The sequence below is a fragment of the Magnolia sinica genome, chromosome 4, assembly GCF_029962835.1.
Source record: "Magnolia sinica isolate HGM2019 chromosome 4, MsV1, whole genome shotgun sequence".
NCBI lineage: Eukaryota > Viridiplantae > Streptophyta > Magnoliopsida > Magnoliales > Magnoliaceae > Magnolia > Magnolia sinica.
In genome coordinates, this window is record NC_080576.1 from 2,536,995 (window position 1) to 2,609,083 (window position 72,089).

The 72,089-nt window shown below is 41.9% G+C and overlaps 1 protein-coding gene across 2 annotated transcripts; it reads left to right on the plus strand.

Moving 5' to 3' along the window:
* Window positions 1–21,033: 21,033 nt before the first annotated feature.
* On the plus strand, window positions 21,034–50,043 carry LOC131242139 (ABC transporter B family member 19). 2 transcript variants are annotated; one of them, XM_058240578.1, is made up of 12 exons: window positions 21,054–21,166; window positions 24,698–24,807; window positions 36,680–36,951; window positions 37,036–37,090; window positions 38,035–38,210; window positions 38,750–38,950; window positions 39,653–39,912; window positions 40,473–40,789; window positions 40,902–41,125; window positions 41,535–42,360; window positions 42,572–42,813; window positions 48,789–50,043. In XM_058240578.1, the coding sequence occupies exons 2-12, from the start codon at window positions 24,774–24,776 to the stop codon at window positions 49,995–49,997; spliced, it is 3,816 nt and encodes a 1,271-aa protein (XP_058096561.1). In that variant the 5' UTR covers window positions 21,054–21,166; window positions 24,698–24,773; the 3' UTR covers window positions 49,998–50,043. The 2 variants fall into 2 exon arrangements, with proteins under 2 accessions (XP_058096562.1, XP_058096561.1); XM_058240579.1 differs by lacking the exon at window positions 24,698–24,807 and having other exon boundaries at window positions 21,034–21,166.
* The last annotated feature ends 22,046 nt before the right edge of the window (window positions 50,044–72,089 follow it).

A 72,089-nucleotide genomic window follows, 5' to 3' on the forward strand; every position in this document is an offset into this window, starting at 1 on the left:
GAAAAGGAATACACTTACTTTTTGAAAGATAACAAGATGAACAAGAATAATCCAAAGATTTCTTATTAAGAGAAACGTTCCCTAACATACCAGAAGAAACTAACTGAATTAACCGATCAGAATGTGGATGACTTAGGCGAAAGTGCCACAGTTTCCACAATTTATTAGCCGAACAAATATTTGATGAAGATGGAGAAAAGAAACAACGAGCCAGAGTGACAGATGGATCAAAGTCCAGCACGTATAGACGACCATACCGCCTATCAATCCCAAGTATCTTCCCCGTTGCCAGATCCTGCACAAAACAATAGTTGGGAAGAAATATGATTAAGCAGTTATTGGATATGAGTTGATCAACTGAAATTAAATTGGAGGAGAGGTTAGGGACATGAAAGACATCACGAAGGGTGAACTGACAATGAGCAGAAGGAGAGAAAGTCAATAATCCAACGGACTGAATAGGTAGTCTAGTGCCATCCATAGTACAAATAGCCTGATTTTTGGTGTAGGGACGAATATCACGAAGATGGGATATAGCACCGGTCATATGATTGGAAGCACCAGAATCGAAGAACCATGTAGAAGATGAGGATATACCTGATATACAGGCTGCAGAAAGGGCTTGAACGATTTGCTGGAGCATCGTAAGAGTCAAAGGTGATGAAAGACCTTCAGTAGAAATAGTAGATGCAGAATCACTAATAGACAACTCGGAAGAAATAGTGACAGCAGTAGCAGAAAGAGCACGACCACAGTCACGACCCCGACCACCATGTCTATGGCCGAAAAAAGATGCATATGTACGTGTATGGCAGTCCTGAATATCATGACCAGTCCGTCGACAATAAGCACACCATTCTTTGTATTGAGCGACAGCATGACCTACCTTATTGCAGCCGCGACAAGTCAAAGGAGTGGAACCACGTATTGGTTAATGGTGGACACAACAAGCACCATATCAGATGATCCTGGAGTTGAGAAAGGAAGAGAGAGAACTTTCAGTCGTTGTTCCTCAACTAATAAATCATTGATAACCGAATTCAAGGAAGGAGGAGGGCTATGGTTCAAGTTAGCAGCCCGACAATGCTCAAATTCCAGACGCAGCTTCATAAGAAATTGTTGAACTTGCACACTCTCGCGCATAGATTGGAATATCTTAAAGTCATGAGGAAATGTGGGATCCATCATAGCCATCTCTATCCAAATTGTGACAATTTTGGAGTAAAATGATTTAATACTATCATCACCCTGAGTAAGGTTAACGAAATCCTGTTTCAGGCGGTATAACCGAGCTGCATTACTCTGTTGATAAATCGTCTACAGATGCTCCCACATTGCCTTAGCAGTGTGATGAAGTGTGAGGCCAGTAGCAATGGACCGATCGACCGAATCGAGAATCCAGGTAATAATCCGCCCATTTTTCATTTCTCAATCAGCTAATTTGTCGGCATCTGTGGAGGTGGGGATAGGAACAGATCCATCAATGAGTCCCCTGATCAGGGTCCCTTGAAAAAGTTCTGAAAATGGATGGCCCATAGAGAATAGTTGGTACCATCAAAACATGGGGCCTCTGTACGTGATGAGTTCTTGTCCATTGATCTAAAGTAATTGAAAGCACGCAAAGAGTTGCAATAGAAGAAGATATCAGATGTACCGTACAGCAAGAGACACCTAAGGGATTGCAGTTTCTGGATCTGGCAGAATAACAACAGCAACAGGGGCTCTGGATCTGGCGGAATAACAACAGATCTGGATCGGGATCTAGAATAACAACAGAGGCGCTGGATCTGGCGGAATAACAATAGATCTGGATCTGGTGGAATAAAAATAGATCTAGAACAGCAACAGATCTGGAACAGAGGCTGGACGAGCAGATCTGGAACAACAAAAGATTTAGAACAGAGATCGGAGAGCAAATGGGCGCTGGATGAGCAGAAGGGCCGAACGAGCAGTGGGGCCGGACGAGCAAAGGGGCCAGACGACACAGCAGGATGAGCAGAGGGGTGGCCGGACGACGCAGCAGGGGTGGCCGGACGATGCAGGGGCGGTCGGATCTGACAGGTGGTGCCGGTTTCATATCAGTGAAGCTCTGATACCATGAAAACCGAGATGAGCTGAAAGCTTTTCTGTATTTGAGACAACCCAAAGAGGTTGAATATATAGAAATTACAGTCATCTATACAAGGAAAATAATAAAATCAGAATCTTCTACCTATGGAAACGAACTATACAAGGTATACTAGTTATACAAGGTATGTGAGCTTGTCTAACAGTTATTGCCGAAAACAAAAGCTAATACGAACACCAAGCTAATTAGATATTAGTAGTAGAGTTTCGATGGCAAATGTCTCTCAATCCCCTCAAAACACACGAATAAGCTGGGGTTCGGCTTAAAAACTGTATGTATCAACAAAAACATAATTAGATGTTAGTGGTCAAATTTTTCATTACATATCATGAGTATATTCTTCCGAGCCATGTTACTCTTGAAAGCAAAAGCATATACAAAAACTAAGGCAGTGAGATATTAGTAGGAGAATTTCGATGGCGAATGTCTCTCCATCCCCTTAGAACACACGAACAAGCTAGGGTTCTGCTTTAAAATTACATGTATCAACAACAACCTAATTAGATCCCTCAGGAGCCATGTTACTCATGAAAATAAAAGCATATAAAAAAACCAAGCTAATTAGATATTAGTAGTAGAATTAAGAATGCGAATGTCTATCAATCCCCTAAGAACACAGGAACAAGCTGGGGTTTGGCTTAAAAACTGCACGTATCAATAACAACCCAAATTAGATGTTAGTAGTTGAATTTTTTATTAAATAGCATTAGTAGATTCTTCCGAGCCATGTTATTCCTGAAAACAAAAGCATATACAAATACCAAGCTAATTAGATATTAGTAATAGAATTTAGATGGTGAATGTCTCTTAATCACTTCAGAACACATGAACAAGCTCGGGTTCGGATTAAAAACTGCATGTATTAACGACAATATAAGTAGGAGAAGCTACTTTAGCCAACCAACCTGGTTATTTTCCAAGATTCCATCAAGTCGATGGTCAAAAATCCATTTCATTCACTTCGCGGTCAATTTCAATCAGTTCGCGGTCAATTTCATTCATTTCACGGTAAATTTCATTCACTTTGCGGTAAATTTCAATTAGTTCGTGGTGAATTTCATTAACTTCTCGGTCAATTTCATTCACTTCACAGTCAATTTCAATCACTTCATGGTCAATTCCTTTCATTTCACGGTCAATTCCATGCATTTCACGGCCAAATCCGACGATTCCCCTTCACTTCACTATCAATTCAATTCATTTCACAGTCAATTCCCTTCACTTCACAGTCAATTCCATGCATTTCACGGTCAATTCCGACGATTCCCCTTCACTTCATGGTCAATTTAATTCATTTCACGGTCAATTCCCTTCACTTCACGATCATTTCCGTGCATTTCCCGGGCAATTCGCTTCACTTCACGGTCAATTCCATGCATTTCACAGTCAATTCCTACGATTCCCCTTCACTTCACGATCAATTCAATACATTTCACGGTCAATTCCCTCCACTTCACGGTTAATTCAATTCATTTCACAGTTAATTCCCCTCATTTCACAGTCAATTCCATGCATTTCATGGTCAATTCCGGCAATTCCCCTTCACTTCACGGTCAATTCAATTCATTTCACGGTCAATTCCCTTCACTTCACGGTCAATTCCATGCATTTCACAGTCAATTCCGGCAATTTTCCTTCACTTCACGGTCAATTCCCTTCACTTCACAGTGAATTTCATGCATTTTGCGATCAAATCCCTTCACTTCATGGTCAATTCCATGCATTTCACGGTCAATTCCGACGATTCCCCTTCACTTCACGGTCAATTCAATTCATTTCACGGTCAATTCCCTTCACTTCACGGTCATTTCCGTACATTTCACGGTCAATTCGCTTCACTTCATGATCAATTCCATGCATTTCACGGTCAATTCCCTTTACTTCATGGTCAATTCAATGCATTTCACCGTCAATTCCGGCGATTCCCCGTCACTTCACGGTCAATTCCATGCATTTCACGGTCAATTCCCTTCACTCGACAGTCATTTCCATTCGTTTCACCGTCAATTCTGGCGATTCCCTTTCACTTCACGGTCAATTCCATGCATTTCACGGTCAATTCCCTTCACTTCACGGTCATTTCCATTCATTTCACGGTCAATTCCGGCGATTCCCCTTCACTTCATGGTCAATTCCCTGCATTTCACGGTCAATTCCATTCATTTCACGGTCAATTCCCTTCACTTCACGGTCAATCTCCTTCATTTCACGGTCACCATAACATTTATTTTCCATTCAATCTATTCATAAGGTCACAAAGACCTGGATGAAGAGGAAAAATAAATTTTATAATGATCCAAAACTTCTATGACCCCTAAAAGGGTTTCAAACGTTCAATCCTCCATTGCCTTTTACAGTGTGGTCCACTTGATAGCTAGATCTATCTTATTTTTCGTCTCAAGCCTTAATACGAGTTTGCCAAATAGATGGACAGTTTGGATATAACACATACCTCATAATGGGACCCACAAAAAGTGGTGGGGATTACAATAGGGCAAAAAAAAAAAACATCCAGCGAGTCGAGGTCGATCAAGTTGGGACCCGGTCGACGGGGTCAGTGGCTACGAATTATAATTGTAGCAATAACCATAGTGCCATGGAAGTCTATGCACTTTTTATTTATTTATTACATGGAGAACTTTATTCTACCTACGCTTTTCTCTAATACATATTTATATAAATATGCATATATAAGCATATAAAAAAAAATTCTCTCTTTTTGTTATTTATTTCTTTATTCATTTAACAAGAATATCTTCTAAACCAAAATTAGTTATTTGACATACCATATATAATTTTGGGGTAGGAGTGTTAGACAGGCTGAAACATACCTTGTATAGACCTTGTATAGCTAGCATACCTTATATAGTTGATTTTGATTTTATTTCTTTCCTTGTATAGATGCTGTAATCTCTATATATTCAACCCCTTTGGGTTGTCTCAAATACACAAAAGCTTTCAGCTCGTCTCGGTTTACATGGTATCAGAGCATCACTGATCCAAATCCGGCACCACCTGTCAGATCCGACCACCCCTGCGTCGTCCGGCCACCCCTGTTGCGTCGTCCGGCCACCCCTGCGTAGTCCGGCCACCCCTGTTGCGTCGTCCCGCGCCCCTGTTGCAGATCCGGCCCCCTCCTGCGCGTTCGACCGTTCGTCCGACCACTCCCTGCACGTCCGACCACCCCCTGTGCGTCCGACCGCCCCCTGCTGCGTGTCCGACCACCCCCTACGCTGCTGCGTTGCCGGATTCCTGCGCTGCTGCGTCCTTGTGCGTCCGACCGCCCCCTGTTGCGTGTCCGACCACCCTCTGTTGCGCGTCCGATCACTCCTGTTGAAGATCCGAACATCCTGCTGCGTCATCAGATCTACATTTTCCAGATCCACAGGTCCTGTTGCTGTTTCTATTCTTTTTCTGCTGCAACTGTTCCTGCTCCTCTTCTTCTTCTGCTGCAACTGTTGTTGTCCTGTTGCTGTTCCTATTCTTCTTCTGCTGCAACTCTTTGCGTGCTTTATATTAACTCCGATCAATGGACAAGAACTCATCACGTACAGAGGCCCCAAGGTGTAGTTTTGATGGTACCAACTATTCACTATGAGCCATCCATTTTCAGAACTTCCTGAAGGGTCGTGGTTTGTGGGGACTAATTGATGGATCTGTTACTATTCCCACTTCCACGGATGCCGATAAATTTGCTGATTGGGAAATGAACAATGGACGGATTATTACCTGGATTCTCGATTCAGTCGATCGGTCCATTGCTGTTGGCCTCACACCTCATCGCACGGCTAAGGCAATGTGGGAGCATCTTCAGACAATTTATCAATAAAGTAATGCGGCCCGGTCATATCGTCTGGAACAGGATCTCGTTAACCTTATTCAGGGTGATGACAGTATTCAAACATTTTATTCTAAAATTGTCACAATTTGGACTGAGATGGCCTTGATGGATCCAATATTTCCTAATGACTTTAGGATTTTCCAAACTATGCGCGAGAGTGCGCAAGTTCGCCAATTTCTTATGAAACTGCGTCCGAAATTCGAGCATTGTTGAGCTGCTCTCTTGAACCGTAGCCCCACTCCTTCTTTGAATTCAGTTATTAATGATCTATTGGCTGAGGAACAATGACTGAAAGTTCTATCACTTCCTTCCTCGACTCCGGGATCCTCTGATATGATGCTTGCTGTGTCCACCACTACATCAACGCATGGCTCCTCTCCTTTAACATGTCGCGGCTGCAAAAAGGTGGGTCATGTTGTTGCTCAATGCAAAGAATGGTGCGCTTATTGTCGACGAACTGGTCATGGCATTCAAGACTGCCGTACACGTGCATATGCATCTTCTTCCGTCCGTGGACGTGGTGGTCGTGGTCGTGGCCATGGTCGTGCTCTTTCTGCTACTGCTGCCACTATTTCTTTCGAGCCGACTGTTACTGATTCTACATCTACTGTTTCTGCTGAAGGCCTTTCATCTCCGTTGACTCCTGCGATGCTCCAGCAAATAGTTCAGGCCCTTTCTGCGGCCGGTATGTCAGGTATATCCCCATCTTCTACATGGTTCTTCGATTCGGGTGCTTCCAATCATATGACCGGTGCTGTATCACATCTTCGTGACATTCGTCCCTACACTGGCAATCAAGCTATTTCTACTGCAGATGGCACTAGACTACCTATTCAGTCTGTTGGATCATTGACTTTCTCTCCTTCTGCTCATCGCCAGTTCACCCTTCGTGATGTGTTTCATGTCCCTAACCTCTCCTCAAATTTAATTTCAGTTGGTCAACTCACATCAAATAATTGCTTAGTCATATTTCTTCCCAACTATTGTTTTGTGCAGGATCTGGCGACGGGGAAGGTACTTGGGAGGGGTAGGCGGTATGGTCGTCTGTACGTACTGGATTTTGATCCATCTGTCACTCCGGCCCATTGTTTCTTTTCTCCTTCTTCATCAGATATTTCTTCAGCAAATAAATTGTGGAAACTATGGCACTTTCGCCTGGGTCATCCACATTCCGATCGGTTACTTCAGTTAATTTCGTCTGGCATGTTAGGGAATATTTCTCTTAATAAAAATGATTTGGATTATTCTTGTTATTCCTGTTGTCTTTCAAAAAGTAAGTGTGTTTCATTTTCCCTAAGTACTACAAAATCATCTTCTATGTTTGAACTTGTGCATACGGATGTTTGGGGTCCTTCACCAATTATGTCTCTCTCTGGGTTACGATACTATGTAATATTCATTGATGATTTCACACGTTACACTTGGATTTACTTTCTACAATCGAAGTCACAGGTTTTTGAAAAATTCAAGTTATTTCACTCTATGGTGGAGACGCAATTTCGGGTTTCAGTTCAAACTCTCCGCTCTGACTCAGGGGGGGAATATCTCTCAACTAATTTTCGTACATTTCTTCAAGGGCATGGAATTATTCATCAAACCACCTGTTCTGATACTCCACAACAGAACGGGGTGGCTGAAAGAAAAAATCGTCATATTGTTGAAACTGCCAACACCCTGATGACAGCTATGAGTGTTCCTCGTTCTTTCTGGGCTGAAGCAATGTTACATTCCGTCTACTTGATTAACCGGATGCCAACCAAAGTTCTGAACAGTAAATCTCCTTACTCTGTTCTCACTGACTTACCTCCTGCATATTCCACATTTCATGTTTTTGGTTGTATCTGTTATGTTCACCTGGCTTCACGTGAACGTAACAAACTATCTCCAAAATCAGTCAAATGTATGTACTTGGGATTTGGGAAAACTCAGAAGGGTTTTCGATGTTATGATCCGGTTTCTCGTCGTGTTCGGGTTTCACGACATGTTGTGTTTCTTGAGCACATTGCTTTTCATTCATCTCTTCCTCCTCCGCACACTCCCAACTCTCCTGGTCTAACTGCCTTTCCAGAAATTCCATTTGCCTCAAGTACTCTCCCTCGTCCGTTGCAGGTTTACTCACGTCGACCACGTACAGATCCACCACCTATTACCCAACCCGAACCTACTGTACCCGTTGCTGATCCCGAACTTACCTCGATCCGTCGTTCCGCTCGTGAACATCGAGCGCCTGATCGGTTGATATGCTCTATGTCTGCCATGAATGCTACTTTGGATACCGTTTCTATTCCTACTTCATACTCTCAGGCAGCCACTCATGATTGTTGGAAGAAGGCTATGGCAGAAGAACTTGCAGCATTGGCAGATAATAATACGTGGGACATTGTCACTCGACCTGCTGACCAACAGCTAATTGGTAGCAAATGGATTTATTCGGTCAAACTCAAGTCTGATGGATCATTGGATCGATACAAGGCTCGACTTGTCGCTCAGGGATACAAACAAGAATACGGAATTGATTATGATGAGACTTTCGCTCCCGTGGCCAAGATGAAAACTGTTCGTACTCTTCTGGCTATATCTTCTGTTCGCTCATGGCCACTCGCTCAGATGGATGTGAAAAATGCCTTTCTTCATGGAGATCTTCAAGAAACCGTGTATTTGAAACCTCCTCCTGCCTCCTTAATCCCTGACAATAAGGTATGTCGTCTAAAGAAAGCCCTGTACGGCCTCAAACAAGCACCTCGGGCATGGTTCCAACGCTTTCACGATGTTGTTACGGGTGCTGGCTTTACTCAAAGTGGTCATGACCCATCCTTATTTTTGCGCATCACTGCTCACGGAATTGTCATTGTTCTGGTCTATGTTGACGACCTCCTACTGACTGGTAGCGATACTGCTGGCATCTCTGCTTTAAAGGAAGTTCTGCAATCCTCCTTCAAGATGAAAGACCTCGGCCATCTCACATACTTTCTTGGGCTTGAAATCTCACGTTCTAAACGTGGGATCCTGGTCAGCCAGCGTAAATATGCCAAGGATCTTCTCGCTTTGGCATCATTGACAGATCAGAAAACAGTTCAGACTCCCTTAGAACTTAACATTCATTATGGCCGCGACGATGGTGATCTACTTGCACAGCCCGACTTATACCGTCGTTTGGTTGGGAGTCTGGTTTACTTAACTATGACTCGCCCTGATATTGCCTATGCTGTCCAAGTCGTCAGTCAGTTTGTTTCTGCTCCTCGGACTCTTCATATGACTGCGGTGTTACGCATCATACGGTACCTACGTGGAACTCTAGATCGATCACTGTTCTTCTCCTCCACGGCGACTCTGGACCTTCGTGCTTATTCGGATGCTGATTGGGCTGGTTGCGCTCTCACACGAAGATCTACCACTGGCTACTGTGTTTTTCTCGGCACTTCTCTCATCTCTTGGAAGTGTAAGAAGCAGGCCACTGTTTCCAAATCAAGCACAGAAGCCGAGTATCGAGTGATGTCTGCTACATGTAGTGAGCTTGTTTGGTTACGTGGACTTCTTTTCGACTTGGGCATTCCTGTGCAGAATCCTACTCCACTCCATGTTGATAATCTCAGTGCCATTCAGATTGCCTCTAACCCGGTTTTTCATGAACGGACGAAGCATATTGAAGTTGACTGTCACTTTATCCGTGAGAAATTTCAGTCTGGGCTCATTTCTCTACCACATGTTGCATCCCATGATCAGATTGCAGACATTTTCACCAAGTCCCTAACTTCTGCACGTCACTCATTTCTCGTTGGCAAACTATTACTTGTCGATGACCCGCATTAGTTTGAGGGGGGATGTTAGACAGGCTGAAACATACCTTGTATAGACCTTGTATAGCTAGCATACCTTATATAGTTGATTTTGATTTTATTTCTTTTCTTGTATAGATGTTGTAATCTCTATATATTCAACCCCTTTGGGTTGTCTCAAGTACACAAAAGCTTTCAGCTCGTCTTGGTTTACAAGGAGAAGCTACTTTAGCCAACCAACCTGGTTATTTTCCAAGATTCCATCAGGTCGATGGTCGAAAATCTATTTCAATCACTTCGCGGTCAATTTCATTCACTTCGCGGTCAATTTCAATCAATTCACGGTCAATTTCTTTAACTTCGTAGTCAATTTCATTTAGTTTGTGGAGAATTTCAATCAGTTTGCGGTGAATTTCTTTAACTTCGCGGTCAATTTCATTCACTTCACAGTTAATTTCAATCACTTCACGATCAATTCCCTTCATTTCAAGGTCAATTCCATGTATTTCACGGTCAATTCCGGCTATTCCCCTTCACTTTACAGTCAATTCAATTTACTTCACGATCAATTCCCTTCACTTCATGGTCAATTCAATCACTTCACGGTCAATTCCCTTCATTTCATGGTCAATTCCATGCACTTCACGGTCAATTCCAACAATTCCCCTTCACTTCACGGTCAATTCAATTCAATTTACGGTCAATTCTCTTCACTTCACAGTCAATTCAATTCATTTCATGGTCAATTCCCTTCACTTCACGGTCAATTCCATGAATTTCATGGTCAATCCTGGCGATTCCCCTTCACTTCATGGTCATTTCCTTGCATTTCACAGTCATTTCCGGTGATTCCGCTTCACTTCACGGTCATTTCCATGCATTTCACGGTCAATTTCGGCGATTCCACTTCACTTCACGATCATTTCCATGCATTTTGCGGTCAATTCCCTTCACTTCACTGTCATTTCCATGCATTATATAGTCAATTCCGGCGATTCCGCTTCACTTCACGGTCATTTCCATGCATTTCACCATCAATTCCCTTCGCTTCACGGTTAATTCCATGCATTTCAAGGTCAATTCTAGCGATCAGTTCATGGACAATCAATCTCCCTAACCATTGATTAGAAGGTTTGAATATCCAATCAAAATGGTTTTTAACAGCGACAAACCATCGAAATCTTCAAACAATACCTAAGAAGTTGAATATATAATATATTAAATTTTCATAGCGAATAAACATGATGTCATAATTATAGGTAAAGAGAAGTTAATTGGGAACATTAAATGGACAAATTAGCTTACTTGGACAACGGAATTGACCGTAAAATGCATGGAATTGACCGTGAAGTGAAGGGAATTGACTGTGAAATGAATTGAATTGACCGTGAAGTGAAGGGGAATCACTGGAATTGACCGTGAAATGCATGGAATTGACCGTGAAGTGAAGGGAATCGACTGTGAAGTGAAGGGGAATCGCCGAAATTGACCGTGAAGTGAATGAAATCCACGAAGTTAAAGAAATTCACCACGAACTGATTGAAATTGATTGCGAAGTGAATGAAATGAATGAAATTGACTGCGAAGTGAATGAAATGGATTTTTGACCATCGACCTGATGGAATCTTGGAAAATAACTAGGTTGGTTGGCTAAAGTAGCTTCTCCTACCCCAAAATCATATATGGTACATCAAGTAACTAATTTTGGTTTAGAAGATATTCTTGTTAAATGAATAAAGAAAGAAATGAAAAAAAGAGAGATTTTTTTTTATATGCTTATATATACATATTTATAAAAATATTTACTAGAGGAGAATGTAGGTAGATTAAAGTTCTCCATGTAATAATTAAAAAAAAAATGTACAGACTGCCATGACACTACGGTTATGGATCCGTAGCCACGGACCCGGTCGACCCCGACTCGCTGGCTGATTTTTTTTTTTTCCCCCTGTTGTAATCCCCACTGCTTTTTGTGAGTCCCATTATGAGGTATGTGTTATATCCAAACCGTCCATCTATTTGGTGAACTCATATTAAGGCTTGAGACGAAAAATAAGATAGATCTAGCTATCAAGTGGACCACACTATAAAAGGCAGTGGAGGATTGAACGTCTACCATTGAAAACCTTTTAGGGGTCACAGAAGTTTTGGATCATTATGAAATTTGTTTTTCCTCTTCATCCAGGTCCTTGTGACCTTATGAATAGATTAGATGGAAAATAAATGTTATGGTGACCGTGAAATGAAGGGGATTGACCGTGAAATGCATGGAAATGACCATTAAGTGAAGGGGAATCGTCGGGATTGACCGTGAAATGCATGGAATTGACCGTGAAATTTATGGAATTAACCGTGAAGTAAAGGGGAATCGCTGGAATTGACTGTGAAATGAATGGAAATGACCGTGAAGTGAAGGGAAATGACCTTGAAATGCACAGAATTGACCGTGAAGTGAAGGGGAATCGTCGGAATTGACTGTGAAATGAATGGAAATGATCGTGAAGTGAAGGGAATTGACCGTGAAATGCATGAAATTGATGGTGAAGTGAAGGGAATTAACGGTAAAATGCATTGAATTGACCATGAAGTAAAGGGATTTGACCGTGAAATGCCTGGAATTGACCGTGAAGTGAAGGGGAATCGCCGGAATTGACCATGAAATGCATGGAATTGACTATGAAGTGAAGCGAATTGACCGTGAAATGCATGAAAATGACCGTGAAATGAATCGAATTGACCATGAAGTGAAGGGGAATCGACGGAATTGACCGTGAAGTGAAGGGAATTGACCACGAAATGCATGGAATTCACTGTGAAGTGAAGGGAATTGACTGTGAAATGAATTGAGTCGACCGTGAAGTGAAGGGAAATTGCCGGAATTGACTGTGAAATGCATGGAATTGACCGTGAAGTGAAGGAGAATTACCGAAATTGACCATGAAATGCATGGAATTGACCTTGAAATGAAGGGAATTAACCGCGAAATGAATTGAATTGACCGTAAAGTGAAGGGAATTGACCGTGAAATGAATTAAATTGACCGTGAAGTGAAGGGGAATCGCGCGGAATTGACCGTGAATTGAAGGGAATTAACTGTGAAATGAATTGAATTGACCGTGAAGTGAAGGGAATTGACCGGGAAATGAATTCAATTGACCGTGAAGTGAAAGGGAATTGTCGGAATTGACTGTGAAATGCATGGAATTGACCGTGAAGTGAAGGGAATTAACCGCGAAATGCATGGAATTCATCGTGAAGTGAAGGGAATTGACCGTGAAATGAAGGGGAATCGCCGGAATTGATCGTGAAATGCATGGAATTGACCGTGAAATGAAGGGAATTGACCATGAAGTGATTGAAATTGATTGCGAAGTGAATGAAATTGACTGCGAAGTTAATGAAATTCACCGCGAACTGATTGAAATTGATCACGAAGTGAATGAAATTGACCGCAAAGTGAATGAAATGGATTTTCGACCATCAACCTGAGGGAATCTTGGAAAATAACCAGGTTGGTTGGCTAAAGTATCTTCTCCTACCCCAAAATCATATATGGTACATCAAGTAACTAATTTTGGTTTAGAAGATATTTTTCTTAAATGAATAAAGAAAGAAATGATTAAAAAAAAGAGAGAAATTTTTTATATGCTGATATATACGTATTTACATAAATATGTATTAGAGAAAATTGTAGGTAGAATAAAGTTCTCCATGTTAAAAATAAAAAATAAAAAAATAAAATGAGGTGCACACAACCACCACACTACGGTTATAATCCGTAACTACTACCTCGACTAGTGTTTCCCTGTTGTAATCCCCACCCTTTTCGTGGGTCCCATTATGAGGTATGTGTTATATCCAAACCGTCCATCTATTTGGCGAACTTGCATTAAGTCCTGAGACTAAAAATAAGATAGATCTAGCTATCAAGTAGACCACACTGTAAAAGGCAATGGAGGATTGAACGTCTACCATTGAAACCCTTTTAGGGGTCACAAAAGTTTTGGATCATTATGAAATTTGTTTTTCCTCTTCATCCAGGTTTTTGTGACCTTATGAATAGATTGGATGGAAAATAAATGTTATTGTGGGCCCTACAAAATTTCTAACCGTGAAAATTAAATTTCCCGCGGCTCTTTGTGGTGTGGTCCAGTTGATCTTTGGATATGATTTTTTTTATTTTTTTTATTTTTTATAATGCTCCGAAATTATCTCGAAATATGGATGAACGTTGTGGATATAATAAATACATAACTGTGGGGCGCATGTAACTTTGATATCTTTTGAACCGTTCGTACAACTCGGAGTTGGAGGAGCGTCCGTGCTCGTCTTCGAGCACCAGGCGATCCGCTTCCGGAAGGAAAAGCAGGGGCATTTTCGACCTGAGAAATGGGGCCGTACAGCTGGGGCTCATTCTCGGGAGGTAAAAGCAAGCGGGCTTAAAAAGGTTGGTGGGCCATATATGGATCGTACAGTAGGAAAATTCTCATTTTTTAAGTTACCCGAGTATTGGACCATCGTGACTTTTGGGTTGCAATCGTGAACATGAGGCAGGGTAGCTAATGAATAGGGTGGATCTTAGGAAAGTTTCAGCTGTTTGTTTTTAAATTCACATCTGTAAATCATTGTAATTGTAAATGGGTAAATATACGGTCTGTCTTTTCACTTTAAAATGGGGAAGGGGTGAAAAAAAAATCTAGGGCCTACTTGATGTATGTGGATTATCCACACTGTCCATCCATTTCTCCATATGTTTTAGGGCTTGATTTCAAACTTGAGGCAGATCCAAAGCTCAAGTGGACCACACCACACCAAATAGTGGAAATTGAACCATTGGGGGCCGCGGAAGTTTCGGATCAAGCTGATATTTGTGTTTTCCACTTATCCATGTATGTGTGACGAAATGAACAGGTTAGATGACAAATAAACATCAATGAGGGCCCTAGGAAGGAAACACTCCAATGGTGGACATTTTATGACCACTGTTTTCTTTGGTGTGGGCAACTTGAGCTTTGGATCTACCTTGTTTTTGGATTCTTATATTAAAATATTCTGATAAAACGGATGGACGGCAGGATATGTCACATACATCACGGTTGGGCCCACAAATCTTTGACAGTCCTTTCGGTATATCTGTTTTGGAGGCGGAAATACAAATACTCACTCCCAAGTTGGCGTTTGAAGGATGTCTAAATGTTGTGGGCCTGCTGTAGGTTATTTGGCCTGGACCGTCATAGGTTAATCTTAAGCCTAGACCTCTAAGCTCGGCGTTCAGGTCTTAAATCAATGTCTGAAGAGTAATCAGGCAGAGCTCGAATCAAGCTCATTGGTTCGTCAATGAAAGAGGCCTGGTCCGAGCCTCATAAAAAAAAGAGGTACATGAGTTGTATACGGATCCACGAGTAACAATTATTTACATGTAGAAATGATGTAATGGGCCAGGTTCGGGCTTGACAAACTATTAATTGGGCCTTTCTTGGCCCTAAAAGACTGTACCCATTTTGGAAAGTGGTCAGGTTCAGAATCGGTGCTTTCCTGGACTTCGGGCTGAGACGACCTAGCCTAGGCCAGGCCCATTGGCGCCCCCACGTGAGTTTTGCAGATCATGCCTCTACTAAGTGGTTTTTTCTTTCTCCTACATCAGGGATGTCCAACGTGTGAATTAGACATCCAGGACATGTTGAATAATCCCTGGCAAGGTTATAAATTAGGTAGGCTGGTTCGAGTCCAAGCCAAGCCAGCTGTGGACCCTGTTTGGGCTTTCTGGTGTTATGGGTTGGGCTTAGTACAACCAAAGCCCTGCCCATTTAAATATTGGGCTTTGATTTTGGCCTACAGCTAAAGGCTGGTCCATGGAAGAAGATATGTAGGGTCCTAGACCCGGGCTTGGGAAGTGCATCAAATAGAATATGCCATAAGATTCATGCCCGGGTTGGCCCATTTTGTTCAGGCCCGTTAATTAAGGCAGGGCTTGCACATGGGTGTAATAACTAAACCCAGTTCTGGCAGGTGGGGGAGTTGGCCCTATTCCTGATGGACCAGCACCCCATCGACGGCCGTAGTTAGTCTCGGACCAAGGCTTAGGCCTCATAGCTGATTGAGGTGGGCCTTATCAAATAAGGCTGAATGGGTTGTTGCCTGTTGGGTGCTTATTGATAAGTGGGCCCAACCCTTTCATCCACTCCATAAGTTTTGTGATCCAGGCTTAGATTTGGGACTGGGTCCTGGATTCATCTGTTGTCTCTAACATGGGCTGGGCCTCCACGTCATATTATCATTCGTCAATGGTTGTCCACTTATGTATTTTACTCATTGATTGGGTCTAACCAGGTATGGCCCACCTTCGATCTCTCTTCACCATTTGACAATGGTACCACACACACGAACATCTTGTCAATGTGGTCGTTGTCGGGCCCTCCTTGATAGCATCAGTTCACCATCATCTGACCAAGAAAAAAATTTCGATGCTCTGATAGTGTGTGACGGATGATACTCAGGCATTTAGAGATTACTTAAATTTAATACACATGTCATACAAGTAGTTCAAAATAAACGTCCAAATTATCGTTTAGATGTTTCATGACCCAAAATTTAGGCCTATTTAATAATCTGCTTATTAAATTAGTGGACATTTATTGGACAATTAATAATGAAAAGTATCCAATAATATTATTTCAACAAACAAGTATCCACCAATCAGGGGTTAAAGTTGTTCAACCAATCTGAATTTTGGAACGTAACTTAATGGCAATGGTTTTCCACAATTTATTGGATTTAATTTGATTTAATATCTCACACATTAATCATTTACAAATACCTGCGCATCAAGCATTATGCATAGCCAGAGTATTAAATAACTCTCATTTCACAAATTAGTCCATTTAAATTGAGTTAACGTTTGCCCCGAGTATCATTTCGAAGAGCCTGCATGTCAATATCAAGTGTCTGACACAGCCGGAGTATCAAATAACTGTCCTTTTAGAGGTGGTGTTAGCCCAAAAATCACATTTAATTGAACCATCTAGACCATTCTGTTAGTGGCTAGCAAATGGAAAGTTAAACTAAAATGGTCAGTGGTATGATTCAACTCCCACAAGCACATATTAAGATCATCCAATAAGTGTGATTTGTGGGCCACGACTTCATCATACTGAAACTTATTACCATTAGGTGTGGCAGAAAAATACCCATACATAATCAACGTAGGTGAGGTTAAAATACAAAAGAAAATAACTAAACGAAAAAAATATGAAAGATAAAATGCACATAAATTTACACGATTTAGTAATATGTAATATTGTTGAACTTGTTTCAAATGAAAATAAAAGACATAAAAATATAAAGCTTATCTCTTCTCACTTATATAAAAAATTCCAAAAGATTAAAAGAAAAAGAATATAATGAAATCCCTCTTTCTACTTGTGATCCTCATCACATAAGCTAATAGAAAGATGGATGGAAAAAAAAATTGTGTAGGAGGTAGATTTATGAACACAAAACACAGGAAGAGCGATTATTTCCTAGTAGGGCTTTTATATCGGGCACGAATTAGCTACTGTCAAGTTGAGTAGCAAGACTGGCCATTGAAGTGACGTCGCCAAGTTCCATGGGCTCTACCATGATGTATGTTTTGCATCCATGCCGTCCATCTATTTGGAGAGATCATTTTAGGGCAAGATCTAAAGAATGAGCTAAATGACCCCAGCACAGAAAACAGTGGGGACAGTGACGCTCACCATTAAAAACTTCTAAAGGCCACAAAAGTTTTAGATCAAGCTGATATTTGTGTTTTCCCTTCTTTCATGTCTTTTTTAACTTTTGAACAGGTTGGATTTCAAGTAAACATCATGGTAGGCCTTAGGATTGTTTCATCAGTGGGAATCACTCTCCCTACTGTTTTCTGTGGTGAGGTCCACTATAGCTTTTTATCTGCCTCATTCTTTTGCTCATGCCTTAAAATGATATCTCAAAATGTATTGACAGTGTGGATACAACACATACATCGTGGATACAGCACATACATCATAACGGGCCCACATAACTTGGTGACATCACTTCAGCAGAGTCTCCCTACTCAACCTGTCAGTAGCTAATCTGCATCTTATATGTCTCCACTCCATCGCTGTAACATGAGGACGGGCATACGGTATGTGCTAAAAATTCCATTAAAAAAAAAAAAAAGGATCTAAAAGGCCATAAATGAATACATTTGTGAATAATACAGCTTGATTTGAAAAGTTCGGCACCAAAAATTCTGCAATGCGTTGAATATCTGAGTGTATTTTGATAAGAGTGTCATAGCCTACAAGAGTACAAAATTTCTAACCAGACTATACTTCGGTACTTAATTTGGGCTTAAATCATGTGATAGTTTTTCAACTTTCTAATGTAGACATTGTATAACAGCATAGGCGGTCCAAATCTCTAATCTGACCGACCATGACTAATTTCACTGAAGTTATTTACTGTGTGATATCATTCTTGAAATTTGGACCACTCACTATTTTATTTTTAACCATCCAGTTAAAAATAACTTTTGGCCATAGCCCATCCATCATGTGTCTCACATTAGGAGTGAGCTTGATCACGGGGCTGATGCTCTAGGTCTCATTGGCCATTGCACAGATTTGACAAAGACTATTTTCAGAGAGCCAGTTGGTACTCTGTTGGAGTGTGATGGTTCATACGCGTGCACTCAGAACTTCTAATAACTGACTTGTATAACTCAAAACAAGACCTTTCAAATAATTGGACACCAATATATGTGTTCACACCCTACTGCTAGCACTTTGAGCTATGGATCAGTGTATCAATGTGAAAACTCCCATAAACTAAAGTCATCATTTTACTTGTAGATTCTGTCTGAAGACAAAACAGATTTGGAATTATCTTTCATTTCAAGGTATAACTTATATTCATACGCTACATATTTGCTCCCAAACAATATAGCCATCACTATCCTCTCACATCAATTGAACGAGCGTATTATGCATTCTCATTCAATGACAGGGAGCAAGTGACAAATCTTGTTTTGGGCAATTTCTTGACATGGAAATTTCTAAGTAAATTTTTAATTTTAAAGTTTTCGTCATAATATTATTGGAAAAGTCTCTCCAAAATAAAAATATTTATTTCAAATTATTAAAATATATGTATACTTACATAACAAATTCCTTCTTCTTCGTCACGCTGCTGTCAGCTAGTTTTCCCAAGTTCATCAAACTATGTAGCAGCTTAATTAGGAATTGTCAAAAGAGAAAGACTTTGGTAGTACCCCGCCGAGTGTGACGGATGATACGCAAACCATAGTTTTAAAACTGGAAATTTTGACTCGACTCAGTGACCAACTGGGTCAGGTTGACCCGAAGACTTAATTTGACTCAACTCAATATTTAACAGTTAAACTCGGAATTTAATCACACTAATAATAAACACGTGGAATATGAATATAAAGACATGTAAGTCAGACTAATCGGGGCAAGCCAATTCTGAACCAAATCAGACTACTCAGCCATTTCATAATGACTCGGCTCAACTCATATATCACTGGGTTCTAGACCTTGCCCGAGTGGTAGACTCCGAGGAGTTTCAACACGAGGTCTTGGGTTTGAAACCCATAGGTGGTGAAATCCCACTACAGCGTGCGTGGGTATGTGGTGGGTGCATATGTAAAAATATTAAATTAAAAATAAAAAATAAAATTGCAGACTACTCAGCCAGTTTCATAATGACTCATATCAACTCGTTGAGCTGAGTTACCGAGTTTTAGAACTATGTCCCGCACCTAGAAAGTCAAGAAGAAATTGCAAATTACTCAACCAGTTTCATAATGACTCAGTTCAACTCGTTGAGCTGAGTTACCCTGTTTTGGAAATATGTTGCGCTCATAGAAACTCATTAAGAAATTGTGCACGTGATGTGGACCAACCATTAGGCTTCTTTTCTTATCTGACCGTTACATTGCTGGGTTAAAAATGAAAGAATCCAATGATGCTACCTCTACAAACAAGTGTCCAACAAATCAGAGGTTGGGACGTTTCAAACAATCTACTTTTGTGCTTGATTTTAAGTTTAGATGCTACCTTTATAATTTCTTCGTGCCTGTGCATTAGTATCATAATCAGCTAAATTATCAAGATAAGTTTCAACATGAGATCATGGGTTCGAATATCCATTGTTGTGTGGCATGAGTGAGTGTGCGTGTGTGTGGGGTGTGAGTACGTGTGTTAAATAAATAAATAAATAAAATCAGCTAAATTATTAATTTAAATTATTTGACAGTCTGCCTATGTGTGACACTTTATACGCAGGCATTCAGAGATTGTACGTGTTGGATGAATTAAACTGACGAAATTGTGGGGATCACAATCACAGTCCCAAAATCAGATTGATTGAACCATCCCCTTTTATTTAGACAGAACCTTGGTATATTTTTCATCTTTAACCGTCCCTTAAATGTCCAGCAGGACAGCAGTCAGATAATTAAATGATCTTAAAATTTTGTTCTTGACGTATCTAAACTGGGATACGTATGACAATTTAGTTTGAATTACTTACATTCAACATATACAATCTTTCGAAATCTTCAGGTGCATGCGTATCAACCATCACACTCTAACAGACTATCATCCCTTTGGATTTTCAACACGCCGCCGTCCACGCGGACTCCGAGACTGGTAGAGGTGGAAGCGGATTGCATGGTGCGCTACATACCACCACCAAACTCGGTGGTGTGTTGACGTCACCAAGTTATGTGGCCCTAAGATGATGTATGTGCTATATCCACACCGTCCATTGATTTTAGGTATTATTTTAGTGCATAAGACCCAAAATGGGACAGATGTAACTATCAAGTGGACCACACCAAAGAAAGCAGTTGAGAATGATTTCCACCGTTGAAAACTTCCTAGAGCACACCATGTTCTTTATTTTCCATCCAACTTGTTCAAAAGGTCAAGAAGACCTGGATGAAGGGAAGAAAAAGAATATCAGATTGATCCAGAACTCCTTTCATCCCAAAAAAATTTTCAATGGTTGACGTTCAATCCACACTTCTTTCTGTGGTGTAGTCCAGTTTAGATTTGGAAATCTCTCATTTTTGTCTTTAAGAACTAAAATGATCTCGCCAAATGGACAGACGGTTGGGATATAAAACATACATCATGGTGGAGCATACAGAACTTGGTGACGTCAACACACTACGGAGGTCGGTGGTCTCTGTCACACCACGCAATTCGCATCAAGGAATAGAGAGAGAGGTTTTATCTTTTCGGATTTTCCAACACGCCACGCCACCATCCACTAGGACTTCTAGTCTGTCCCGCAACTAGAGCAGGGAGAGAGGGAGAGAGAGGGAGCTGCTGCTGACAAGGCTGGTAGCCGGATTGCGGGCAAATGGAAGACTAGGAGTACGCAAATACAGTAAGTCATCTTAGTTAAGTTTGGTTATAGGATCGTGTAACCTGGATTTTTAATCTAATCTTGATTTCTGCGGGCCGCGGGCCCTCCGTGTATGATTCGCCGTAAAAAATGGCAGTTTTTTTTTTTTTTTTTTTGCATAATTGCAATTAGCAGTGTTTTTGGTTTTTCAAAAAACAAACTTAATTGCGTTTATGCAAAGGAAAGTGATACGCGGAGGGCATGGGCCCCCCTAAAATCGAACCAAAATTAGGATTAGAATTAATCGTGATTAGGAAGAATCACTCACAATTACTAGTGTTTTATATGCCATGGATTATACATTAGTGAATTAATCCATATTTTCTAAACTGTACATCAGCTAATTGGTTTTTAAAAAACATAATACAAACATAGGATGGATAGTATACGCATATTTTCTAACTGCGCCATGAATGAGGTGTTTCCTGTTTCAGATTGCTCCCTTCTATTTTTTGGGTGTAGTGATAGCAATAGGCCAGGCGGCCCGCTCCAATAAGGTCTAACCAATCTGGCCTTGCAGGGCCACGGCTAGGGTCCCAAAAGTTGGCCTAACAGGCTAAGCTTGATATGTAGGCCCAATCACAGGCTGGCTCAGGCCTATTTTAATGACCCGGCATGGTCCACTCATCAAGTGGGCCATAGGTATCCATAAAAATAAGTTAACGGGGTTAAGTTTTGACGATCGTAACCATTTATGCATGGACACATCATAGATCAAGGACAAGAGCAAGTGCAGGGCAAGGACTTTTGAGGACTAAGGCTTGGGTTGGAATATTAGGTCCTATGGTGAGGCTTGATCTTAAAATTTAAGTTCGTTTAATAACTGGGCTGGAGACTTCATGTAGGAGCCCATTGGACGTCTGACCTGGCCTGGCCCATTTAGGTTTTTCAAGGGCATTTTTCAGGTATCTTGCATGATGGGCAGACTTTAGTGAAAGCCCAATCTTCCACCCCAGAACGGGCTCAGGTCTATTCGTCTCAGCCTGCCATGGGCCTGACCAAACTCAGCGTAGGTTTCACTTTTTAGGACCGACATGAACGACCCAGCCCGGCCCATTCATCACACCTTACGCTAGGCATGCATTTGTTTCAATCCAAACGACACTAATTTGGGGCTCTTTGTAGATAGAACATTACCCAAATATTCACTGTGACTTAGACGATCTTAACCTGATACCAGCCGTTGAATGCTGAGCATACTATTTTCTTTTAACCCTGCATTTGAACTACCACCAATTGGATGGTCCTGATCATCGATTGATCAATGTGGTTCTCGTGATATGTTCCATCCACAGTAGATCACATGGTTTGAACCGTCTGGATTGACATACATTTGACTCAACGCACAAAACATTCGAGCCCTCAGTAAATGAAGGTGGCCCAACAGAGTTTACTCAGTTGGTCAGTAGGGAATCCGACGGTGTGGCCCACCTTTCTCGTCCGTACGTCCTACACGAGTAACAATAGAGGGAACCCCTTCTTCTCCACAGCGTGATGATCCAGATCGTTTATCTAGAAGGTGCCATCGTATATATTTTCCAACTTACTTTGTATGGACGGTTAGATCTGGAATGAGTGAACATTTTGTCATTTGGTCCATAAATAATACAAATGAACGGTCTAGATCACCAGGCGGTGCAGAAGTGACATGCGGATTAGGTGAGCCTTTCAACAATGAGGCGCGCTCTTATGCTCTGTTGTCACCACTACTTGTGGTGGTGGGCCGTCATGGGGGCCGCGCGATTTGTGGTGTAGATCCACCCAATCCACTGGATGCGCCCTTTGATGATAGACCATTTGGCCAAAATTAGCCCGGATGGAAACTTTGGTGGACCACACTTCAGGGAGCGATTGAGAAGGGGCGGCCAACAAATAAAAAGATCCGGGAGAATTTTAGGGTCCACCATGTTGTATGCATGCCATCCAATCCATTCATCAGCTACATTTCACAAAGATTAAGAGGCAAATTAAATCAAATAATCTCCAATTCCAGGTGTCCCACACCACGTGCATTTAGTACTTTTAGGCATGATTTTACACTGTACCCTGTATTGTGGCCTACCTAAGTTTTAGATCTGCCTACTTTTTAATTCGTTCAGTAAGAACTAAGGGTAAAACACGATGGATGGTGTGGATCTGACGAAGCGTGGGCTCACAAGAGCATATCACTACCACAAGCATATGAAAGCGCTTCTTCAAGCATTTCTTGAAATGCAAACAGAACTTCTACCGGCCAAAACGCCCATGTTCTTCGAGCATAATAATTTATAAAAATTCAAATTCAACACCGGTAGGTCTTGGATTCTTTAGCAGAGTTAACATGTAATAATGTGGCTGAGCTTGATAATTACTCGCAAGCATTCAAATATTGTTCACGTGAGATGCATTAACTCAAACTAAGCAGAATGAGTATAAAAATCAGATCAATTCAGCAACTCTCAACCGTTGAATTATTATTATTTTTTAAAATTATTTAATATATGCCCGCCAATCTAGTAGTCAGCTAATTATCGAATAAGGGCTCGTATGTATGTGCGTATAAGTTAACTAATGCACATGTTATCACATATGCCCGCATAACAAACAGGCATAACATCCAGGCCATCCATTAAAAGGGTACCACTATTTAAATTAGCTGTCACAAGAATCAGGTTGGTCAACTAATCATGTGTGCTTCAATTGGCTGATAAAAAGTACTGTTCTGAGAAATCAACCACTTATTTTTAATATCATGGCATAGGTATTTTAGGCAGTAGCATGTAGAAGGTGAGGTTTATATGATGGACGGCTTGGGTGTTTCACATGTGTGGCATGCTTGCGCATGTGCGGCATGTGCATTAGATGATTAGCAAAGCTCTCAGATAATAGTTATTTTTCAATTGTAGCTTATTCATTTAAAATGGACTGTAATTTAGACTCTTTAATTTGAGCTATTTGTTTGCCATGTGAGAAATTAATTGATGGCTAGCAAATGAATGGTTAAAAGAAAATGGTGAGTGGTCAAATTTCAAGGAAAGATTAAACAGAGAAATGTGACCTCTTGTAGTACTGTGCTCCATCTGCAATTGATTTAGAGGTTTCAACCGTCTACATATCCTTACAGAGCCGTCATATATATGTACAGTTGAAGAGTCTGAAAATGGTAGTGAACTATTTATGGAGTCTAACGTTCAATCATTTCAACAAATATGGCTGAGATTTCTTAGTGATAATATTGTAGAAAATATATTAATGATATTATCATAATATAATAACAAGATGTTTCAAAATATCAATTAATTTTAAAAATAGGTTGTTTTTATTGTGATAGTATTGCAATATTAATTATTGATGAAATAGTAGACGTGAAGGTATTTGTCTTGTACAGACAAGCACACATATACATATACAAACATATAAACTTTATTTCTAAATTTATAATAAATATTTTTAATATATATATACTTTTTTATGAGATTTTTTTCAATAATATTTAAAGAGAAACTTTGTTTTTGTCAAAATTTGGTTGAACAGATATAATCAATCGTGGAAGTGTGTCTACCGGTGGACTTGCACAAAAATAAGAAGATGTAGATAACAGGAGGAGCCAATGACGACTGTGGACCCTCCAATGCCTAAGTCAGGTAGGTAAACTCAGATTAAAATACTTGAGTTTGAGTTTTTTACCTTAACTCCCTTCGATTGGGGTGGAAGTATTTATAGAGTTCGTTAGTCAGTGTCAAGACCTGCATATCCTTGTGCAATTCATGGGATTTACTAAAGGATCCTATTTGGATATGAATTTATCTCCAAAAGTGTCGCTGAGTCTACCTCGATCAGCATGATCTTCGGGTAGAATCATATTAAATCTTTTCTTTCCTGTTTTGATGCGGGATTCTCTTCAAGAATTTCGCATTGCCTTTGTTCATGATTGATTTGATTAGCTCGAATGATGATTCTTTCCACCGAGCTTTGTGCTTAAGCAGCTTAACTCGGAGCACATCTCTTCATCGGGAGAATCACTTACTATATTTTCTAAATTTTATGTTCTATCAATTTGGAAAGCTAGTCATGATCTTCTTATCACCATAGTTTTAAGATAATTATTTTTCCGATCAATTAAACTTTTCACATAATGAATTAATTTGGTTTCACCCAACAAGCTTAAAATTTAAAAATTTGTCTAAAATGACATTTGTCACCGTGTAAACATCCATCCATGCAACTTGGAGGGACCATTCTAAAGCAGATCCAAGTACCACCCACGTGCCATGGATCCAACTCAGGGACCACACGACCCACAATACAAAACTCAACACAACAATGTAAATAAGCTGAGTTGGAGGTGACTATATATGAATCAGGCAGAGTCACCCAGTTAAGTTCAGACCGAGTCTGAGTCGACTCAGATGAATCGCAAGGAACTCGTCCCGAGTTTTAAAAACTTCCTTGCGTTCTTCTAAAAATTGATAATTAATGTATGTGGACGATTTAAAGTTGTTGGGGACCATGGGTCCCATGTCTTAAAGCCTTGCTCCTCCAGCAACATTCTCGGTGTCACATCATCATTGATCTAAAGAACTTCCTTTGAGTACCCACGTGTCAAAAGATGCATCATTTTACTTTATTAATCAAGAAATCATCACCTTTGTTGAAGAAACCCATGTTATAATGAGCAGAAATAAAAACAAGCCGACTAAATGGACACCAACCAGATCATATTCGATACATCCACACCGTACACGTGGCATACATTAGGATGATTATGACACCCATCCAATATTGTGAGCCCCATCATGGAAATTCCAAAAAAATTAGGATGATGACACCCATCCAATCAATGGACATCGATCCGTGCCGATGGTTAGAACTGTGCCCAAAGATGCAGTTAGTGGGCCTTGATCCATTCACCTGTACGGCTAAGATGATCCAGTTATCAAATACAGACAATAATTCCTTTCTTATTTTAGGACCACTTTAGCCCTAAAAACCTAGGCACGATGCAATGCTCCCTACAAAGCCTACAAACAACCAAACCCACCTAATGAAATAATTAATTAAAGGATTATTAATTTAATTAGAGCTTGATTAGCTGCTTTTGCTATTTTTTTCATGGTTTTGTTGTCTCAAAGTTTCAAAATACACATTCAAAGCTGACCAAGAGACAAACAAGTACACTCTCTTGGTTACATGTCGATCCGACCAATCTCTTTTCCGTTTACATGTGGGGCTCCATTTAGACAACAAAGGCATCTATTTCTAGCCGTTGATGTTTGTGTTTGGAGGGTAGCCCTAGGTTTTGAGCCTGTGACCCTTAGATATCTATGATCTTTGCATCCTAATCACTAATGATATAAAACACTCACCAACCGTGAGAATCCTCTTGCGAGGATTGCTAGAATATACCACCTATGGCCGGTGGACATGCACGGACTTTAACCTTTCGATCTAGGGTTATATTTCAACTATCATCATCAATATGTCGATTGTCATTGTCACTAAAAGGTGTGGCTGAAGTGGGATTCTGGCTGCTAATCTAATGCAACCCTCTTTTATCTGGCATGGGCTGGGTAATGAGTTTGCAAGACTCCCACTGAAAGAGTCATGATGTTATAATGGAATGATGTAAAGTGATTTTAAGAAGGGATACACCATGGATTGGAGATGGATGAAGGGGAAAAAATGGCTCTTTAAATTCGGTTGTTTTAACCCTTTGATCATTCGACTCTTTTCCTTTTAAGATGGCAGTTCCCTAAGCATTTGAATAATCAAATTGGTGATATATATGAGAAAAGTTACTATGCGCTCGACGTCACGATAAGCTCCCGTGAGGTCGAGCTGTGTGGGCCCACCGTGATGCGTGTCGACCATCAATACCGTGCATTTGATGGGTCCTCTCTAAATTACGCGATATCCCAAAAATCAGCCGTATACGGAACTGAGGTGGGCCATACCATCTAAAATCATGTGAAGACACCGTTAAAACATATAAAAGCACTTGGTGGGGCCCACCTGAGTTTTGAATGCTGCTGAAGCTTGGTCTAAACCCTCATCCAAGTGGGACACACATAATGGATGGGCTGGATTTGCAAACCACATCTCGGTGGTCCCAGAAAATGATTATGAATGTTTTAATGGTGCACGGCCCCTCTCCACTTCTGTATGTGGTGTGGCCCACACAAGTCACGGATTGATTTGATTTTTGAGACCTAGGCCTACGATGGAATGGTGCATTTGACTGATGGGGTAGATGTTCGAAACGCATCACGGTGGGGCCCACACAACTCGACCTCACGGGATGTTCCCATTAGCTCGAGCGCATAGTACCTTTTCCCTATATATATATATATATAAGGTACTATGCAGTCGTGCTCATGGGAACTTCCCATGAGGTCGAGCTGTGTGGGCCCCATCATGATGCTTGTCGAACATCTACCCCATCAGTCAAATGCACCATTCCATGGTGGGACTAGGTTTCAAAAATCAAGTCAATCCGTGACTTGTGTGGGCCACACCACATACAGAAGTCGAGAGGGGCTACCCTCCATTAACAAATTCATAGTCATTTTTTGGGCCCACCGAGTTGTGGTTTGCAAATCCAGCCCATCCATTATGTGTGTCCCACTTGGATGAGGGTTAAGACCAAGTTTCAGATGCATCCAAATTTCAGGTGGGCCCCACCAAGTGCTTTTATATATTTTAGGTATGTCTTCACATGCTTTTAGATGGTATGGCCCACCTGAGTTCCGTATCCGGCTGATTTTTGGGATATCCTATAATTTAAAGGGGACCCATCAAATGCACAGTGTTGATTTTCGACAAGCATCACGGTGGGGCTCACACAGCTCGACCTCATGGGAAGTTCCCATGAGCTTGACCGCATAGTACCTTTTCCGTGTATATATATATATATATATGACTGTATTTTTTTCATAAGCATCACCATTGATTGTAAAGGCCTATCATATGAATGGTTTAGGCCATTGAAAAAGTCCCCACCCAACAACTGAACTTGTTACTGCAAAAACTGGAAGCTTGCCATCAGTAATACTAGAAACAAACCGAGCTCCTACTTGCAAAATCATTTTAAGAATGGGCAAAGACGGTTGTGCTAAGACACAAAATCCACGTAATTCATCATAGCGTGATTACATCCAAAAAAAAAAAAAAAACATCAATAGATCATTTCCCTCGTGAATAAAAATGTGAAAAATATAAGAAAAATTATATTTTATTTCTTTTTACACAATCATGCTTTTTTTCGCCCACATCCTACACACACCCATGCACTCACACTATAACGGGTACTCAAACTTATGATCTTGTGTTGCATCTCTTGTAAGTAAGGACCCGAAAAAACCATGTTGAAATGCAATGAACGTATCACAGATATGTCCCACCTATTCTCAAAAGAACCTTTTAGAAAGACAATCTGGCGTCTTCTTAATTAATGCTTTTCCAATGCAGGAGAAGAAATCTTTCACATTGAGAAAAACCCTCTCCTCTTTCCTCACACTCTTGCTAGCACAAGGAAGTATCCTTTTTAGGCTCCCTGAAATTGTAGAAATATATGAAAAGCTATTATTGCCTTTAAAATGATGCCTTGCACTTGACACATAAAAGATAATCATTTTGCTATTGGTAAAATGTCCCTCACCTAAATCCAACGTGAATAGCCAATTCCCCTAATAAAACTCCCGGTGTATGCTATTGCAAAATAGGAAGGTATATGTATTCTAGCAAATCTCTCTCTCTTATTACTATGCTTTTAAACACATACTATGATTTGGCCGTGGATTTTATCTCATGCAGTCTTTGACGCATTTCATCAAATGTCAATGAAAAAAATGCCACGTAAGCATTTCATGAATAGGGTACTTACAGTGAAAAAGTAAAGATTTTCAATATGAAATAGCCATTTTGTCGTTTTCATCGTGGGTCCTGTGCAGGCATTCCCGTAACTTTTTCATTGGCACAGATGGACAAGTGGGTCAATGGAATACCTGCAGCGCCCTTGGACGCAATCCATACTCTTGTGATGCTGTCTACCGATATCAGATGCCTGGCTGTGATAGGACTGAACTCGTCATCAGTCAATCCTAAAATCACATGCGCATAAAACAATTCAATGGACAGTAGAAATTGACCACTTGTCTAAATTTGAGGAACGCATGTGCCCCTAACAATATTAGATCAGCCCCATTTTTATTTTATTTTTATTTTTTTTAAAAACGGCATCTATTTAGTGGAGAAGGCAGATGAGTGGATCTAACGTCATCCATGTGTGCACTCACGTTTCTCCTTCTACTTGAGGACCCTGGCAATAGTCAGCACGGTGAAGGATCTTGCTGTAAACGGTGATATCACCGTACCGTGGCCCAGCGAGCCATTTCTGTCTTTCGATCATTCATCTGCTGGGCCATACCATGCATGGGCCATGTGCCAAAAACTATGCTGGTCTGGAGGGATAGTGAGAAAGATTACCATCTTCTTGAAGTAATAAAAATCTTGAATCCACGAGGATATTCTTTTGAATTTATGAGAAAAAAATTCAGAATTTTATTAATCAATAATTGTGTAATGTGTATGTCTCAATTATACTATTAATTAAGAAATAAAAATAAAATTTTATAGTTATAAAAAAAGCAAAATTCTAATTCTAATAAAAGTCCCAATTCTAGTAAAATTCTTTTAAAGAAATTTCGTTTGTTGGTCAGTTCACCCCCGATGACCCATTACGGTAAAGATTGACAAGTTGTTAATCCTATAACAATATCCAGATCAAAAGTTATGAATAGTTTATGGTTCATTTTCTTTTGGTCCAACCATGTTAGGAATATATCTATGCCACGTCTTACCTCAGCCCATTCAACTTGAAAAAAACTCTTCATCGACTTACTTAAGGAATTCGCTCATGATACTTAAATAATTTCTTGCGCTGATATTTATGAGCATTTTCCTTTTACTTTGCATTAGGCTTTTGAGCTGACTCAACACATATACTCATGCTCTCCTTAACTTGACCAGGATGGATTAGTTTCTTTACTTGTGCTTACAAGATCTCAGAGTCTTTCTGATAATATGGGTAATTAGACAAACTTGCTCCTAGGACAATATCAATGTACATGATTTTGTATATTTCTCATTGGAGGTAACTTTTTAGGAAGTTCATCAGGCTAAATTGCCTTGAACTCTTGTAACATTGGTTTCAAATCCTCTAAAATGTTCATGGGTTTCACATCTTTTTTCTTTTCAACTAATGCATAATATCTCGTCTCTTTAAAATTTTGACGAAATCTTATTCGGTTATGAGAGACTATACTTAGGGGCGATGATAATCTTTCTATCATCTTTAATAAATATAAATACATTATATCAGTTTTTATGCATAACATTAACATTATATTGCTATGATCGACCAACTAACATCTGACAAGCTTCCATGTCGATTACATCACATATTAATTCATTATTATAATATTTATCAATGAAAAATGATATATGACATTATTTGGTTACTTCTGTTTTAGTGTGATCTCCTTGATCCATCTAATCGTATATAGAGAGGGATGCTTTTATGTTTTTAATTATAATTTTTCCACCATTGTTTTCAATATAATATTATTGTTGTGTCCTGACATCAATGATTACATTATAGATTTTTTAGTTTATAATATATCTTGTTCGAAACATGTTGTGATACTATAAATTTATTTATACCTTTGGCACGTACAACAACTTTCTCATGATTTAAGTAGTAACCTACGATTTACCATTATTGAATGGTGGCTTGCGATTCATTACTAGTGTCACACCACGAACATGATAATTACAAGCTCCATCACCAATCTTATATTGCTTATTATTACGAATATGAACCTGTCTTATGGCTCTCGTCAAATGATTGATCGCTCCTTACAATCCTTGCATGGCTTGCAGATTTTCCTTATAGAAAGCTTAAAATGTTGCCGTAGTTATATGATTATTCCCTAAAGCACAAAAGCTTCAAATGTCATTGTTGTTATATAATTATTTCCTGAAACACCATACATGAGATTGTTATTCACACCTTCCTCTGATGCCATAGTCTCAATGAAAAGCTTCGCTCTGTTGCCAACTGATGTAGAGAAGAGTATAAATAAATAATGAGAAATATCGCCACCTTCCTGGAGTGATAAAAATCTTGAATTGACAATGGCATTTTCTTGAATCCATAATTAAAAAGAAAAAATTAATTTTTTATTAATCAATGTGTATCACTATTAATAAAGAAAAAAACTAAAATTAGTGATTATAAAAAATAGAAAAATTCTAACTTAATAAAAGTACTAATTTTAATAAAACTCTTTTAAAGACTAATTTTTTAAAATAAAAAATTTAAATAAACTTTTGCTACAAGAGTCTTATTATGATTACAAGTTATATATATATATATATATAAAATTAAAAAAAATACTATAAAAGTTGAAATTATTAAAAAATATTGATTTTTCTTTTGCTTTTTGTTAAAATTCCAATTTTGAAGTAAAAGATAACATTTTCTTGCTATAAATGGATAGACACAACCCATTCACTCCAGATGGCCCATTACAATCAAAATTAATAAACTGTGCATCCTGTAACAATACCTGAATCCAAAGTTATATTCAGTTTACCGTTTACGTTCTTTTGGTCCACTCGGGAATGTATTTGCGCCAAGTATTACATCAGAATGTGGCTCGGTTGGTTGGACCATTTCCAAACTTGTCCACTTAGTGGCTAGGAACACCTGGGTGACTTTTGGTTGTCCCACTACAATGTAAATCCGGCGTTACGAATGGTTTAGATCTCATGCAGTGTGCCACGTGTATATAGATTACGTGCCTGATAAACTTGCACTTGGCATCAGATCTATTAGCGCTTGAATTCATTCTGTTTATGCTTTACTTTGAGAACTGATCAACTACAGGCGGCTTCACCACAATGTCCGGTGTAGCATCGTATTTCCCGCTAACACTCCACCGTGTAAATCACCCTCTGTGAAAGTCAGGCCAATCCGCTCGCAAGGTGGGCCACACCTGCATGTTGGCGATGACCGTCGGTTGTCCAGTGATTCCAACGATATGCGTCCCGTTTTCAGTAAAAGGATGGAATACACAGGTGTCATGTTGGCAGGAAAATCTGCACCGTACCACAAAGTTGTGATGCTTGTCTGCAAGTTTTCAGATCTCTTTTACTTTTTGTGCGTAAGATGAGGTTTGCTGATCCCACACGCACCTTTACACGCATTACACGTGCCAACCTGGGAGGTGTACGAAACAACCAAGCACAGTGCATAAGGTGGCTCCCATGGTGTAGATAACAGTACCAAAAAACAAGCTGGTTTAATGATTAGGTGGGCCACATGTAGCCTTCCAAGAAAAAGTGAACCGTTGGCAGCGTTTTTTTTTTAATCGTCCATTTTTATTTTCAGTACAGGGCCACCTCATGAATGGACCAGCCTGAATTTTAATAGGGGAAGCTTCACGTCAGAGGTGGCCTTATGCACCATTCAGATGTCCCACACACTTCCAACGTCAGCACGTGAGCTGCATGCAAAGCAGTCTGGTGAGTGGAGGTGTATGGGGCCGGCAAACGTGTGGAATGAATTTTATGGACGTTTAGCGAGAGTAAACGGACAGCGATATTGTGAAGGATAGAGGTGGGCATTGACTCCAGTCAAGTCGGACCGGATTGGGTCCAACTTGACTCGATCGGATTTTTCAAGAACTTGATCCGAACTCGATCTGATCCAAAACCGAGTTTGGCAGGGCTGACTCGATCCAATTCAAATCCTTACTGGCCTGACTCGAACTGAGTTCAACTCAGTTTGGGAAACCGAATCGAGTCGGATCGAGTTGAGTTTAGGGGGAGAGAGGGAGAGAAAGAAGGAGATGTGAGAAATGGAGAGAGAAAGGAGAGGAGGGAAATAGGGAGAGAAAGGAGGATAGATGGATGGGTGCGGCGCCTCCTTCCGGTAGAGAAAGAAGGGTTAGGTTCGTTCAGATTTCGGATTGGATCGGTCTGGATTGACCACGATCTGAACTTGATTCGATGTACGATTGGATATGAGTGGTCTTACTCAATTCGCACCAATTCAAGCCTTTGGTTCGCTTCGGATCGGGTCGGATTTACTGGATCGAGTTGGATTTTGCCCAACTCTAGTGAAGAATATGGAGATGTGAGCCTATAGCACACGTACAACCACAGTTCATGTGTGAGCTCTGTGCTGCTCATCACATTTCGCAGAATGGACGTTGATCTTGCTGTAATCATAACAGGTGGATGACAACCTAAAACTCTAAATTGGAAGATGCTACCCATATAATCACTGGCTATCTTTTTGCAATGCAGTGAACTTTTATTTCTTGACCATTCATTATTAACTCACTGACGGAAAGGTTAGGAGCTTCTTAACTACGATTTTTTTGGGGGGGAGAATTCACGGTCCACAGTAGTTCTCAGTAGATCAACAGTCTTGATGATCGAAATATGGGGCCCATTTTTCTAAATTTGTGCATCATTACATTATTCCCATCCTTATTAATTCATCCTCACCACACATTTCTTGACCGGAACTTTGCAAGGGAAGCGGGTTGTTAGTGCACTGAGTAAACTTTGTGAGACCTACCATGGTGTATGTGTCTTATCCGCTCCACGTTCTTGGGTTTTATCAACTTATTTTAGGGCACGGGTCCATAAATAAAGCATGTCCAATGCTCAAGTGGACTATGCCATAAGAAGCCGTGAGTTAATGACATTCACCGTTAGAACCTTCCGCAATTATATTTATTTGTTAGCCAACCTGTGTTCACAGGGTCTCTCTCTCTCTCTCTCTCTATATATATATATATATAAGCTTGGTTATAAGCATTCAATTCACATTGTTTCCATGGTGTGGTCCGCTTAAGCATTGGATGTGCTTCAATTTTGAGATCATGCTCTAAAATGATTAGGTAAAATGGAAGGACAGCGTGGATCAGGCTCCTACGTAACGTGGGCCACACGAAGTCTCAGTATGCAATCCTCTCCCCGAATTGCCCTGTGTCTTATGCACGCCATCCACCTGCTTTCCCTCTCTGTGCAGGGCATGAGACCAAAATCGAAACACGTAAAGCTTAAGTGGCCCACACCATAGGAAATTGTGTGAATTGAACTCTTCTAGCGGAAAACTTCAAGGGGTCACGGAAGTTTTGGTTAATGTTGATATTTGTGTTTTTCTATCATACATGTCCGTGTGACCTTACGAGAAGGTTGGATGACATTATCCCCCGTGGTGTGTGGTCTATTACGTGTGGGCTCCTCAGAGTTTACTCAGCACTGACGCGGATTAGATATTGTCATATTGATAGGTTCAGTAGCCGGTTCGCTGATGAAGTAGCGTCATCAAGTTCCGCAGGCCCCACTATGATGTATGTGTTATATCCACACCGTCCATCCATTTTGAGATATCATTTTAGGGTATGAACTAAAGAATGAGGCAGATAAAAAGCACTAGTGGACCCACCACAGAAAACAGTGGGGAGAGTGATTTCCACCGTTGAAACTATCCTAATGCACGTCATCATGTTTATTTAAAATTCAACCCGTTCAAAAGTTAAAAAAGATATTAAAGAAGGGAAAACACAAATATCAGCATGATCTAAAACTTTTGCGGCCTTTAGAAGTTTTTAACGGTGAGCATCACTGCCCCCACTGTTTTCTGTGCTGGGTCCACTGGAGCTTTGTATTTAGCTCGTTCTCCTGATCTTACCGTAAAATGATCCCTCCAAATGAATGGATGGAAAGCGGGGTTACAAAACATACATCATGGTGGGCCCACGGAACTGACGTTCCTTCAGTAGCGAGTCTCGCCATTCAACCGGTCAGCAGCTAATCCGCGCCCATTCAGTATACTCTACGGTATCCGCGTTCACTTTGCCAATGGAAGTTGAAATTGAAAACAAACTCGCATCCGAAATGTGGGGCCCAATGTATGGATTCCTGCCAAATACAAGGTCAGTCTTCCTATCTGCTAGCCACACAAGCACTTTGAATGTGGACCATTGGTCAGTTTGTCTCGACCGTCCATTCTTTCGTGTACTTGTATCCAACCATTCAAGATTGGCCATAATTTTGGCACGTGTATCTATTCGGAGGTTACATATTACCAGCGGCTTGGATCTCATATTTTGTCACGTGTGCTGGCGAGTACTTCCCACGACTGCACGGTTGAGATGTGATCGCATGCGTTCGAACTTATCGTAATTAGCATACAATGGAGCTGTGTGGGGACACCCGTACGTGTAATCATAAAAACAAAGAAAAGACGTCTATGTGGAATCCAGACCGTGAACCTGGTAATGTTCTACTTCTTCACTACAAAAACAAGAAATGGCCGGTATCCAAGACTTTTGGGACACACTACATGAGAAATGCAAAGTCACGCCTCAAAAATTATATATTCACCTTTTGTGGCCTATGCTGAAATTTGGAACGATTATAGTTTCGGTGCATCCCTTCATCATAGTGGGATGCACTCGATGAAGGCGTTGGATTGTATATAATCAGAAATGTGGACCCCACAATCCATCTGGAAGTTTCTACGGTGGAGGTCCGCCTTTCCAACCGTTCCCATGTCCCAGATAAGTTATCATTCAGCCCAAAATTTTTGGGCCCTGTTTAAAATTGAAAGGAACACAAGATTCATGGTCTAGATTCAAAGATAAACAGTCAAGGTGGGCCCACACAGCTCGAATGTATGGTAACTAACGTACGTTCGAATTGGAAAGCATGTGGTCATTCACGTTACGCATCGCGGAAAAGGAAGCAAAATACACCAGTTAACCAGATTCCATTTAACTACGGTTAACTTTCTCACCGTAGAGACAGATGCTGTTCCGAAGAATTTCTCGGCCAAAACTTTTCTCGGGAGATTTTCAAAATTTGAGGATTTTCTAGGAATATTATTGGGAATATATAATAGAAAATAAAAAATATTAACTTAATATTAAAATTTAAATATATAAGTTTATAACAAATTCCTTATTTTTAACTCTGTTTGCGACATTATCTCGATAAAAAGCGGTATTTTCAAATTATCGAGATAAGATCGTTCAGTGTATTTTCGCGATATTTTCATAATCTCGGCAATATTTGTCAGTGTTTTGGGTGACCCGTGGTTCGCCGTTAGCTATAAGTAAGTGCATGCGAGGCACTATCCATTTGCCTCTCTTTGACCGATGGTCATAACATAACTCTCTCTCTCTCTCTGAGCTTCTGATACTCTCGTTTGGACTGATAAACCAGTTTCCGCAAAGAAAAAGAAAAAAGAAGAAGCGTCAGATCTCACCTCTAATGGCGGAAAAACAGTCCGAAGAATGTCTCTCAAAATGCCTTTGAAATTCCTCCTCCAGTGCTAAAATCCGGATTTCCGGAGCTCGCATCCTTTAATGGCAGGAATACCGGAATCAAAGACTGCGGCAATTTGAAATCGACGCTTTCTGTCTTCCTGGACAGGAACAAAAACTTCATTTCCAGCTTTAATGGCGGAATCTACTGAAGCGAAGGCCGTGGCCGATGCGGAGAAGAAAAAGGAGCAGAGCCTCCCGTTTCACAAGCTCTTCTCATTCGCAGACAGGTACGACTATTTTTTAATGGCTGCGGGAAGCTTAGGAGCGGTCGTCCATGGCTCCTCGATGCCTGTCTTCTTCCTTCTGTTTGGGGATTTGGTGAACGGGTTTGGGAAAAACCAGTCGGATTTGAAGAAGATGACGGACGAAGTATCGAAGGTTCGTCATCTGGTCCGTTGAAATCTCTGATTTTCTAACGATTTCGCATCTCAGATCTGTTTCTTTTTTCTTTCTTGAATGCAGTATGCTCTGTATTTCGTCTACCTCGGGCTTGTAGTTTGCTTTTCTTCGTACGCAGGTGAAGCTTCTCGTGCTCTCTCTTGCTTTTCTTGTCTTCTAAGGGAATTGATATTTACACCCACTTTAGTTGATTGATGCTCCTTTTCTTCTACTTTTGGTTAATACAACCATACAATCGTGGTAGACAAAAATGGTGTAAATTGTAAATAGTGGCTCCTTCCTTTTGTCGGAACGATGTTCGAGCGTTATTTAGCTGGGATTTTGACAGCTGGTGCAGACATTAGTCTCGCGTTGCTATAGCGTATCGGATCCGGTCCGCAGCGGCACGTTGCCGGGCAGTGCTACAACGCTCCTTTTCTTTCTGGGGTCGCTATCACGGATCCAGGTTTTGCTGGGGTACGGTGGCTTCGTACCAAACTCTGGTACAGCGGCTCCGTTTCCACCCCCGGTTTGCATCTTAGACTGATCTGAACCGTCCGTGTTCTCAATAGCAATATAGAAGCTATAGTCTTATAATCATGCATCCTTGATGATACTGGCCGTTGAATCTTGGATTTGAATATGAGCCATTGAATATCCATCTTCATACAAAATCACCCATTCAACAATTATTTCTTACCATGGCATGGTTAGCATAAAATCCAGAACATGAACGGTTCAGATCATCATTTAAATTTCAATACGAGGGTGAAAACCAGCCATCGTACCTTATCAAACCCGGACGGATACTTTTTTGAAAGAGAATTAATATCTTGCGAGATTTATCTTTATTTTTATCGGGCATGTATTAGAAGTTTCTCTCTTCTTTGAGCTGTGTTCATTTATTTAATCATTTTTTCATTAAAAAAACAACAAAATACTACCAGTAAATTCAAATAAAGATTTTGGGCCGTTATTATTATTATTATTATTTTGATTGGTTAAACTTCGGACCATGTCGTCCTGTTCCTCTATGTATTCGTTTTCTGAGTCTTTTTGTATTTGGGTGGTTTTATGCTGCAGAGATAGCATGTTGGATGTACACAGGAGAGAGGCAGGCTATCACGCTGAGGAAGAAGTATTTGGAAGCTGTACTGAAGCAGGACGTGGGATTCTTCGATACGGACGCAAGAACAGGAGATATTGTCTTCAGCATTTCTACAGACACCCTCCTCGTCCAAGATGCCATCAGCGAGAAGGTACATCATCTCCTCCATCCATCTCTCTTCCATTCTCTCCCGGTTCACCTTCTGCACATACTCCAATTTCCGCCATAAGCTTTCCAACTGAATTATCCAACTTGCGCCCTGTATAGTTCAGCTCTACAATACATTTGGGAGCCGCTAGATATATGAAATTTGGACTCTATTTCTCCTGCTTATTGTAATGTGTGGGTCACTTCAATTAATGTATGTTAGTTCCATATGGCTTGTGGTGCAGTCATTCAGATGGGCTTTAATTAACTAGGCCATGAGCTGCGATTTTGGTGGGTCAGCTCTAGGTAACTCCAGTACGCATATGGTGCACACGTTTGTAAAGCCTGTCTGAAAAATCCGAAGTTGCCTGAGGCAGCTCCGGTGAATAAATGCCATTTGAACCCCGATTATCTGAGCTGTTGGATCACATCTTCCCATGCTTTCTCTATGTTACTTTCACCATTTTTCCCTGCCTAGTTTGTGTTGCAAGTAATCAAAATCCGTGCAACATGACGAAAATTGTCGTGTAAATTTCTGTCCAGGTGGGAAATTTCATACACTATCTCTCGACGTTTCTGGCGGGATTGGTGGTGGGTTTTGTATCAGCATGGAGGCTGGCGCTGCTGAGTGTTGCTGTCATTCCAGGAATTGCTTTTGCAGGTGGTTTATATGCATATACTCTTACTGGCCTCACTTCCAAGAGCCGGAACTCTTATGCAAATGCAGGCATTATCGCCGAGCAGGTGAGTTCTTCGCATGAAACCCATGTTAACTGCTGCCTATGCATTATTAATTTATAAATATGGTGGATCCCAAGGATTGAATTGAATTGAGTTTTCTGGAAACATCTCAGGGCCTGTTTGGTAGACCTCTAAAAATGAGTTGTTAGGGCACACCAAATATCATGAAATTTCATGAAATTTTGCACCAAATTAGACAGATTAATCTTGAAGTATCATGACAATTGGTGCAACCAAATGCAGCCTAATTGTAAATATGTATTAGCAATTGTATTTCTTTTGGGCAAGGATAAAAAAATAATGTTGATAACCACCAATGATGATTTCTATACACAATTATGATTGACTAAAATGACCTGAACTCATTTTTAGGCATCTACCAAACAGTCCCTTAGCACTTTTTGTTTGTTTGTTTGTTTATTTGTTTGTTTATATATATATATATATATATATATATATATATATATATATATATATATATATATATATATATATATATTAATTCTCATCTTTTAGTTATACAATCCAATTTACTGATCATTGAATGGCCAAACTACCCCTAAACTTAGGCGGAAACTTAATCTGTTTGAATTAATTGATGGCTTGATGGTCCTTATTAGAAGTTGCCAATTCATGTTTGTTGTTATGGATTCTTCTAAGCGTGCCTGGGTGGCTGATGGTTTACCCTCAACTCTCGCTTCCTAGGCTGTTGCCCAAGTTCGGACGGTGTATTCGTTTGTTGGGGAGAACAAGGCCCTGAACTCCTACTCGGAGGCGATACAGAACACGTTGAAGCTCGGATATAAGGCAGGAATGGCAAAAGGTCTTGGTATTGGATGCACATATGGAATTGCATGCATGTCCTGGGCTCTGGTTTTCTGGTATGCCGGCGTTTTCATACGGAATGGGCAGACAGACGGTGGAAAGGCATTCACCGCGATATTCTCTGCCATTGTTGGTGGCATGTAAGAACTGAACTTGAGCTGCCAATTCACTCTGTTACTGTGTTGCTATGATTGCTTTTTTCGATTTCATGGAAACTAATTATTTAATGCTAATTTTCTGCTAGTGTGATCTGGATCATCCATCCAGTGGGCCTCAATGTCAATGGCCCAAGTCCTAAAAATCGCACAAAGGAGACAATCCTACTTGTTGAATTGGTGGCTTGAAATGGATGACGATAGTAGAAACTGCAGTGGTTCCCATTCAAGAGGCAAAGTCCGTTGCCACGTGGTTAGATTGTCCAGTTGGTGATTTTAGGTCATGGGTGTTGAGAGATGGAGTCCACTGGATGAATGACCATTACAGTTGTGCATACCCACAGTTGGTAATTTTAGGTCATGGGTGTTGTGAGATGGAGTCTACTGGATGAGTGACCTTTACAGTCGTGCATACCCACATGTGCAGAGGATGGCATGGCATATACTTGTCCATCTGTGGCTCCACATAGAAAGTTGAGAATTCCCTTAATGAACTCATTGTTGTTCTCTGATCATCTGATGTGCTATACCTTTCATTTCTGCAGGAGTTTAGGGCAATCCTTCTCAAATCTGGGAGCATTCAGTAAGGGGAAAGCTGCTGGATACAAGCTGATGGAGATAATAAAACAGAAGCCCTCTATAATCCAAGACCCTACTGATGGGAAGTGTTTGGCAGAGGTCAATGGGAACATAGAATTCAAAGATGTTACCTTCAGCTATCCATCACGACCGGATGTCTTTATCTTTCGAGAATTTTCCATCTTCTTCCCTGCAGGGAAGACTGTTGCAGTTGTTGGAGGTAGTGGGTCGGGAAAGAGTACTGTTGTGGCTTTGATAGAAAGGTTTTACGATCCTAATCAGGGTAATTAAAACCTCAATTTCATATTAAAAGAACATTATTTGAAATTAATTGTTGTATATTGAATTTCCTTTTTTTTAAAAATAATATTTTATCGCCTTTTCTGGTTTTGCAGGGCAGGTTTTGCTGGATAATGTGGATATAAGGACGATCCAATTGCGGTGGTTGCGAGAGCAGATTGGTTTGGTGAACCAAGAACCAGCTCTTTTTGCGACCACCATACTCGAAAACATACTCTATGGCAAGCCTGATGCAACAATTGCGGAAGTTGAAGCTGCTGCTACGGCTGCAAATGCTCATAGCTTTATTACTCTGCTTACCAATGGCTACAATACTCAGGTGACCTTATAATGCTGACTTTTCTTCTTCTTCTTTTTTCGTCGAACACATGGGAGGAATTTCAGTTAGACTTGATGATGTCCCAACACACAACCTAGGCGATCAGTCATCACTCTTGGAACAGCTCAAATATCTAAATTCTATACCAAAGTTAAATTACTAACTTCCGAATTCCTAATTCTGCTCCCAAACCTAGTATGGAGTTCATGCAAATGTTTTGAAGATCTTCTCAATTTTTGTGATCTGAAAGCTACATCATGTCATTTTTTCTCATACAACAACATCCGGAGTATCATAGGTTTTCACATGAAATCGGATATTTTTGTGTCAGGGAAAGAAAGCTATGGCTCTTATTTCTACCAAAGCAAGAAATTTTATATTCACACTCTTTATTTCCATCTAAAACCAGGTAGGAGAGCGAGGAGTCCAGCTATCTGGTGGCCAGAAACAGCGAGTTGCCATTGCCAGGGCAATGCTAAAGAACCCAAAAATCCTCCTCCTCGATGAAGCCACCAGCGCCCTTGATGCAGGGTCAGAGAGCATTGTCCAGGAAGCCCTGGACCGCCTCATGGTCGGGAGAACAACTGTGGTTGTTGCCCACCGCCTTTCCACCATAAGAAATGTTGACATGATTGCTGTAATCCAGCAAGGCCAGGTTGTTGAGACTGGCACCCATGAAGAACTGATTGCGAAAGGAAGCTCTGGTGCATATGCCTCTTTAATCCGATTCCAAGAGATAGCAAGGAACAGAGACTTTGGTGCCCCTTCGACCCGTCGATCACGTTCCTCACGCCTAAGCCATTCACTTTCCACAAAGTCTTTGAGCCTCAGATCTGGCAGCCTAAGGAACTTGAGCTATCAGTACAGCACTGGAGCTGACGGTAGGATAGAGATGGTCTCAAATGCCGATAATGACCGGAAAAATCCTGCACCAAATGGGTATTTCTTCCGGCTTCTGAAGCTAAATGCACCGGAGTGGCCTTATGCAGTACTGGGTGCCGTTGGGTCCGTGCTTTCGGGGTTTATAGGTCCGACATTTGCAATTGTGATGAGTAATATGATAGAGGTGTTCTACTATCGGGATTATGATGTAATGGAGAGGAAGACAAAGGAGTTTGTGTTCATCTACATAGGTGCTGGGCTTTATGCTGTGGTAGCCTATCTTGTGCAGCATTATTTCTTTAGCATCATGGGAGAGAACCTTACAACAAGGGTGAGAAGGATGATGCTTGCAGGTATACATCCTTTTCTTTTTCTTTCAATTTCTTAAAGATGGAGTGTGATAACCACCCATCCTCATTCGTTCGAAACTTCCTCTGGATAGCATATCACATAGGGCATATTCAAATGTCAAAGTCGTGAGGTTCATATCAATTACTAAGTGTCTTGCAGAGTGCATGGATGATTTCTGTGTAGCTGAAATTTCAGTTCCAATGATTTTTGCAGCAATCCTCAGGAATGAAGTGGGCTGGTTTGATGAGGAAGGGAACAATTCCAGCCTCGTCGCGGCTCGCTTAGCAACAGATGCGGCCGATGTGAAGTCTGCCATTGCTGAGAGGATTTCTGTGATATTGCAGAACATGACTTCGCTTCTCACCTCCTTCATTGTTGCTTTCATCATTGAGTGGCGGGTGTCTCTCCTTATCCTTGCAACCTTTCCTCTCCTGGTACTCGCTAATTTTGCACAGGTAAGCTGCTTTCCACTTAAGAGATTCCATTCTGAAAAGGTAATATATTTTTATTTTTATTTTTTTTTGGAGAAATGCTCTACTTGAAGCACTCATCTTAGTTGGGGCAGTGTTTTTTATAGAATGTCCACATGATAGCTACCATGTGAGGCTTCACTCTTACCGTCAATGGCACACGTGTGACCGAAATCAAGAGAGTGCAATCATTAAGTGAGTCATACATGTAGCTGTGATGTGGACCCTGCCCTGCATTCTATAAGAACTCATGGGAGAAACCATCACACACCACAGACCATGTGAGCCAAGGTGTGGGCCCCCCAACCAGATGTCTGTGAAACACATTTTAAAATTGTAGTGTTGGCACTTCACAGTTCACACTGGACCTTTCCTCAAGGAATCTGGATCCTCTGCAATGGAGGGTCCACCATCAATTGCTGGATGAGGCCTCATGCATCCATGATAAGATGATTGGAACCGTTCATCTGTTTGGCTGTTCTGTTGATGGGACAACATAAATAAATAAACGTGCTGACTGAATCGCAACGAATGATTGTTGGCCTCTAAATGAAATGAATTGCTGGAAACAAAAGTAGTCAATTATAGGTAATCAACTAGAAAAGTCAGTCATTGTTGGTCTGGATCCTCCTTGTGACTTTGGGACCATGGCCTTCATCCATGATAGTGGATTCCTATCATCTAACCCTTCATCTATACTAATAAAAATATAAAACCTTCATATCATTGACATCAGAGGTTCTAAAGAGGCCCACATGTATGTGGTACCATAACCATCCACTCGCTGGCAATGGCGCACATTTGCCAGAGATCCTAGCTTTCCATCAGGTGGGTCATACTGCTTAGATATTCCTACCTCAAATCGGTACATTTCAATCCACGGGTGGGCCACAATGAACAAAACAAACGGCCTGTCTTCGCACAGTGATGGGCGAACTCCTGTTGTTTTGCCCTCATCATCCGCACCTGAGGTCAGATTCTATCTGTCCTTGGACTGAAAGGAGGGCACTTTGGTCATTTGCAGTTTTTTTTTCCGTCTCTATCGTCTGCCCTTGCGTCAGATCCCGGCATCTGGTTCCGATCCTGAACATTGACCAAACGAGTAACCGACAAAACACCCAGAGCATGTGCACCTGCATTTTTTTATTTTTTTATTTTTTTACTCTTCGTAAATCTCGCTCATTGAGGAATCATCGAGGAGCAAAATACCATATACATTTCATAAATTTCGTAACTCCATGTTAAAGCGCCAGGACCTAAACGCACAACACGTGCCAAAGTAGCACATGTTTTGTGGGTCCGGGTTATTTACAGGTTGGTCAACATAGTTCCTTGGCCCAAAATATCCCGTCCATTCATCAAGTGGGCCACACGTACAAAAACACTGATAGCAAGTAGTACGAATTCAAGTGCATTGTGTTGCTCTACGGATGAATGGGCCGGCCAGGTTGGCAGCAGAAGATGGGGTGCGTGCAGTCTGGAATTAGCATTCCTGACAACTGTATTTTCTCCCTTTTACCTTGCACCGACGCATGGAGTTAAGAGATTCTGTCGTCTCTGCTGAGAGTCGTGTATTATTTTCTGATGGAAGGGAAGGACGTCAGAGAGTCTGAGACGTTATCGATGCACAGCGATTCGTTTCAGTGCAGTAAAAATATGATGCGAGTTTCGAGAGATGCTCGCCCGTGATTCCTAGCAATGAGTTTTTATTTTTTATCCGTAAGTCCTGGCTAAAGGACGGTTGCCCCTCACCCCTTGATGCTCTGGCAGAGCGTGATAACTATTCTGTAAACACTTGGAAGCTACTTGAAGTTGCATACGCGGCATTCAAGTAATTCAAATTGAACTGTCCACTATTTGAGTCCCACTTTAGATGTATCATGAGCCAAAATTATAAGTAGTTGATTATCCGACAATCCGACTTTATGATTATTATTATGAGGGTAAAAATGAAAAGCATCCAATGTCCTGTTTCAAAAAACAAGCTTCCACAAATCAGATTTTAGGATTGTTCGAGTAGTCTGTTTTAGGGACTGAGTTATATGCAGTGGTCCACAACTGAGTTGGTCTAATTTGACTTAATGTATGCTTACAATCTCTAAGTGCATGCCAGTGTATAAAATTTGCCTCAAATTATTAAATAACTCCCTTTTCAAAATGCTCCCAACCTGACCATTCATCCAGCAGGTGGCTTTTGAATAGACGGTTAACAATAAAATGGCTAGTGCTCCACATTCAATGGGTGAAATCAGATGGTTAAGATCGTGCAATCAGTTTGACTTTCAAGCTGCGCTCTACATTCACATGGCTAACAATAAAATGGCTAGTGCTCCACATTCAATGGGTTGTCAATGGGCAGGGCCTGCCCGTGGGCTTTTGGACAGGGTGGGATTTGGCCGGGTTTGGACTCACCTCCTAGGCTCATTGGATGGTCTTGCACTTAAACACCTGCTTAGTTTTGGACTGAGCTCAAGCTACCCCTGGCACTCTCTTTTACCTTAAGCCCAACATAGATTCATCTCTATGTTATTCCTACATGCAAGTGGGTATGGGCTGGGCATGAGCATATAAAGTGTCATATGAGCTGGGCCGGGCTGGTCATGAGCATATAAAGTGTCCTGAGCAATGCTTTGAAATTCTTTTGGGACGTGGGTCAGGCTCCGGTAATATGAAGACTGGCCTGTTGACTGCTCTATCTATAATGGGGCCGATGTCTCTCTGTGTGGCGGGGGCCCATGATTTGGATGGTATGGATTGCCTTACATGTACACCCAGCGGCACTGAAAATTAGAACTATCATTGTAGGCTAGTGGATCTAGTGCCTCTGCGCATGCCTCCATGTCATTCCTTCATGTACGGATGATATTCAAGCCACTCATTCCGTAGGTCTAGAAGTGAATCCAGACCACACTGTTGGGTCTACCCTAGTAGTGCACAAATGGTTGTTTATTATTATTATTATTTGGATAGTCCAATTAGAGATTATTTTTTGTTGTTGTTGAAGTTGATGCTCCGACCGTGTATGGCATAAAATTGTACAGGTGGCATACGTTAACTCAAAATCAGCCGACTGAATTCTTAATAGTCTCGAGATAACAGTCCCATAATCATATTGGTTTAGCAATCCTAACCTCTTATTTGTGGACACTTGTTTATTAAGATAAGGGCCATTGCTATATTTCATTTTTAAACATCTGATAAACATCTTCCAATCAAATAGCTAGATGATTGGATCAGCATAATTTATTTATTTTTTTTCATGATACATCTAAATTGGGACCCATCATTTGGAAAGTTTAAAATGAGTAAATTGTATGCCACGTGAAATTTCTAGGTTCCTAGTGCCTTCCATCACACTTTGCCAGAGTATCAAAGTTTCTCTTTTTTGCTTGCGGCCAGGTTTGGGCAGGATTAAATTGTTTTGCCTTCCTAAAATCACCTCTCTCTCTCTCTCTCTCTCTCTCTCTCTCTCTCTCTCTCTCTATCTATGGAGAAATGCTCCAATGCTCTCAGAGCATGGTCAAGATTGCTGAGTTCAAGTAGGCCTAATAAACAGTTTGGTCCATCTCTTTGTTATGGTCTATCATGGGTTGCTAGTGATTCTAACATAATAATCCCATCAATGGCTTGGAAAATGAATGGCTACAGAGAATAAGGCAGATCAATGATGAATTTGGTCATCTGATCATTGCAATTTTAACATGATAGTGCGTGAAATGTATTCCAGACTTCATGGACAGTTCAGATCAATCGACTGGATTGTTCAAGTGAATCGGTGCAACTAGAAGCACTTAACTGAAAGTGCTCTGAGAGCACTTGAGCAGGTTATCTTTTTTATATTATCATTTCCCACTTTCTAGGCTTGTAATGACCGGTGCCATGGCAGTCAAGGTGCCAGTTATTGTGGCACTACCATTCAGAGAAAGGCATTGGCACTCTGACAGACCATGACTGTCCACGCATTTTCAAAGCAGGGGACAGAGCACACCGGTCAGACATCCAAAGCAGAGCTTACATGTACGATCTTCCTCAATTCAAGCCGTCCAAATCGTGGGCTCCACTATATGTGGACGCAAACTATAATTCAGATCGGATGGTCCTAACTTTTAGGAATAGTGGACGTTAGAACTTGAATCATTGACTATTTTACCTTCCCATTTGAAGGCCACCCATTAATTAGGATCTTCCATTCTTCATGACTATTATGTTACCCCATCCAGAATGGGCCATGAAAAGACTTTATGACCTATGAGCTATGGTCTAGCTGAAGGTTTGGCCCTTGAGAGAGTAGAATAGCATAACAAGATCTGTGTAGCAGACCTCTATTAACTGAGATAAGGCTTAGATGATGATGATGGATGATTGAGGTATAGGCTACTAGTATAAATCAAGTCACCCCATTGACTAGAGAAATAACTTCCAGGCTTTTGAAGAGTGTGATGCTTGGCACAGGCGCTAAGAAATGTGCACATGTTGTACACACGTATAACTTAAATGAACCATCCAAAAGGGGTGCCCCAATTTTGATGACTCTTATACTTAAAATCATGGTGATTTAATTCCTTATTGGTGGATTTTGAACATCTAATTGATGGGCCATACTGAAAAATAAGTGAAAAATCCTAATTCAACTAATTATTACCTATTATTTACAGGTTAGCCTTGATCAATCAATTTCAATATTTGCTTTTGGCGTACAGAAAGTGGCTCTTGCAATGAGGTTTGCCAGAATGCGTCCTGATGGCCTTTAGCCTTTGGGTCGGCGTCATCTTCCAATGATCTAAACTATCTGTTTGATGGGCCTCACCTTGGTTGATAGCCAAAAAATAGAAGCTCCTATATTGGATAAAGATCCCCATCCATGGGGAAAGTCCCAAATTATCTTATTGCATGGGGTTGTATTCCAGCAAACCTCTCTTGCAATTTCAACCGTTTAATTTTAAGTATTTTTATGAAATGCCACCCGTGTTTTTATAACTAATTCGATAGAACCACCCAAAAGTTTTCCTTAGATGTAACCTCCCATATTTTGAGGGGTCCTCTTTGATTTACAACTTTTCGTCAAATTACTCAAATATAAGTAATGGTCATTATCCTATTTCTAAAAATAATTAAAATGTCCTAAAGAAGTGGTAGACGGAGGACATGATATGGACGGTTGAAAAGTACAGAAGTTGGTAGACGGAGGACATGATATGGACGGTTGAAAAGTACAGAAGTGGTAGACGGAGGACATAATATGGACGGTTGAAAAGTACTTGGACAGTGATATGGACTGTTCCAATATAGTGCAAAGCGATCTAGACCATTCGACTCTAGTTTTCTTGCAATTTAGACTGTTCATAAGCACGTGAACAGTGATTTAGACTTTTCCAAGACAGTGGACAACTATCTAGCAGTACGTGGACAACGATAGGGAGCGTTCCAAGGTGGCGGACAATAATACGAATTGATCCTTTCGTTAACATATTCAAAAATATAACTACTTTAGGGTTATTTTCGTTATTTTTAAAAATAAGCTAACAAATAAGGCAATAAGGCTTGCAACGTCCAGGGCTGGCCCAATGCAATCAAAAGTTTGAATTGGCCCAAGCCCAAAGGCCCTGTCTGATCAGATCAAAATCCTGGCCCTGACCCAGGCCAACTGCAAGTCTACTAACAGACGTGACTTGGATTTAGAGAATATGTTGGGAGGTTTTGTTTAGTTATAAATAAAAGCATTTCATTTTCATATGAAAATCCCTTAATCTTATTTTTTTTTGTAGGAAAAGTGCATGGTTTTTTATTGTTTGCTTCTCACTCATCTGCCAAAGTTTCAAGTAGCTCCTTACTGTAATTAGTTAACGAGCTTTTGCACTTTCTAAGCGACTCGGGAGCATTTTGTTTGTTTGCCTGTTTTATCCCTGCAAGAATTTTCTCTCCTCTCTGACCGTTATATCCGTTAATCCTGCATCGTACAGCAACTTTCTTTGAAAGGGTTCGCCGGTGATACAGCAAAGGCGCATGCTAAAACAAGCATGATAGCTGGGGAAGGAGTGAGCAACATACGCACGGTCGCAGCTTTCAATGCCCAGGACAAGATCCTCTCCCTCTTCCGCCACGAGCTCCACCTTCCCCAGACCCAAAGCCTCCGCCGCAGTCAGTCCTCTGGTTTTCTCTTCGGGCTCTCCCAGCTCGCCCTCTATGGATCCGAGGCTCTCATTCTCTGGTACGGGGCCCACCTCGTCAGCCAAGGCACGTCCACCTTCTCCAAGGTCATCAAGGTCTTTGTCGTCCTTGTCATCACTGCCAATTCTGTTGCAGAGACTGTTAGTCTTGCACCCGAGATCATCCGTGGAGGCGAGGCTGTAAGCTCTGTCTTCTCGATCCTGGACCGAGCAACAAAGATCGATCCGGATGACCCAGAAGCTGAACCTGTCGAGTCGATCCGCGGCGAGATCGAACTCCGGCACGTCGATTTCGCCTATCCATCTCGGCCTGAGATCATCATCTTTAAGGATCTCAACCTCCGGATCCGGGCAGGGCAGAGCCAGGCACTTGTAGGTGCCAGTGGGTCCGGTAAGAGCTCTGTCATCGCGTTGATTGAACGGTTCTATGATCCGATGGCAGGGAAGGTCCTGATTGATGGGAAGGACATTCGGCGGCTGAATTTGAAGTCGCTCCGGCTAAAGATTGGATTAGTGCAGCAGGAGCCGGTGTTGTTCGCTGCAAGCATTCTCGAGAACATAGCTTATGGGAAGGATGGGGCAACGGAGGCGGAGGTAATCGAGGCTGCGCGGGCCGCCAATGTCCACGGGTTTGTGAGCGGTCTGCCAGATGGGTATAAAACACCCGTCGGGGAGAGAGGGGTGCAACTGTCAGGTGGCCAGAAGCAGCGGTTAGCGATTGCGAGGGCAGTGCTGAAGGACCCAGCAGTGCTGTTGCTGGACGAGGCGACAAGCGCGCTCGATGCTGAATCAGAGTGCGTGCTGCAGGAGGCATTGGAGAGACTGACGAGGGGACGGACAACGGTGCTCGTTGCGCACCGGTTGTCTACGATTAGGGGGGTGGATAGCATTTCTGTGGTCCAGGACGGGCGCATTGTAGAACAAGGCAGTCATTCGGATCTGATTGGCAGAGCAGATGGTGCGTATTCGCGGCTCTTGCAGCTGCAGCACCATCAAATTTGAATGACTGCCTTTTGCTTATTTTTCTATGTATTTCTTCTGCTTTCCCGCCATTTTTTTTTTCCTAAAAAAAGGTTGTACATAGAGCTGTACACAAGCAGAGTTAGCTTGGTAACTCGCTTGATTCGGTTTGAAAAAGCTTAACTCGACTCGGATCGAAACTCTGTTAGAACTGAATCGAGTCATTTTTTGGAAGCTCGAACATTTCAAGTCGAGTCCAAGCTGAACCTAGCTCGACTCGATATTGAGCTCGACTCAACTCAGCTCGGACTCGACTTGGATCGAGTTTTAAGTGAATATATAAGTTTTTTTTTTAAAAAAAAACCCTCATTCGCCCGACTCTATCCTACCCATTTCGCCCAACTCAGCAACCCTAACCCATTTCTCCCACCTTTTCGACCAAATCGTCCGACCCTAATCCATTTCTTCCTCCCTTTTGTCCAAATCGGTCGTCCATTCGCCCAATACTCTCGCCGTTCTCCACCGCCTAGCGAAATTCTTTCTTCCAACGTTTGTTCGGACGATCTCCTCTCCCAAAGTGAGTCCTCTCCTCCACTTTTTCCATTTTTTCTGGCGAGTAGTGTCCGTCTGAGTGGTGGAATACATCCGACCAATGACCACTGGCTGGATAAACCCATCCGACCAACGATCACTGGCTGGACGAAAACTCGAAAACTCAACTCGAGCTTGACTTGAACTGGACCGAGCTGTTGGCCGAGCCGAGCATGAGCCGCTGTTTCAAGCTCGAAGGCTGAGCACAAGTCAAAACTGCACGAATCAAGCACAAGTTGGGCAAAGCTCGCCTCAACTCGTGTAGACCTCTAGTTGTAACATGTGGACTCTACTCCCCAAATCCTTTCCTTGTTTGGATGGCCTCGTCTTCCAAGTTTACCCAATACTTAATGGGTAAAATCTATGGGACCCACCGTCATGTATCGTCTATCCATGCCGTCCATCTGTTTTTACCGCTCATTTTCGGGCATGAGGACTGCACGACAGTAAACAATGAGAATTGAACGCCTACCGTTGAAAATCCCTTGGGGGGCCACATGTTTTGGATCAAGCAGATATATGTGTTTTCCATTCATACAGTCAGAACTTATGAACTGGTTGGATGACAAATAAACATCACCGTTGGCCCTACGAAGGTTTCAACGGTGGACGTTATTATCCCCACTGATTCCTGTGCTGTGGTCCACCTGAGCTCTGGATATGCTTAAATTTTGAGTTCATGCACTAAAATGAGCTGATAAAACGGTTGGAAGGCGTGGATAAGACACATACATCACCTGTGGGCCCCACAGAGTTTACTCAGTAGCATACTTAGTTTCCCGTACGCAACCGTTCCGTGATTATATGGAGCATCCTAACGGTTTATGGTGGTGGTTCCAAAAAGAAGGTGAAAGAGGGGAATGATGGCATGCTAATAACCCTTGAATCCACTAGGGAGGGGAGAATACCGAAAATGAGAATAAAATTTAACAATATTCAACAAAAATGCATGGCCTTATATAAGGATAAGTGGCCTTAGGCTTTGAATTCGATCAAAATCAATAAACTAACTTGCTAAAAATAGTTTCGAAAAACAAAATTTTGTTTTTGACCTAGACATAGGGCTCGTCATCGGTATACTATACACGTGAATCCGATAATCGATCCTAAAATTGTAACCGTCGGAAGCTATTGAGCTTTTCGGTCTGATGTGGATCTTGTCCATCCCTGAAGTCGTCCTTTGATCCAGCCTACACATTCTTTCATATAGTCAATCTATGCGAGGTCCACCGTGATGTGCAAGTGCTATCCGACCCATCCATTAGATGTACTCTCCAGTTTCATGGCTAGGTACCAAAATCCAACAGGATCTGTTATTCAGGTGGGCCACATCACAGGTAAGAAGGGTCAAGCCGGCCACAGAGACTCCAGGTGGAATTTTTGGCCCACTTTGTTGTTATAATTATCCAATCCAGTCATCAAGTTTCATCCACTAGATAAAGGGATAGGCCCTAACTCGGGCTGTTTTCAAAACTCAGGTGGGCCACTCCGTGTGAATATATAGGTTGTAGGTTTGATTGTACATTACTTCCCATGTTTTGTCCCACCAGAGGTTTAGATTGGGATGGTTCTTGAGATGTTCACGAGATCCACAGTTTGGATCCACTAACGGATCTCAGGTGGGCCCCACACAGCTCCAAGGTATGGTAAAGCATGTGATCATTCCCACGCATCTTGTATGTTATACTTGTTGTCACGCTCGCCATGTTCAATTGAAGGTGACTGTGGCTCTTGATCTCAGGGCCATCCATCTCTAGGGGCCACTAGATGGACGATCTCCATAACTCGTCCCGTACATGTGTGCAACCAACATAAGTTAGTTTTTTGTTGGAGGGCAGTAGAGAAGACTGACATAATTCAAAAATCATTTTGCATGCAAATCCGCTAACATGCGCTTGGGTAGGACACCTGGGCCACGAAAACGGTAGCCCTACCATGAAGATCAGCTGGCACAAAACCAGGCTAGTCCGGATTCGTTTATCAGGTGGGCCACATTGTACTGGCATGGCCCGCCTAGTGAGCTGGTCAGCCTGATTTTCGAGATGGGCTTCGTGGCGGGTCTACCACAACCCCTGTGGTACTGTTTACATAGTAAGCTACGGTGGCACCGCCCAGAAGTGGGCCCCAGATGATGTATCCACAACATCCAAGCTGTCCATCCGATACGTCGCCTCATAATGCCCTCAAGGCCTAACAATCAACTGAAACGAAAACTCATGTGGGCCACAGCACCGGGCACAGGTTGAGATGGGACCGCTCACCCTTGATTTATGAAGTGGCCTATCATGTTGTGTACATGGAATCCAGGCCGTCTAGACACGTCAATTCCCTGGATGAAGGATCAGAATGAAAATCAGGATGTTTTGCAGCTCATGTGGGCCCTCCTTAGAATCAAGCGTTAGCATACCACTCCCTCCACCTTGTTCCCTGTGATGGGGCCTACCAAAGTTTTATATCGACCTAATTTTCATAACTTTGGGGTAAACTGAGGGGAAGCATCAGATGGATGAGTTGGATGTGCCAAATGTTGGAAATAATGCTTAGATCTTGGACTCGAAAAATCATACAATCTCACTCTTCAAATGGGCCTCTATGTAATAAAGCAAATTCAACGGTTACAGATCCTTTTCTGAACATTCAATCGTTCTGATCTTCTGTCACCCACTTCAGGTGTGTGTTAACCTAATTTTTACGCCATGATATTTAAACGGTGGAGATCAAGCGATGGAAAGTTCATATCTCACACTTGTGTCACTTTGTGACACACGCGCACACCACGTGTGAATGTGTACGGCTCCACGCCCGTTAGTAATTTCTCTTACTTGCGGCTTAACCATGGTCGTTGGATTCCATCCAACGGACGGCTCACGATCAGGCGCACTAAGAAGAAGAGGTTTTCGCGGAAACGGATTGGCTACTCCCCTGCCAATGGCTGGTGGTCGATGATCTGTGGGCCCCACCATGATGTATGTGTTTCATCCATGCCGTCCATCTATTTTTCTAGATCATTTCATGTACTGAGACAAAAAATGAGGTACATCGAAATCTCAAATGTACCACATTACAGGAAACAGTGTTGAATGAACGTCGACCATTTAAAAATTTTTGGAGGCCATAAAAGTTTTGGATCAAGCTGATATTTATTTTTTGACCTTCATCTGGGGCTGTATGACCTAATCAATAGATTGGATGTCAAATACAAAGTACAGTGCACCTTAGGAAGATTTTAATGTTGGATATCCAATCAATAATTTTTTTTTCCTGTGGTGGGGTCTACCTGAGATTTATATCCTTCTCATTTTTGGGTTCAAGATCTAAATTGATCTGTAAAAATGGATGAACAGAATGGATGAAACACATACATCATGCTGGGGCCCACAGATCACAGACTACTAGCCACCGGGTTGGTGGCGGGGGAGTGGCCAATCCGTTTTGGGTTTTCGCAGTACCAAATGGCCGGTAATACCTGTTTTAAGCAGCGCGTAAAACACCAAAGCTCTGTATGGTCTATAGTGTTGTATATGTAAAATCCAATCCATCCATTTAGTGATAACCCATGTTATGACCGTACATACAAGTGATATGCCCTAATAGAAAGCTATTATGCTAAAAAATAAATGGGAACAATCGTGTTGTGAGCTGCCCGAGTTTTAGATGTTGATCCACACCTGATGAGCGGGTTCGATGATGCATGCATAGACACCATGGTGGCCCCAAGTACAAACCTGCGGTTGACGCCCCATCTCCATTGTTCCTTGTGGTGTGGCCCCCATGAGATGTTAATCTTACTAGTTTTCTGCATCAAGGCTTAGAATAGAGGAATTCACCTGATGGACAGAGTGGATGCCGCTCAGACAACGTAGACCCATGGAACATTATTGTGATAGGCACTACCATAAGCAGTTGTTGGAGAGGACTACCGTCCGTTTTCCGCGTGGGATCTATGCTAAAACCAGCAAAATTGTCATTTCACTGCTGGTACTCGGATTCCGTAGTGACCCATCGAGTACCGACAGAGTTGCTGGTCGGTGCTGGAAAGGCTATGTGGGCCCCACCATGAAGCATGTGTTTTAACCATGGGGTTCGTCCATTTTTCTAGCTCATTTAAGTGCATAATTAAAAAAAATAAAAAATGGGGCAAATCCAAATCTCAGGTGGACCACACTACATGAATCAGTGGTGATTGAAAACCCACAATTAAAAGAGCTACAAAAGTTTTGGATCAACCTCTTCTACGGGTTGGATGACAATATGACAAATTTAACCATGAGCATTAAATCACTATTGTATACTATTGTGTGGTCCACCTGAGAATTTTCCGGCTCATGTCATAAAATAAGCTGACAAAATGAGTAGAATATTGCATGCATATACATATACATATGTTATGGCTACAGAGCTTTTCTAGCACCGACCTTTGTACTGGAAGGGTCACCATGTGGTTCATATTGCACATGTTGAATAGAAGATCAGGTGGGCCGTGTTGGGCGCACTCAATGATCGTTTTATCCATCCAACATGTGACGAAATTATATATGAAAGTACTTTAGCCTTTTTAATCAGGTTCTTCTTACAATGATCTGAACCGTTTATGTAATACGACAATAAACAAAAGCTCAATTGCATTATTTCAATCCTTTAATAAATTGGCTCCTTTGATTTGGACATGGAAGGTTGTTATAACCTTTGTATATTTAATGGGTTGAAATATTCAATTCTAAAGTGTTTTAGGGCATCCCACATCAAAGAGGACATCTAAATAAACGGTTTGTGTTATTTAAAAAGGCCTAAATCCAACTGCTAGAGTCTTGTTATAGTATTGTAATTTGTTGGGTGTATTCAAGCAAAAGCATTTGAATCGGTAGGTTTGTAATACATGCGTTTGCGTGTGAATGCAGACGGCTCCATACAATGGTACAGTGAATTTGTACTCACTAGGTTACTTTGGTTAAAGGAGAGCCATAACACCCCATCCATCAACTATGCTCGCTCATGTTCACCATGGAACCCAAAAAACATGATGAACCAAGCCTAAGGTGGGCCACACTATAGGAAAAAAATGGGATGGGATGGCCACCATTTGTTTCATGTAGGTCCCACTGTGATGTTTATATACTATATCTTTATTCATTTGATGTGCCTCCTCAAGATGTGAGAAATACAAAAAATAATGGTATTATGAAACTCAAGGTGGGCTATACCGTCTTAGTATAGAGCTTTTAGTATAATTTTATAGGGTTTTAGACCAGCCTAATTTTCAGTATCATGGCAACAAAAGTGGTGTATTACCTGATAGATGGGGTGGATTACCTAATTTTCAAGGGATTGCATATAGCAACAGAAGATCGGATGTTTTTGTATCAAAGAAGGTGAGTATGTAAACTCTTAAGTTTTTGATGATCATTGATCTCCGTCTTTTTATGTCATGGACTTTTCTCGCAAGAGTTTTCCACTTAAAATATTTTAAGTTATATGGTTCTTGCTTTATTATTTGGTTATTGTGTTTTATTATATTGTTCTATCTCCATTGAATGTGCTCCCGCAAAGCACACATAATAATATTGGTATTAGATCTGAATTTCTAATATTTAGAATTGATTTAGGTTTGTTGAGGGGTTGAAGGGTCTGAATCTCAGCATATACATTCATCATATTTATTTATTTTAAAATCATGGAATAGAACCACTTGATCGAATTTTCCATGTCATTATTTAAGAGCTTGCTTTAAACCGTATAAATATTTTATAAACTCACCACTATATAGGGGTGCACATTGAACCGGCCAAACAATCCGGTTTGGTCTAGTTCTAGAGTGCACCGGTTCCAGTTCCAAAAATTAAAGAACCGATTACATCAGTTCGGTTCTTGGTTTGGGGTATGTAGAACCGAACCGAACCATGAACCGATCCGTAAAACTGAACCATGGATCTGAATCGCGAAACCGAACTTGGAACCGAACTTGGAATTGAACCAGGAACCCTTTTATTGTTTCCATATTTGACTCATGATTTACGGTTTAAAATGCATCATTTGATTGTTTTCATAAATGTATTTTTGCATACCTTATACAATATTTAAACCATTTATCAAATGGATCACAACACGAATGGACATGGGGTAGATTATAAAATAAAACATGCAATTAAGTTGGATTATAAAAAGCCTAGAACCGTGGAACCGATTCGGAACCGAACCGGTTTTAATGGTCCGGTTCCGGTTCGGTTCTAGGGTGCTAACAGTCCAATTCCAGTTCCGAATATTGTAGAACCGTTAGGAATGGTTCGGTTCTGGTTTCACCCCAAAACCGGACTGAACCGACCCATGTGCACCCCTACCACTATATTTTTGTCCAAGCATTATAAATTCTTAGGTTGTTCCATATATATTTCATTTTCTAAATCCATATAAATCTCTATTCATTTAATGTATTTTAAGATGACAAATAGATGCTAAGGCAATTAGAATTCTTGTAATAGATTTCTTAGTAACTTGTGTAGATGTATTAAAGAAATTTATTTATTTTTCTTATTTAAAGCCTTTAACCACTAACATTACCTTGAATTTTCTCATTGGTTCTATTTATTTTCATCTTTATTTTTTAATATCGACTTAAAACATATGATTTTTTATCCTAAAGGTAAATTTACAAGTTTTCATGTTTTATTACTTATTATTGAATTCATTTCATCATTAATAACCTTATTTCACAATGCGGCATTATGAGATTTTATTTCTTCCTCGTATGTGGCTAAATCACCTTCCACATTAAGAATTATTATATGCTTCTTTTTTAATTTTATCTTCATCAATTAGAAACATGTAGAAATATTACTCAAAGCAATAGTTTGAAACCTTTTTAGGTATAGTAATTTTTTTAAAAATATTTAATATCTTTCTCTTGATTTGAGCATTGAATAAGATTAAAAGATAGTCATTTTTATTTTGATTCATCTTAAGATATAATGTAGTTTTCTTATTCGTTATTTTATTTAGAACATAACATGTTGTAATGTTCATAGAAATACATTGATCTATATATATTTTTTGAACATCGGCTTTATAGCAACAAAGATACAAAATAGAAAACTATGAAATTATGGCATGAAAAATAGGACGAATTGGATTTTAAAAAATGTCATTTCATAAATAATTATGTTGGTATTGATGGTAAAACATTTCTCTGGACCCTATGTAATGTCTTGGAAAATCCATACAAAGACCCGAGTACCACCTCAGGTAGAAATCACGAAGGACTAAATCTTTTAGAAATTAAATGAGAATTAGCTAAGTGCTAAACCAGATTACTTATGAAATTAGTACTAATCACTTTAAATACGATCTGTAAGACCCAAAACGAGTAGAATCATTGGCGCTATTTTATCCAGAAATCTAGAATCAATCTTTAAACCCGGTTGCTCTTGGGAGCACCTTGAAACTCCGTATTGGACCTGAACTGCACGTCGAAAGTCCGATTACCCCAAAACTATACGGTTATGACTGCATTACTGGACTTGACAACCACCTCAGAAATCAAGTCCTAACAGTATCCAGAAACGCATAACTTGAGCCCGGAGCGAAGTGTGTGAGAAATGCGAATATCTTTAAGAAACGAATTGAAACTTAAGTGAATTTTTCACTTACAAGCCAAATCTAAGGATTCAGATCATCGGAATCTGACCCAATTACACCCTCGGATCAGGAAAAATTTTCAACACATGTTAGTATACTTGTGGCCCTGATCGAGTATCGGTGACCGTTGAATTGAAACTGGTCCGCCACGGTCGATCTGTAAATCCGATCGGACCGAAAACTCAGCTTGACCTAGATCCAATGTCAGGGAGCTTAAGTCCGACCACATGCTGAAGGGAGGCCACCAGAAGTGCTCCGTTGGACTGAAACAGTCCACTTTTGGCTATAACCTAAGTATACCATGGCCCTGGGGCCATTCCCATCAATTCTGGGCCTATATAAAGGCCTAAACCCACCCCTCTCTCATTCCATACGAATTCCTAACCCTAGGAGAGAGAAAAGAGAGAAAAGAGAAGGAAAGAGAGAGAAAGTGAGAGAGAGAGTTGGCATTTGCTTCTGGGATTCTTCCCTGACGCTCCACGTGCTTAACCACCACATCTGTATCGCTATATCGGCGATTTTGACACCATTTTTGGGTAAGAAAACCTAACCCTACTTTATTTTAGGGTTTCAAATAGAGTGAATGATGAATTAGTTAACCTATTTCATACTTTAGGTTGTCGTTGTGCCGTAGACGACAAATTAGAGAACGAACTGAGTTCATTACAAGTTTACCGGCAAAAGGTATGGACTATAAATGTTTAGATTACGATTTTCAAGGCTTTCAATGTCAGCTAATGATTTATGACTGACTTGAATGCTATCACATACTTAGATATGATGTTTCCCGCACTTTACACATATATATGAACTATGTTGAATATAGTGTATTTTACGTGTTTGTTGATATATCTAAATAAATATGGAATTTGAATTTGTGCTTGCCATGATTATTAGCTATGGATATATGCTTATTGTGTATGTGGCAACTCTTTTGTAAAAAGGGGCTTGCCGGGATGTATGTTGTAACTAGTCTATTACATGTGTATAAATGTGTAGGCTAAGTATTTGATAAAATGCCTGAATGAGGAAATGTTTGTTTAAATGTATGTAATAAGGGTGTTGAGATATGATTCTCAATTTCCTTAGCTACCGCTATAGTTTCCTTTATGTAACCTACATCGCTACTACGTGCTTTATGGCTGAAATGCCTATGTATGCTAACTTGTACCCTATATGTTTATTGAAATGCTCATATGAGATTTGTATTTTAGTTCAGTTGCCACATGCTGTTTGGCTGAATGTGAATGCTATTGTTTGGAATGTGATTGGGGCTACGACGTAGTCCAGGCAATAGGTAATGGTTTACGATAGGTGGCCGTACTACTTAGCCACGACAGACACGCCCGATGAATCCGAGCCGTACGCTGCTAATCGATAGTGGTTAGGCCACGCGGAGTGCTTACGCGCTCATTGTCGATCGGCTCGACATATGCTCGTACCAGTCGAGCTTGTCAAGCAACCCGATTGGCCTAATGTATATTCACCATGTATGGACGCTATTACTTGAATCTAAGGTACCAAACTCATCAGTGAAAACCAGTTTAACCTTGGTACCTTGATCCGCTAAGACTCATGAGCCAGGCATGGTGGTATGGGACACCATGGTCGAGCTGTCGGCCTATGCTGGGTGATGAGCCTCCTCGTAGTGTCCAGTGAGCAACCCAGACTCGTGAGTCGAATACGGTGGTATGTGACACTGTGTTCGTGCTGTCAGCCTACGATCAGGTGACGAGCCTCTTTAGTGACCTCGAGCATACTCTAAACTGTGCTGAGGTAACGAGCCTCTCCGTAGTAAACTAGAGTATAAACCAGACCTGCACTGAGGTGACGAGCCTCTCTATGACGACTTGGAATCATCTATCGTATGTGAATGACTAGGAGTGACGACCCTAGATGGATCAATGTTTGGGTATATAGTATAAAGGGATGTGCCTTAGCTTCCCAATCCCGCTGTATGAAAAATGGGCTAACTAAGAACTTGAATAACATGAATCATGTATCGCATTACACGGTGCTTTGGTGAGGAAGTGCACGTTTACTGGGAGTGGTGCATACCACGATCGTTAGATGTTGTTGCAAGAGGGAGTGCAGGCGAGGGCATGCATCATTATAACATACCATACTTGCATTAACAAGAGTACTTAGGACATGAGTGTTTTACTACTTGACTGAATTGATAACATGTTAACTTTTGCTTCATGATTCCACTGAGTTGATCACTCACTCCCAAGTTCTGAGACGGTGTTTTAAACACCAACCTTTACTTCCTTCATTTCCTCTCATTTTGAGCACACCAACACCACTTTGTGCCTCAAAAATCTTAAGATCCAACAACCCATCTTATTTCCCCATTTTATTCCTCTCCAATGGCTCTTTTTGAGCTTGTGACGGCCCTATTTTCACTTTCCACACTTCTTTCCCTCGTGGGGAAGAAGAGGGCTCCTACGGATGAGGCCGGGCCTAGTTGCCCTACTCGTTCAAGGAGACCGAGAGGCGCCATCGCTAGTGTAAGCATCGATCAAGAGATAAGGAGAAAGCGGGACCTCGATCCCCAAGCTCCCCTCGAAAGGGCCCTACTGGCGGATCTGTCTCATGGACGATTCCAGGGCCATAAGGTTTTTTTTTGAAGCACACGTGGATGAGAAGCTCTTTGAAGAGCATCTAGTGATGGATCGCCTGGTTGAAGCCAGGTGGGGTTTCGTATTTGAGGATAAGTCTCGTGTGAACGTGAACACTGTCTGAGCCTTCTACGCGCACATTCGCAGTCGCGTGCGAATGGGCGCGACTCACAGTCAATGCTGGCTTGATAGCCCGACTTATAAGAGTGCCGCTTGGAGAGGTCCATGCTAGCGAGAAGAATCTTCGGAGTGCACGTGAAAGAGATGGTCGCTTGTGATTCCTTTGTGGCCAACTGGCCCACTGGAATTCAAACAATAGTCTCCTGGCATCTAATATGACCGACGACTTCCGCCTACTCCACCACATCTTCACGTACAACATGTATCCCAGGTGGAGCAATCGCAGCGAGTGCACACACCTACTGGTAGACTTTCTGTACCAAGCTCGGCTGGGAGAGAAGCTGTGCGTGCCTACGTATGTGCTGTTACAAATAGTGCAGACTGCCGCTCTTCCAGGACGTCCATTTCACTCCCCTTCGGCCGACTTATATGCAAGCTTGCACGTGAATTCGCCTACAGACTTGGTGCAGAACTTCCTGTGCTGATCCATTTCATTAATGACACCACTTCTAACAACATGGAGATTGAGCTACGATAGTGTCAAGCCCGACTCGACGAGAGTGAGGATGAAACGGAAAGTGAAGAGGAAGAGAGTGATGAAGAAGGTAGAGAAGAAATAGAAGAAGAGCAAAGAGAGGAAGAAGAGGAGGCTCAAGATACTGATGAAGGCTCTCCTCATGCTGCACGGAGCCGCGATAGCGATCGGGCGGCCATACAAGCCCGCTTGGCTCAACTTGAAGAGGGTCAGGCTGCCCTGCGACAAGAGGTTGGTGAGACCCGGGCTTTCGTGAAGCGGAAGTTTAGCAAGGTGTCTCGTGTTATCCTATGCTGTGTGCAAGATAAGAATGCACCTCCACCATTGCCGGATTCTGATGACTAGTCATGCATATAGTCGTCTTCTAGTTTTTTTTATTGTTTGTTTGCTTGTTTCAATGTGTAGCCTCGTTAGGCTTAGTAGTGTGGTAGTTTGGTAGTATGTTTTAGGGTTTGAAGTCTTGATTGTATTAGCTCACATGCGTTTTTCTGTCATGATTCATGTAAGACTACATCTCATGTTTGTGACAATTTTGTTAAATGAAATACATGAAGTTTCTTTGAGCCGTAATGTGAATGCTGTGTAGTTGAACTGTGAGTATGCTGAATTTGACCTGGGTTGCACCCTATGTTGTATATAGGGGATGCCACCTAAGTGCTCGCGGAGCTCGGCACGTCTCTTACTGGGCGAATCGTTTGACGGGGCACCTCCCCTAAGCGATAGCCATACGGACCCCAGCTTGGGTCCGATCCACGAGACTACGCCGGATTCTCAGCCGGCCACTGGCCCCACTGCTGGGTTGACGCCTATGACACCGCCTATGACATCACCTGTGGTACCACTTATCACACCATCGGTTCCTGAGCAGAACCGTGCGTTTACCTCGACGCCTTACATACCACAGTCTGCTCTGCCTCCTAATAGGCTAGAGTAGATGATGCTGTTGATGCAGCAGCAGTAGGTGCAACAACAGCAGAAGCAGGAGTAGTTTCTGGCTACTATGACAGAGGTCTTTACCTAGAGTATGGGTGTGGCTCCACCTGCATCACCTATGCACCCTGCTGGGAATGCAAGTGCTAGCGGCCATTTTGAGCGATTCCAGTGCTTGCGACCTCCTACTTTCGCGGGTACTCATCAACCCGAGGAGGCCGAGTATTGACTTGACCGCATCTCTAAGATGCTAAGGCCGCTGCACTGCACTGAGGCAGAGCAGGTGGAGTTGGTCACCTTCATGTTCGAAAAGGATGCCAGCCTTTGGTGGGACAGCGTCCTTCGGACCATCGCCGTTGGATATGTCTAGACGTGGGAGGCCTTTGAGACGCGCTTCCACAAGAAGTATTTTTCTCTCATGTACCGACATGAGAAGGAGAGTGAGTTTCTTCGCCTCCATCAAGGAGGGATGACGGTAGTAGAGTATGAGAACCGGTTCACGGAGCCGGCCAGATATGTTCCCCTGATATTGACAGACCAGCCGATGTGGATGCATCGGTTTTCTGAGGGCCTACGACCCGAGATACGCTCGAAGATGTGTTACGCCAGCATATCTACCTATGCTGAGCTAGTTGGCATGTCTCTGTGAGCGGAATAGGACGGGGATAGGTTATCCCACACTCGTGGGCCTATGATTCGTAGGCCACGACCCGAGTTGCCGAGCAGACCGTTCCTCAGCAAGAGGCCTCGTGCAGATTCCCCTCATAGACTTCCGGCTCCCTCGACTCAGCTGAGGCGACTGGACTTATTGTGCGCCTACTGTAAGAGGCCAGGCCACACTGACACATATTGCTTCACTAGGATGAGTGACAACGGCTTCTCGTCACCTCAGAGGATTAACCATCAGCTTCCTTAGGCTATTTCAGTCCCACCTTTGCGGTCAGTACTGACACATCCATCCTTTCGGCCACCTGCCCCTCGATTCAGGTAGCCTTAGTGACCTGTGACACCACAGCCAAACCGTTCATAACAGGCTCGGGTGCACTCACTTTCAACTGAGGCATCTGAGACGATAGTTACGGCACCACCAGCTTTCGAAGTCACAACGCATATGCAAGGTATACCGGTTTTCTTATTGGTGGACGCTGGATCCACTACCTCTATAGTATCATGTGCAGCAGTCAAGTGACTGAGGTTGGAAACTAGTCCTACGAAGGGAGTGAGATTTCTTGTCGCCATAGGGACTTTTTCAGACATTACCAAGATGTGTAAGGATTGCTCGATAGACTTAGGGGGTAGGACAATTCTCGTCGACCTGATTGCTGCCCTACTATGGCATTATGATGTTATCCTCGGTATGGATTGACTCATCGAGATGAAGGCTGAGATCGATTGCGATACCAGAGTGGTGACAGCTCATGCACATGAGGGCACGACCTTTACTTTTGCAGTTCAAGTCAGTTTGCCCTGCCGCTTGCGTTGTTACGCTTCCTTGTTAAAGAATGTTAATGGCCCAACACTTGAAACCACGCCCGTAGTTCGAGATTTTGAGGATGTGTTCAGGAAGATACCTGGGTTGCCTCCTCAGTGTGAGATCGATTTTACCATTGACCTAGCACCCGGTGCGACACCTATTTCGCTACCGACGTATCGCATGCCTCCATGCGAGATGGAGGAACTGAGGAGGCAGATTGATGATTTGTTAGAGGCAAGTTTTATATGACCAAGTGTGTCCCCTTGGGGAGCACCTGTGTTGTTCGTAAAGAAGAAAGACGGTTCACTGCGATTATGTATTGATTATCGCAGGTTGAACCAGGTGACGGTGAAGAATAAGTATCCTTTGCCTAGGATAGATGATCTGTTTGATCAGTTGAAGGGGGCACGATACTTCTCGAAGATCGATCTGCAGTTAGGGTATCATCAGTTGCGCATCGGGGATGAGGACGTGCAGAAAACGGCTTTCACGACCAGTTTTGGACACTACGAGTTCCTTGTGATGTCATTTGGACTCACGAATGCACCGACTGTGTTCATGGACCTGATGAACCGGGTATTTCGACCGTACTTGTATCAATTCATCATCGTCTTTATAGATGACATTCTGATATACTCCAAGAGTCGGGAAGAGCACGAGGAGTACCTGCGGGCAGTGTTTACTACTCTCAGGGAGAACCAGTTGTTCGCACAGTATAAGAAGTGCGACTTCTGGAAAGAAGAAGTCAAGTTCTTGGGACATGTGGTGTCCAACGAAGGGATAGCTGTGGACCTTGCTAAGGTAGCCACGGTTCAGGACTGGGAGTAGCCCGGTTCGGTTACTGAGGTGAGGAGCTTTCTTGGTTTGTCAGGTTACTATCGACGTTTCATTCAAAAAATTTTCAAAATAGCCAGACCTTTGTCTCAGTTGACACGGAAGGATCTGAAGTTCGCCTAAAATGAGAAGGCAGAAGCAGTTTTTCAGGAGCTGAAGGACAAGCTAACGTCCGTCCCTATGCTAGTATTGCCAGAGCAAGGGGTTAAGTATACTATATACACTGATGCATCTCACATTGGTTTGGGTTGTGTCCTTATGCAGAAGGATAGGGTGATTGCCTATGCATCGTGTCAGTTGAGGAAACACGAGGAGAACTACCCTACACACGACGTAGAGTTAGCGGCCTTCATCTTTGCAATGAAGCTCTGGAGACATTACCTCTACGGAGAGGAGTTCGAGATCTTTTGCGACCACAAGAGCATCAGATACATATTCACTCAGTGAGAACTGAATATGAGGCAGCGGCCATGGATGGAAACCTTGAAAGACTTCAAGTTCGAGGTCTCCTACCATCCAGGCAAGGCTAACCTTTTGGCTGATGCGTTGAGCTGCAAGAAGACCATAGTGTTTGTGGCTCCGCTGATGGTGGCAGAATGGGGTATGGTAGAGTTCGTGCGAGACTTTAAGCAGAAGCTCACTGTGGAGGAGCCATTTGAGAGCGTTGCGCACGTTCGTGTGCGGTCACTTATTGATGATAGGATCATTGAGGCCCAGAAGGACAATGGTCGATTGTCAAAGCTTTGAGAGTAGGCTAGCGACGATGAGGACGCCGAATGGAGAGTTGGTACGGATGGGAGCTTACGTTATCGTAGCCGCCTATGCATCCCAAATCTTCCTGACTTGAGGAAGGAACTTCTCGAGGCTGCTCACAATACGAGAATGACAATGCATATTGGCAGTATGAAGATGTACCGTGACATGAAGCGCTCGTACTGGTGGGACAACATGAAGGCCCACATAGCAGAGTATGTATCACGTTGTCTCACGTGCCAGCAGGTTAAGGCCGAACATCGCCGACTTCCTGGACTGCTTCAGCCCATGCCTATAGTTGAATGGAAATGAGATTTCATCTCTATGGATTTCATATTATGGCTACCGAAGACAAGGAAGAGGCATGACTCCATATGAGTGATCGTGGATCGATTAACGAAATCAGCTTATTTTCTCCCTATCAAAGTTTCAAACTCAGTAGACGAGTTGGTCAGGTTGTACATCAAGGAGATTGTACGTCTGCATGGAGTTCATCTGGAGATCGTGTTGGACCGAGACACATGATTCACATCTATTTTCTGGACTCATATCCAGGAGGCAATGGGTGTGAAACTGAACTTCAGTACTGCGTTCCACCCATAGACTGACGGGCAGACAGAATGAGCAAACCAGGTATTGGAGGACATGTTGCGAGCTTATGTGCTAGATTTCAAGGACAGTTGAGATGATTGTCTTCATAATGTAGAGTTTGCGTATAACAATAGTTTTCAGGCGAGTATTGATATGGCTCCCTATGAGGCATTGTATGGGGGTCTCTGTCGGGCACCGCATTGTTGGGTAGAGGTTGGCGAGAAGAGACCGATTAGCCCAGAATTAGTTCAAGCGACCTCAGAGAAGATCGACATTATCAGGCGTCGACTCCTAGCAGCACAGAGCAGACAGAAGCTACGCCGATACGAGGCAGCGGCAGTTAGAGTTGAGGTCGGGGATCATGAATTTTTGAAAGTTTCTCCCATGAAGGGAGTTCTTCGGTTTGGCAAGAAGGGGAAGCTTAGCCTGATATTCATTGGCCTATTTCAGATACTTGATCGAGTAGGTGTGGTGGCATACCGTCTTGCTCTACCCACACCACTTGCAGGCATGCACAACGTATTTCATGTATCTATGCTGAAGAAATACGTTCTTGATCCTTCCCACATTATCAAGTGAGAGTAGGTGCAGTTGAGTGAGGACGCTACTTATGTACTTCGACCGACGTGTATCCTAGATAGGAAGGAACAGGTGTTGCGTAGTAAGGTGATTCCACTTTTGAAGGTTCTGTGGACACACCACACTGAAGAAGATGCTACTTGGGAGACAGAAGCTGAGGTTCGAAAGAACTACCCTTAGATTCTCAAGGAGTATGAACATATACTAATTTCGAGGACAAAATTTTTCTTTAAGGGGGGTAGATTGTAACGTCTCGAAAAATCCGTATAAAGACCCGAGTACCACCTTAGGCAAAAATCACGAAAGACCAAATCCTTTAGAAATTAGACGAGAATTAGCTAAGTGTTAAACCAGATTACTTGTGAAATTGACACTAATCGCTTTAAATACGATCTATAAAACTCAAAATGAGTAGAATCATTGGCGCTACTTTATCCTGAAATCTAGAATCAATCTCTAAACCCGGTTACTCTCGGGAGCACCTTGAAACTCCGTATCGGACCTAGACCGCACGTCGAAAATCCGATTATCCTAAAACTATACAGTTATGACCGTATTATTGGACTTGACAACCACCTCAGAAATCAAGTCCCAACAGTATCTAAAAATACACAACTTGAGCTCGGAGCGAAGAGTGTGAGAAACACGAATATCTTTAGGAAACGAACTGAAACTTAAGTGAATTGAGTCGTTTCACTTGCAGGCTAAATCTAAGGATTCAGACCGTCGGAATCTGAACCAATTATACCCTCAGATCAGAAAAAATTTTCAACACATGTCAGTGCACTTGTGGCCCTGATTGAGTACCGGTGACCGTTGAACTGAAACTGGTCCACCACGGTCGATCTGTAAATCCGAACGGACAGAAAACTCAGCTTGACCTAGATCCAATGTCAGAGAGCTTAAGTCCGACCGCATGCTGAAAGGAGGCCACCAGAAGTGCTCCGTTGGACTGAAACAATCCACTTTTGGCTATAACCTAAATATACCATGGCCCTAGGGCCATTCCCATCAGTTCTGGGCCTATATAAAGTCCTAAACCCACCCCTCTCTTATTTCATATGAATTCCTAACCCTAGGAGAGAGAAGAGAGAGAAAAGAAAAGGAAAGAGAGAGAAAGTGAGAGAGAGAGAGAGTTGGCGTTTGCTTCTGGGATTCTTCCCTGACGCTCCATGTGCTTAACCATCACATTTGTATCACTATACCGGTGATTTTGACACCATTTTTTGGGTAAGAAAACCTAACCCTAATCTGTTTTAGGATTTCAAATAGAGTGAATAATGAATTAGCTAACCTATTTTATACTTTAGGTTGCCGTTGTGCCGTAGACTACAAATTAGAGAACGAACTGAGTTCGTTACAAGTTTACCGGTGAAAGGTGCGGACTATAAATGTTTAGGTTACGATTTTCAAGGCTTTCAATGTTAGCTAATGATTTATGACTGACTTGAATGTTATCACATACTTAAATACGATGTTTCCTATACTTTAGACATATATATGAACTATGTTGAATGTAGTGTATTCTACATGTTTGTTAATATGTCTGAATGAATATGGAATTTGAATTTTTGCTTGCCATGATTATTAACTATGGATATATGCTTATTGTGTATGTGGCAACTCTTTTGTAAAAAGGGGCTTGCCGGGATGTATGTTGTAACTAGTCTATTACATGTGTGTAATATGTGTAGGCTAAGTGTTTGATAAAATGCCTGAATGAGAAAATGTTTGTTTAAATGTATGTAATAAAGGTGTTGAGATAGGATTCTCAATTTCCTTAACTACGGCTATAGTTTCCTTTATGTATCCTACATCGCTACTACGTGCTTTATGGCTGAAATGCCTATATATGCTAACATGTACCCTATGTGTTTGTTGAAATGCTCATATAAGATTTGTATTTGAGTTCAGTTGCCACATGCTCTTTGGCTTAATGTGAATGCTATTGTTTGGAATGTGATTAGGGCTACGACGTAGTCCAGGCAATCAGTAATGGTTTACGATAGGTGGTCGTACTACTTAGCCACGACAGACATGCCCGATGAATCCGAACCGTACGCTGCTAGTCGACAGTGGTTAGGCCACACGGAGTGCTTACACGCTCAATGTCAATCGGCTCGACGTATACTCGTACCAGTTGAGCTTGTCAAGCAACCCGATTGGCCTAATGTATGTTCACCATGTATAGACGCTACTGCTTGAATCTAAGGTACCAAATTCACCAGTGAAAACCTATTTAACCTTGGTACCTTGATCCACTAAGACTCGTGAGCTGGGCATGGTAGTATGGGATATCGTGGTCGAGCTGTCGACCTACGTTGGGGTGACGAGCCTTCATGTGGTGTCCAGTGAGCAACCCAGACTTGTGAATAGAATACGGTGGTATGAGACACTGTATTCATGTTGTTGGCTTACGATTAGGTGACAAGCCTCTCGTAGTGACCTCGAGCATACTCTAAGCTGCATTGAGGTGACGAGCCTCTCTGTGGCGACTTGAAATCATCTATCGTATGTGATGACTAGGAGTCCCTAGATGGATCAATGTTTGGGTATATAGTATAAAGGGAGGTGCCTTAGCTTCCCAATCCTGCTGTATGAAAAGGGGCTAACTAAGAACTTGAATAACATGAATCATGCATCGTATTGCACAATGCTTTGGCGAGGAAGTGCAAGTTTACTGGGAGTGGTGCATGCCATGATCGTTAGATGTTGTCACAAGAGGGAGTGCAGGCGAGGGCATGCATCATTATAACATACCATACTTGCATTAACAAGAGTACTTAGGACATGAGTGTTTTACTGCTTTATCATTACTGCTTGACTGAATTGATAACATGTTAACCTTTGCTTCATGATTCCACTGAGTTGATCACTCACTCCCACGTTCTGGGATGATGTTTTAAACACCAACCAGACTCTGTCTTAGCTGCAGGTGATGGCGATGCTTATGAGGCAGAACCGGACTATTATGATGATGATGAGGAGTTCTCCTATATGCAACTCTCTGGCAGGTCCATGTAGACCTGGAGTTGCGCTAATGGGGCTATATGGTTTTGGGATAGAGAACATTACACTTTCTTATTTTGTACATTTTGGAACTGAACTTGTAATTATTTAACCTAGTGACATTCATACTTTGAGGGCTTGCTATTATTTTTGAATAGCTTATATACGTATCACAGTCTTTCGCTAGCGTACTTTAATTATCTTTGGAGTATGATATGCTGTTTTGGTATAATCTCATTCATGTTTAAGGCACTAATACAGATGACATTTAATCATCATTATCTATGTTGCATAAGTGATGCGTTGGAACTCGGGAGTTGAGTCTGTGCTCGACCCCCGATTTTCAGGGCGTTACAAGTTAGTATCAGAGCATGATTTGGATTAAACTAGACCTGGGTTATGGTCACATGGCACACACTGACGTACTTTGACTTAGGAGGGAGCGTTGAAACGTAGGAACAGGCATAGGATTCCCAGTTTCACTAATCGGCGAAATTAATCGAAATCGACAGCCGAGAGCGGGCCCGTACACACCCGTGATCACTTAAGGTGATCCCGGATTACTTCTAGACCAGCAATTAACGGGTTTAGACGAAGATTTAACCTATTCCAACCAAACGACCCAGAAAACCCGAATGTACATGAGATAGGACCCTAAATGACTCGAATGGACTCTCAGGGCCAAAATCGTACAAATTGGGGGGACCCAGAGTGGACCCCGCATGTTTCTGGCACCCTCGAGGGCGGGAGGGGGGGGGGGGATACCATCGCCCAGGGGGCGACCCATCGCCGGATCGGTGAGGCCTCGCCGGTCAAGCGCACCGGGCCTGTCGGGCCGGCACGGGCCGATGCAGGTGGGACACTGTAGGGCCGACGAAATCACATGGGACCCCTCATATTTGTTCCATTTGTTACCCTTTTTCATTTCTCACCCCTCCAAGCTTTTCTTTCTATCCAAAAACCCTTTTCCTCTCTCAAATCTCCCCTCCATTCTCCCATTTTCTCATTTTCCTTACAAGACTTACGCCCATCCATCGTTTATTACTAAAACCCCTCTCCCTCTCCTACTTCCTTCATTTCCTCTCATTTTGAGCACACCAACACCACTTTGTGCCTCAAAAATCTTGGGATCCAACAACACATCCTATTTTCCCATTTTATTCATCTCCAATAGCTCTTTTTGAGCTTGTGACGACCCTATTTTCACTTTCCACACTTCTTTTCCTCATGGGGAAGAAGAGGGCTCTTACAGATTAGGCCGGGCTTAGTCACCCTACTCGTTTAAGGAGACCGAGAGACGCTATCGTTAGTGCAAGCATCGATCGAGAGATAAGGACAAAGCGGGACCTTGATCCCCAGGCTCCCCTCGAGAGGGCCCTACTGGCGGATCTGTCTCATGGACGATTCCAAGGCCGTAGGGTTCTTTTTAAAGCATACGTGGACGAGAAGCTCTTTAGAGAGTATCTAGTGATAGACCGCCTGGTCGAGGCCAGGTGGGGTCTTGTATTTGAGGGCAAGTCTCGTGCGAACGTGAACACTATTCGAGCCTTCTACTCGCACATTCGGGAGCCAACGCTGGAGCCTTTACGGTTCAAATTTTCCGTGGGAAGGCGAGATCTCACAGTCAATGCTGGCTTGATAGCCCGACTTATGAGAGTGCCGCTTGGCAAGGTCCATACTAGCAAGAAAAATCTTCGAAGTGCACGTGGAAGAGATTGCTGCACGCGATTCCTTTGTGGCCAACTGGCCCACTGGAATTCAAACAATAGTCTCCTGGCATCTAATATGACTGACAACTTTCACATTCTCCACCACATCTTCACGTACAACGTGTACCTCAGGTGGAGCAATCGCAGTGAGTGCACATGCCTGATGGTAGACTTTCTGTACCAAGCTAAGCAGGGAGAGAAGCTGTGCTTGCCTACTTATGTGCTGCTACAAATAGTGCAGACTGCGCGCTCTTCCAGGACGTCCATTTCACTCCCCTTCGGCCGACTTATATGCAAGCTTGCACGTGAATTCGCCTACAGACTTGGGGCAGAACTTCCTGTGCCGATCCATTTCATGTGCACATGCTTGGTGGAGGGGGTTTCTCCAGAATATGTCATCTATGTCTCATGTATATCTATGTCTATACAATATACAAAGAGAGTAATGTTTGGCCAATTTTACCAATATAATTAGGTGTAACGCGATGCACCAACAACAAGTTTTGGAGTGTCGGTAGTACTTCAATTGATAACATTTTGGTCTTTTAATTTTAGTAATGTGAGTAACCCGCTCCCACTTCTCTTTTTATTTACATGTACCATAGAGACTATGTACTAAAGGATCTTTGACCCCGTAATTATAACTATGTAACATACACACCATACATTTGTTGAGTCAATTCATGTTAGGATGTTAGCAAGAAAGAAAGAAAGAGAAAAAAAAAATGCAAAGTCAAGTGGGCAACAATACAAAAAGTA

What these genes read in the sequence shown, in the direction of transcription:
- LOC131242139 (XM_058240578.1), top strand. Translation starts at nt 24,774, where the DNA reads ATGACGACTGTGGACCCTCCAATGCCTAAGTCAG. An exon ending in TGACGGACGAAGTATCGAAG is followed by an intron (nt 36,952 to 37,035) that starts GTTCGTCATCTG and finishes TCTTGAATGCAG; the next exon opens with TATGCTCTGTATTTCGTCTA. An exon ending in CAGGCATTATCGCCGAGCAG is followed by an intron (nt 38,951 to 39,652) that starts GTGAGTTCTTCG and finishes CTCGCTTCCTAG; the next exon opens with GCTGTTGCCCAAGTTCGGAC.